The sequence below is a fragment of the Chlamydotis macqueenii genome, chromosome 6 (genome assembly GCF_036417535.1).
Source record: "Chlamydotis macqueenii isolate bChlMac1 chromosome 6, bChlMac1.mat, whole genome shotgun sequence".
Lineage (NCBI taxonomy): Eukaryota > Metazoa > Chordata > Aves > Otidiformes > Otididae > Chlamydotis > Chlamydotis macqueenii.
The window spans coordinates 24,076,944-24,149,032 of NC_141561.1; the positions used below are offsets into that span (position 1 = coordinate 24,076,944).

At 38.3% G+C, this 72,089-nt stretch overlaps 1 protein-coding gene across 4 annotated transcripts; it reads right to left on the reverse strand.

The window, feature by feature from the left end:
* Positions 1-11,089: 11,089 nt before the first annotated feature.
* On the reverse strand, positions 11,090-53,607 carry LNPK (lunapark, ER junction formation factor). Of its 4 annotated transcripts, none has more exons than XM_086751411.1 (13): positions 53,530-53,580; positions 49,261-49,342; positions 47,951-47,992; positions 46,685-46,872; positions 43,284-43,342; positions 39,709-39,749; positions 33,373-33,453; positions 33,233-33,284; positions 25,775-25,993; positions 21,826-21,931; positions 20,337-20,407; positions 18,914-19,084; positions 11,090-12,016 (listed from the first exon to the last, which is right to left on the reverse strand). In XM_086751411.1, exons 2-13 carry the CDS (start codon positions 49,285-49,287, stop codon positions 11,820-11,822), a joined length of 1,254 nt encoding a protein of 417 aa, XP_086607537.1. In that variant the 5' UTR covers positions 49,288-49,342; positions 53,530-53,580; the 3' UTR covers positions 11,090-11,819. The 4 variants fall into 4 exon arrangements, with proteins under 4 accessions (XP_086607537.1, XP_086607536.1, XP_086607539.1 ...); XM_086751410.1 differs by having other exon boundaries at positions 47,951-47,995; positions 53,530-53,558; XM_086751413.1 differs by lacking the exon at positions 49,261-49,342 and having other exon boundaries at positions 47,951-47,995; positions 53,530-53,607.
* Between the last annotated feature and the right edge of the window lie 18,482 nt (positions 53,608-72,089).

Consider the following 72,089-nt stretch of genomic DNA (forward strand, 5'->3'; position numbering starts at 1 on the left):
AAAGACCACTAGCTGGAAGAGAGGAGCACTGCCACAGGTCAGTGATTAACAGCTTCACAAACAGGCTCCTTTGAGTGAATCAAAACTTTCTGACAACAGCCAAAAAATCTCTTCCATAAACTATCACACAGATCCTGTCATTTAATACCCTCTTAAGCGAAAATAGGAAAGGCACACACCATCAGGAAGAGCCCACTGGTCACAGAGTGATCTCCTATTGCCCTCTTGTTCTCAAACTTCACTTTAAACCTAACGCCTCCTGCAAGGCGATTTGTCCAAATCGTTAGGAACTTTCAAACTTCCAGTCTGAGTTTATTTGTGGAAAACTTTTGAAGTTTTTAATAGCAGACAAGTATTGACTAATGAACAGTTTCCTCCAGCCTAGACCATCATCCACCTCCGCAGATCCGTAAGTGCACAAATACTCCTAAGTTCAGAACCATACCCAGAGAAGGGGCATGGTTCAGCGAAGCCACCGAGGTGAAGGGCTCCGAAGTGGAGGATTGTGCCAGGGGACCCTTCCTGAAGCCGCAAAAACCCCGGCCAAACAGCAAAGGCAAAAGTGCAGGGAGAGAGAGGCTACCCCAGCCCCCTCCACCTGCCCAAAAGCCATGGCCAGAAGGAGTGTGGCGATCCAGACGGCAATCCCATGCAAACATGCAGCCGTCCAGGCCTCCAGCTGCAGGCAGGGCCTGAGGCTATCACTCGTACTGGAGGGCAGCGGAGACAACAGCTGCTCTCAGTGCGACGGGGTGGATGTTCTGCCCAGCCTGGTGGCAGAGCTGAAAGAGGAAGTGGAAAGGCTGAGGAGGATCAGGGAGTGCAAGAGGGAGACAGACTGGTGGAACCACTCGCTGCCATCCCTGAGGCCAAGGCAGCAGATGGAGGCTCCAGGAGGAGCAGAGGATCCCGTCCTCTTGCCACCATGGAGGAGGAGGGGACCTAAGAGACAGAGAAGAATGGCAACGGGTCGCTGCTCGGGGCAGAAGGTGAATCCCCTCCTGGCCTTCCTCACCTCCCCAGTTGTCCTTACACAACAGATACAGGGCTCCAGAACTGGAGGGACAGGCAAATGAAGATGCAGGGGAAGGTCTGTCCAGAGGGTTGTCTAGGGAGAGCCAGTCAGCCCCCACACACTGTGACTGCTGCTGTTATGAAAAAAAAAAGGAGGGTAATTGTCATAGGCGATTCCCTTCTGAGGGGAACAGAGGGCCCCATATTCTGACCAGCCCCCCCCTCCCCAACCCAGCCAGGGAAGTCTGCTGCCTCCCGGGGCCCAGGTCAGAGACATCACTAGGAAACTCCCTGGTCTGGTCCGCCCCACTGATTGTTAGTATGGTGGTTGTGCAGGTTGGCAGCGATGAGGTCACAGAGAGAAGTCTGACAGCAATCAAAATAGACTTCAGGGCACTGGGGCAATTGGTTGAAGGATTCAGAGTGCAGGTTGTTTTCCTCAATCCTGTCAGTGGCAGGGAAGTATACTGAGAGGAACAGGAAAACTCAGGTGATTAATGCATGTCTCAGAGGCTGGTGCCATCATTGGAATTTTGGGGCTTTTGATCATGGGGAGGTTTACACAGCAGCATGCCTCAATCCAAAAAAAGGACCACCAAGAGAATGAGGTATGTTAGCAACCTGAACTCATTCAGAAGGCCATTTAGTTGAAAGATACCATGGAAAACTGCTGTGGACTTCAAGATTCTCAGAAGATAGATTTAGCTTGCTTTGCAGCACCTTACCTGGGGACAGGACCAGAACACGCACAAAGTCATAGCTTCCCACACAACTGATTCTCTTTCATAAACATACGCACAGAAGCGGCAAGTAGCACTGCAGTAGAGTATACGCAGGCAAAGACAACACAGCAAGTCTTACTATTGCATAAACTAATCCAGGATGGACTCTAAGTTTAAATATGGCATTAAAGGTAACTGCCAGCAACCACCATCTCAAGTCTTCTACCTTTTCAAGTCTTCTACCTTTTAGCCTTCACAAAAGAAAAAAAAAAAAAGCCACTTATGGCAGAACGTGCTACACAGTGGTAAACCTCAAGCTCAACGCCACGCACAGCTAACCGCCATCCTCTACGGCAAGGGCCAGAAACCTTGTAGGAATCAAACACTCTCAGCAGTGCCCTCTCAGAGTGCTACACATAGAATTAGACTAATCTGGCAATATGCCTAACAGCACAGCCTTTTAAAACACCTTTCATCAGTACTGCATAATTGACCTAAATGGACTGTCCTCACCTGTAAATACAATAACATTTGATCAGAAAATACTGCAATTTACAACCCTTCAATAAGCACAAAAAGAAAAGTTGCATGCTCAAATTATTTTAAAGTAACCCTCATTTTCACAAACAAGAGAAATCAATTCAGGAGATATTGATCAGTGAATGCATTCTCAAATTATCCCTCTATTCTGTCAACAAGCAGGAAACCAGACTCAGAAAAATCTCACAGCAGCAAGGCAGAACAAATTCAGTGCAACATAAACGGGACCTAAAGTTTCATTTTATAGGATTTTGAAAAAGCCGTCCAGAGAAGAGTTCCAGCAAAATGCATTTCCCAAGGCTTCATAAACATGAAAGACGCAATACTTCCATTAAAAGAAAAAGTGAACGGACAGTGTCTGACATAGGTGTGAAGTAAAGACCTGGAGCACTGATACAATCTGCAATAAAATTAAAACTCTGCAAGAACTTTATTAATATCCGGCTAACCCTCAAACCTGTATTGAGTCCTATCTTCAAAAGACCAAATTTGCTTATGACCTGTATATCACCAACATAGGAAAAGTTTCTAGAGTTAACAAGCAAGGTAAAAATTAAATACAGTTACCTAGAATGGAACATCACAACACGGTCCAAAAACAACTTCAATTACCTGCCTACCAATAACTAAAACCAACCATCTTGGTTCTCACGCTGTTATGGACACCAGTAATTAATATAAACATCAAAAGCAATCATTGTAGAAAGACTGGTCATTTCTGCAAAGCTTGGCAAACTCTCAACTACCTGCTGGTTATTAATTTCCAAACATATGGGAGCTCTGTGGTAATACACGTTAAATTGATTCTCTGCTACAAAATACAGTATAATGAAAATGAATTATTAGTCTTCTCTAAAGTAGAAAGAATTAAGGTTATCCATATTTGCTGCAAGCCATACATAAACTTAGATGCGATGATACTACTCTTAGAGATGCTGAATTTACATACATTTCACTACAGCTACGAGACTGAGATGTCAGACGCCTGGGAGGTCTGGGGGAATTCAAGAGAAAAGAGGGCTTCCACATTAGCTGACAACTGCAGTGGCTTCCATTGCTATCTATGACACTTGACATCTTGGTCACTGTACAAAGAGCAAAGAACTACTACACGTTACAGTGGTGCTCAGAAGATTCTTGGCAAGTTGCATCCCTTCTATTTTCAAGGCAGCATTTCATCTCCTTTCTCGCCTTGCCATCCAACTTGACAGACATCCTGCAACAAATGGAAGGTCAGCTAACCCGTACACAGCTTTACCATCCATGAGGAGAATGACACCACCACCTCCACCAAAAAGCTTTCAAGTTTGCTATCCCTATTACGGAATTTAGTTCATGTTCTGTTTAATAAGGTCCCTCCCATCTGAACACCAAGCCAAATCAAGGGAAAAAGCATTTTCAGGATATGAAAACGCATTCCAAGGAGCGCTCATTTCCGCCAGGTTTCAACCTGTTGCTAAGCTTTTGACTCTTGGACCAAAACAATAATGAGATTTTAGAAGAATTCAGCTACCGCATAGACAACTTCTCTCGTGTACCTGATGTTTCACACCTTAATCTACGAGTATAGATTGCACGACTACACCTCCTAGAGTAAAAAATTAAATAAATGTCAAGATGCATGTTAGAAAAAATACGTGCAGCGTTCAGGGAGAAACATTAATGCATTCTGAAAGTGTTCTCCTCTGCACCTGATTTATACAAGTGTAGAGCTCTTCTAAACTAAGAACATAAAAAGGTATGCTATATTGTTGGCTACAGAATACTGCAAAGTTTTATTGCCATTTAAACAAAGAAGCCATAACAGTTACATGAGCTCAGGCAATAGGTTTCAGCATCAAAAGATGCCAGCTGTAAAGAGTTATGGCTAATTGAATATGGAACTCCTGCTTAATCAGATAACTGCTCTGCTATTTCCAAATGAAATGCCATTTCCATACTGTCTGAAAATGGTCTATTTTATTGGGAACCAGAGAAAACAATATAAACTGTAAATAACATTAAGTGCTCTGTTTACCCATTCCAGGCACTGAAGTAGCGGGGGATCCAGGGCGCCTTGGCAAAACATTTGACTGCAAGGGTGGCGGAACACTTCTTTCTGGGGGTCCGCTCAGAGCTGATGGGTCTCTCTGCAGACTGGGAGATGTTGGAACCACTGATTTTGGAGAGCCTTGTTTAGGAGTCGCAGGCAGAGGCGTAGAAGCACTTCTTTGAGCTGTGGTCCTCTGACGAATTTCTGACAACAACATGCGCGTACTGAATTTAACATCCAGCATTCTAAGCAAGAGGTTACTAAAAGTATATGAATGTCTTTATTCCAGTCATCAAATTACAGAGTCAAACACCAGCAGAAAGGTCTATAACTACAGATCACCGGCTGTCTGGCTCAGCATGCCATAGAAATAAATCTCACACACAATACTGTGAGAAGTTTGCATTTATCAATTCAATAAACTAACAAAATCATGAGATGCTGAGATCTAAGGCACTAGCTTTTAACCACATGAGTGGACAGGAAAGAACATCCTATAGATATTAGGCAAAAAAAAAAAAAGCAATCTACAAGACATGGAAGCAAATGAGGGCATAAAGAACCTGCTTGAGAACGCTCAGTGAGCTGATCAAATTATTATTTGCCAACAAAGATGCAAAATGAATTTTCAAGGTTATTGTTCCATTGAAACATTCACAGAGAGGCCATTCCTTGCCCCCTGGACAGACTTACTCATTGTGGAAGATCTAACAAAAACTCAAGGATAGGAAGGCTCTGCAGAGGGATCCAGACAGGCTGGACCGATGGAACTGTATGAGGTTCAACAAGGCCAAGTGCCAGGTCCTGCACTTCAGTCACAAGAGCCCTATGCATCGCTACAGGCTTGGGGAAGAGTGGCTGGAAAGCTGCCCAGCAGAAAGGGACCTGGGGGTGCTGTTAGACAGCCAGCTGAACATGGGCCAGCAGTGTGCCCAGGCAGCCAAGAAGGCCAACAGCATTCTGGCTTGCATCAGGAACAGCGTGGCCAGCAGGAGCAGGGAAGTGATCATGCCCCTGTACTCAGCACTGGTGAGGCCACATCTCAAATACCGCATGCAGTTTTGGGCCCCTCAGTACAAGAAGAACATTGATTTGCTAGAGTGCATCCAGAGAAGGGCAGCGAAGTTGGTGAAGGGTCTGTAGAACAAGTTTTATGAGGAGCAGTTGAGGGAAGTGGGATTATTTAGCCAGGAGCAGAGGATGCTGAGGGGAGACCTTACTGCTCTCTACAACTACCTGAAGGGAGGTTGTAGGGAGGCAGGTGTTGGTCTCTTCTGACAAATAACTTGTGATAGGACAAGAGGAAATGGCCTCAAGTTACAGCAGGGGAGGCTTAGGTTGGATATTAGGAAACATTTCTTTACTGAAAGAGTGGTCAGGCACTGGAACAGGCTGCCAAAGGAAGTGGTGGAGTCACCAGCCCTGGAGATGTTCAGAGAACATGTAGACATGGTGCTTCAGGACGTCGTTCAGTAGTCATCGTGGTGTTAGGTTGATGGTTGGACTTGATGATCTTGGAAGTCTTTTCCAAGCTTAAAGATTGTATGATTCTATGAGGGAGAAGTACTTAGAATCATAGAATCATAGAATGGTTAGGGTTGGAAGGGACCTTCAAAGGTCATCTAGTCCAACACCCCTGCAAGGAGCAGGGACATCCCTGACTAGATCAGGTTGCTCAGAGCCTCATCCAGCCTGGCCTTGAATGTTTCCAGGGATGGGGCCTCCACCACCTTTCTGGGCAACCTGTGCCAGTGTTCTATAACTCTCATCGTAAAAAATTTTTTCCTAATTTCCAATCTAAATCTACCCCCCTCTATTTTAAAACCATTACCCCTCGTCCTATTGCAACAGGCCCTACTAAACAGCCTTTCTCCATCTTTCCTGTAGGCCCCCTTGAGGTACTGGAAGACCGCTATCAGGTCTCCCCGGAGCCTCCTCTTCTCCAGGCTGAACAGCCCCAATATTCTCTCAGCCTGTCCTCATAAGAGAGGTGCTCCAGCCCTTTTATCATCTTTGTGGCCCTCCTCTGGACCTTCTCCAACTGGTCCATGTCCTTCTTGTGTTGCGGGCCCCAGAACTGGACACAGTACTCCAGGTGGGGTCTCACCAGGGCAGAGTAGAGGGGGAGAATCGCTTCCGTCGACGTGCTGGCCACGCTCCTCTTGATGCAGCCCAGGATGCGGTTGGCCTTCTGGGCCGCAAGGGCGCATTGCCTGCTCATGTTAAGCTTCTCATCCACCAGCACTCCCAAGTCCTTCTCCTCAGGGCTGCTCTCAATCCATTCCCCACCCAGCCTGTATTTGTGCCTGGGATTGCCATGACCCAGGTGCAGGACCTTGCACTTGGCCTGGTTGAATTTCATGAGGTTGGCACGGGCCCACCTCTCCAGCCTGTCAAGGTCCCTCTGGATGGCATCCCTCCCTTCCAGCGTATCGACAGCACCACACAACTTGGTGTCGTCGGCGAACTTGCTGAGGGTGCACTCTATCCCACTGTCCATGTCGCCGACAAAGATGTTGAACAGGCTGGGCTTCTCCTAGCTTTTGAAGATTAATAAAGTTATAAAAATAAGTTACTGCTACAATTTTACTAATCCTAGTAAAGATAATTTCTAAGTTTTTATGTTTAAATAAAAAGGATAAGAGCAATTTTGCTAGCTCTAGTAATAGCTAGACAGTCTTATTCTACTAAGTTATTGTCATCCACTCATTCTGGAATAAATTCTAAAAAGCAAACAAGTTTCTCCAATATGATTCATGGTCAATAGCACCCTTATTATTTCTGACATAAGAACGGGATATTAACCTGGGGTATGTACTGCCATGTAGTAATAGCCAAACTCTGCTACATATTCTTTAACATCCTTTCAAGCTTTTATCTTGTGATTTAAAGACCTTGTTCTGACAGACGAAACCACTCTCCCTTCCCCCGATCTGTTTCACTCTGTCATTCTTTCATTTAAATCCTTCCAATGGCTTCTACTCACACCACATGGGGTTCAACCTTCATGTTCTTTACTTCAATGCAACCATGTGCATCCCTAGTTATATGTTTTTGGAAAACTCTAGATCAGTTCATGAATTGTCAGCTTTCACATCATCATTTGCTTTTCTTTGTGAGCTTCTACTTTTCCTGTGTGTAGGCTCAACAACTTTCTTGAGACAAACCATCTTCATACCAAGATTCCACTGAATGCTCTATTTCTGTCAAAATGTCCAAGAGTAATCAATTGTCTTCTCCTCTAGAATAACTATTACAATTTGAAGTAACATTCCCTCATTTCCCTGTTCTGCAGGCTTCTTAGTAAGACTTAAATTTGACGAACTGACTCATTTCATTTTATTTTGACCTAGAACACTCATGTCTTTTGTGGCAGATTTTACATAGCCCTAATAATTCTTCCCTAATATATAAAACTACGTTTGAATAAAAGGAGATGTCTGCAATTACTCACGATATTTCAGAAGAAATAAAAACATGGCACCAACAAGCTTGCCAAGTATTACTTTACCACCTCAATTTTGCTTTTCATCCAGGCCACAGGAAGAAAGGGGACTTTGTGAAACAACCCTCAGAAGTGAGATTTTCACAGGATCAAGCTTTTAAGTACTTTTGAAAAAAATTAAGATTCAGGTACATACTAAGAAGTCAGAAGACAAAAAAAACCTACCACAGAATCATAACATTTCCCCCCCACACCCTACTTTCTTCCTTCTCCCCATATTGAGAGGGAGTCTGCAGCTGGATTAAGTATCACTGACCCTTGTACCTTTTTGCTGTACGTACTTGCACTTCCAAGTTTTTTTAGTGTTAAAAAGACATGACTGAAGTGTAGCTACTGCTGTTCACTAACAGGTATTTTTGCATTTTGATCCAACTCCTGTTGGACACGTGTCTTTTACTATTGCCACACATGCAGTAGACAGGAACCGAGACGCAACTGCTGCAGAAACAGAATCCTCTTGTGAATGCTTACAGTAAATGGAGGAAGGCTCAGAGTTTACTACTATCACATGTATCTCCCTGAGCCTGATTCACTTACAGATTAATTAACCCTCTACCTTCATTTACCATAGTTGCTTTACTGAAAAGTTAGAAAGTTAAAAAATAGATTTTACTTTATCAAAAATACCAGGACATCCTTAATATCTTTTTCAAGCTTTCTGAAGCAATTAATAGGAACAACTGCTTGGATACTTTTTTTAGTAGGGAATTCTTTCAGGAATACTGTCATGTGCTTAAAACTCATTTTCCCTCAAAAATTCTAGGTAGTCTTAGGTCTCAAAGCTAGGTTTTCACATTTTAACAAGTATTTGTTTTCACATCAGGTTGACTGTCTCTATTTGATCCTTCAGTGACATATTAAACAGAAAGTATTAATCATTCTTGTGGCAAGTTGCTAATGTCACATTTAAGAATGTTGCCAGACATAATGCTTTCCCATCCCCGCACCCCATACCAGATACTCAATCTCCTTTTAGAAAAAAAAGAAAAAAATCAGATTCCCAACAACCTAAGAAGCATCAGTTTCCTTGCAAAAGCAGGACATTTGAAAAGAGACATCTTCCAGGATAATAAAAAACAAAATGTTAATATATACCTCCAATATAAAAAGATTCTTTTCTCAGTCAATTCAAAAGATATTATATCTGTTACAGCTCAGTTGGTTGTCATAGGAAGGACCTAAAATTACTCCACAAAAAGCCTGACTCTTCTTAAGATACAAATTTTTAAAAGGAAATAACACATGGGCCTAGAGTAATCTTAACTTCTGAAGTGACAGTAATTCATTCACATCCCATATGAGGGATCATAACATCAAATTTTACTTGGTTTTACTGCTTAAAATGTAAGTACATCCAACAACTTCCTGTACTGAATTCCTGAAGTACCCGTGATATTTTTTTCCTCCAAATAAATCAGCCTTTAAACAGATAAATTAGTGAAGTACAAAATGCAATATAAAGATTAACATCTGAAAGTCTTACAAAATGAGTAAGCTTTGTCACCTTTCAGGCAAAGTTATTTCTATTTTAAAGAAGTTCTGGAATATAAAATACATTCTCAAAATATTAAAGAATGCATTCCCCTATCACTTTGTACCCTGTATTTTTCTCATACCTTAAGACACGTTTGGAAAAGGAGCTCTTTTCTTTGTATTCCCAACTAAGTCACACACAAGATGGTTACCTGGTTTTACTAATCGTTGTTTATACAAATATAGCCAAACACCTACAAGTACTCCTTTAATCACATACCTACATTATGTCTATTAAGACTCCTAATTAAAATATGAATTGCAATTTAGTTAGTGAACCAGAAAAAAAAAAGTCCCTCACTTATCTAAATCCAGACCAAACTTGATTCTGAATGATGTAAGGGTTGAGCTTCTAAACTAACCCCAAAGTATGAGAAAATAAAGCATACATTTGGCAAATAAAATTAATCATTGCTGTTCATGTAATAATTATGTCTTATATAAAGACGTGATACTAAGGTCATGTTTAGAAACATGTTTTTTCTTGTGGAGGACTTTTGAGCTACTAAGATTTAGGTTTTTGCTGTCTTTACGCTGTAAATCCACTTCACTTTGGGACCAAGACAATGAATTTTAAAAGTGTTTTTGAAGCTTCTCCTTCTCTCCATATAGCGAGGTACACAGAGAACACCACACACAATAAAACTTTTATCAGTACTACTAAACCAACCAAGTTACACATGGTCAGCATTTATTTCTAAAAAAATCTGAATGACTTAGGTACCTCACTTCCAGGCACCAGAAAAATTCTAGTTCAGGTTCCCAACTACTACATTTAACAGGAAACATGTAACAAGTTGTGGTGGTTTAGCCCGAGTCACCACAGTTTCTTGCTCACCCTCCCCCTCCCCAGCAGGATGGGGAGAGAAATGGGAAGAAATGAAAATTCCTGGGTCGAGATTAAGACAATTTGCTAGAATAGCAAAGGAAAACTGCAATAATAACAGAATCTAAAGATACTAAAATACACAAAATGAGCCATGCACAATTTTCTTGTCACCCAATGTCCCAATGACTGATACAGCCCGTCCCGAGCAGCAACCCCAGAAATGAAATCGAGCAGCAAGCAAAGGAGTGAAAAGGAGCCAGCAAGGTAGAGGGAACAAGGCCAGTGATCAAGAGAGAGATGAGAAGGAAAAAAATTTATGCCCCCCACCATGGGCAATCCCCACTTATATACTGAGCCTGACATTTATGGCGTGGAATACTCTCTTCAGCCAGTTTGGGTCAATTCTTCTGTCTTTCTCCCAGCTTCCTGCACCTGTACATCAGCGAGACTTGGAAAGCCAGTGTCCTTGGTCTCATTAACAACAAGTCCTACCATCAATGCATTTATCAACATTCTTCACATCTGAAATCCAAAACACACCAGCTACTGAGAGGAAAATAACTCCATCCCTGCCGAAACCAGGACACAAGTGTCCTTAGCTTGAAAAGCTATGTAATGAAAAAGTACAGTTTCAGTAATTCAGAAGCAAATATTCATTGTAATTTTAACAATAAATAGTATCAACAGAATTTAGACACAGTCAGGAAAGTCTTGGCAAATGCACATGCGCTTTGCCTATTGATCAGAGATCTATTTCTATTCTACCAAAGCCACCTTAGCTACATATAGACATGCTCCTTTTAAGATGTATTTCTTGTGAGCTTCCACAAAGTAACCATAGAATAGCTGCATACAGCAGAACAGAAACTCTTCAGTTTTAGGAATCACAAAGCAAGTATTGCTGCTAGATGTCTTTATTTTTTTTAACAAAATACACAAAGGCACAAAATTCACTTATATCTTGTCATTACTGTACAGGTATAAATAGTCCTTTGTATTCAAGTACAATCAAGTGCAGAAACTTTCTATATTTTATGTAAACACAAAACAGCTTTGTATGTACATGCCTCTGGTTCATCTGCAATGCAAATACCAAAGGAGATGCCATTTAACTGAATTCTGTCAAAAAGTCATACAATGAATAACATTAACACCACTGTAATGACACTTCCATATGCTTAAGTCAAATGTCAGATGACACTTTAGCTTGTAAACATCTGTGTATTTAAAATGTACTCAATTCATTTTAACAGGGAAGCATTAAAAAGTATCTTAAATTCACTAGACCAAACTTATTAGGTCAGTTGCTGCCAGTAATTGCTCTTTATATGTGACAGCTAAATAGATGTCAAATTAGAGGTCACCCTTAGCAAAGCTTATACTTCTAAGTTTTTAAATATGCAAACTGAACAACAGCTACAACTGTTAGACTTCAAACAACTATACATTCCTGTGTATTAACTTAAAGACACATGCTTAATTTACAACACCCACTTCTACACATCGCTTTGACATACTGTGGCAGTTGAGGCAGTTTAAGCTCAAGCGAGATTTTTAAGTTGTACCATTAAAAAAGCTCACCTGAATAGTAACAACAGGCATGAACAAAGCTAAAAACTAGCTACAGAAGGCACTTGAAGTACTTTATTCTGCTTTCATTAAAGATTCTTTGCTTTGTTCAGCTGAAATAGACTCTGAAATAGAGTCTTCAGTTGTTGAAATGTTTTCTGTATCTTCCTTTTCAACTTCTTCAGCTAGCTTATCATTTAGCTGCTCAGGACTTGGTGCTTTATCATTCGTCTCAGTTGTCTCAATGATCTGTGCTGTGTCTTGTTCAGATTCTGTGAAAAGAAAAAATGGTGAAATAACCATTTCCAGAAATGAAGAGGCAGTTAATATAATATTGTTAAAAAGTAAACGAAACAACATTTTGCAATGACACACAGGTTTTGACTAGTCACTGCATGAAGTTAACTGCTAAAAAAAATTTTTCTAACAAGAGGGTAACAGGTAAAACTTGTAAAATTTAAGAAAAAAACAATACTACAGAAAAGAGTTCAGATCTCACTATGAAAACATTATGCATTATTTGTATATGTTCAGAATCTTCTAAGCTTGTTCATTAATGTGAGATAGTGTCAGAAGTAAGACATGATGGTAATTCAGCTTCTTTGTGCTTGGTGATAGAAGTTTAACCAATTGTATAGCTTTTTCTATAAAATTTTAATCTGTATGCAGAACCTAAACATTCTATTTGGTGGAAGCTATTTTAGACCTAAGGAGTCAGATAACTAGAAAAAAAAAAAAAAGATTAGAATAATCTAGTTCTCAGCATCTCAAAACAGCCACTGAAAATTACTGCATACTCTCAATCTTCCCATAGGAAGTGTTGAAAGGATACAGAGGAGTATCTTTACTCTCAATCCGGGATGGGAGTTTCTTTGGTAACAGGCATATTTGGAAGATCAGTCAAAAATATTTATCGTAAGTACTAGTTCTAAGTAAGTAAATTCTAGCTTCACAGCAAGATTTAATAGCGTTGGAGAAACAAGAGTCATATTTGGAAGTACGACCACTGAAAAACTGAACACTAAGTATTGCACTAAACAACACAAAGGTGCTGTAGAATGATACTACTGACAGCTGTTTATTTATTGACTAGTACTAGTCAATACTAGACAGCATTAATCCATATTGTAAAGGCAAACAGTCTGCAAAACTGATGCAGAGTTACAGCTCAAAAATGTTAACTTTATCAAATGTTTGTAATTTCATATTTATCAACACATGTGTCTGAAAGTAATCAGACTGCTTCAGGCTGATATTCACAGAATTCACAAGCAGGCCTGAAAGTTTTAGAACTATTGCTCTGACTTCTTGGGTCACAACTGACAAAAGCAGCTACTGCACAGCCTTGTCCAGCACACTTGGTGCAACTGCCATCTGTCACCAGGAACTCAAGACCCCTCTTCCCACACACAGCTCCATCTAACTAGTTCCAAGCTCCACTTTAGACTGCTCAGTGCAGTCCAGCTTCTCCATTTCTTCCTCTTCCTTGATCTTCCATCTTAGAAAGTTTGCAGTCAACTTACTTCCTGATTCAGCTTCCTTCCCTGCTTTCTCAGTCACAGGCTGTTCAACATCTGCTCTGGCTTCTTGTTCCAAAATTTCTCTGGAGGCATCTGTCAGGCAGTCAACCCTATTTCGTCCCAAGGAGATTAACGTTCCCAGTTTCTTTCCAGACTATCCCACTCTGCCTTTCTGCTCTTCAATCTCCATCTTGATCCCATCCCAATCTGTGCTCAATCTTTATCTTCAACTGTCAGTTTTCTTTCTCTCTCATCTCTGCATTTTTTCTTCAGCCTCAAATTCTATGAATACGTTTGTGCCTTTTTCTGCTACAACCCCTCCACACTTGAGTTACATTTGCTCTTTATTGCTGCTTGGGTCAAAGAAAGTACAGGATGTGAGGAAGAGACAACTCCATACCCCCTCCACTCATTTGAAGCATAGCCCAACCATTACTTATTCACAGAGTTTCAGTCTTGCAGTCCTCAACTGAATCATGCTTAGCACTCTGCAGAAGTGACTATTTTTTTAGTCTGATTAAGGTAAAGAGTATTCATTCTGTCTCATCAGAAGGATCCTGAGCATCTACAACACATTTGATATCAGTCCCAGGGACAATCAGCCACTAGCAGAAGCCTCTAATGAAAAGGAGAAAACCTGATCAAGTGCATGTTCTATCTATATCCAAAGGAACAGAAGGATGCTGCACTCATTTTTATATTCTACTAAAAGGCATGGGGACACGGTTTCTCTAAGAAAAAACAGTGAAGTATTATGTGACTTCTCCCTTCACCTTTTTCTTGATTAAACTTAGTCAAACTCTTGAAACTTTCCAGAATACAGTTAAAATAAACTAATTTACATGGAAAACTTTGGTCTGACAAAATTAAGTCTGACAAAGTTATAAGGAACTAAAGAGTAGGTCCTTTAAATGAGCAGTCAGGGTAACCACAGTAAGTGGTGCTACTAACTCCAACTATAAAGATGACCAACCTTCATTAAATATATATAGTCATTCCATTTAAAACACACCCATTAATGGAAAGCTTGCCTAAAGTCAACTTGATCTCAATACTGCATGATTTAAGCTATTTTAAGAGCAGCAGCTAACAAGAGAAAGCTCTGACCGTAAACTTTTAAAAATTGCAAAAGAAAATTAGTGTCCTTGATAATTAATACTTAATCCATGATTTAACTGAGGAATGTAGCTACACATACATGATCTCAACAGCAAACAGCCCTATGCTGGCCTGAGGCAAATTTAAGAGCTGTATCAATGCAACTTTAAAAAAATCTGCTCCCAGCTACAGCAGTTCCTATTTTGTCCCAACACTCCTGCTTAATGCTTAGTACTTAGAAAGCATATGTACTTCACATTGTAAGTAGTCAGCCACCTCTCTTGATGCAGAGAATATTTCACTGTGTAACCAGTAAAATCACAATACTGCATCACTATTAAAATTAAGTAGAAGATGTATGTCCATTATGCAGGAATTCATTTTAAAAAAGGGTATAAAATAATTGCACTAAAATACAGCTACTTTACTTGTACTTTCAAGACATTTGGGACAAGTTTTTTCACTACTGCAGCTCCCCATTAGAACAGACTTTCACACAGTGCCATGTGTCCGAAATATCTTTAAGAAACATGTGCATCACAGTAGTCTGTGTTCATGGCTTTGATACCACAGAAAGCTATTTGGGAAGCCTGTGAAACAGAAGCCCATAATAGCACAGCATTTGATTCTCTGGACCCTTTATGTCCTACCAAAAAGGCAAGCTATATTGTTCAGCAAAACGGAATTGTGGTAGATTGGAAGCGTAATACATTTTTAAACCAAAAGCTTGATTGTAAGTCATTAAACTCAAGGTGAGTTGACCCATGTCTGTGTGAGGAATCACCGAATTCTAGCTATATTAGCTGAACTCAGGAAAGAGCACAGCAAGCAAAAACTCACATCTTTGAAAAGAAACAATGTCTAACAAAAAAAATGTAGTGGGCTCATGCTGTCCTATCAAAGTGGAGCATATTTGGTAAGTAGGCAAGCCAAATCTCTGAAACAAAAAATGCCTCTAGTCCAGGTTTCTTAAAAAAAGACACTAAAAAACCCAACCCATACACACCACTTAACTCAGACTATCTGACTACAACAATTACTCAAGCTTACTTCTTAGTCCTTTGTCCTCAACCAGTTTTATTCCTAGATAAAGTTTCTGCTCTATCTGTAACACTTGTCCAAAGCCACGCTCTACTTTTGGTAGAATTCAAATAAGCATGCATTTGAAGCAGCATTGTTTCTGGAGGACAGCATTACCATGAACCCTTCTGTTGAACAACAAGCCAAGTTTCTGTATCTGCCTTTTAAATGGAAGTCCTTTCAAACGTACTAGCAGTTGCTGTATTTCAAGAATCGTTAAAAGTGACAGCATTAAATTATCACAAAATATTTCATCAGGATGGTCAAGGAATTCCACAAAAGTCCAGAGATAACATAGGAAGCTGTCTCTATAAAGTGCTGACCACCATGGTGAAATCTGAAGTTTAAAGACATCTAACGAAGACCTCTGAATATTAGCATCAGATATTCAACAATAAAGCAGTTTAATTTTGTTTCGACCTTCAAAACATTGCTAAATGCTACACCTGAATCAAGAATGCAGCATAAGAATACCAAATATAGACAAATCAAAATTAATCAAGAGGATGAAAGTGGTTCCTGTTGACTTTTTCAGTATGATCTAAACATTAATACTTTCAGAAGTACATGAGAGAACCAACTAGCCTTTGATGAAAAAAATTTCAAGATTGAGCCATTTAAGAAAAAGGTAAGAAAATAACTGAAGTACATTGTTTCATTATATTGTTTCATTCTTGTACTAAAATTTCCCAAGTTACTCTTCTGAACAGGGAAGCATGACGTTTGTGCTAGTAATCTGCATTAGACTGACAGCTAATGACTCCATTATTTCCAGAGTATTGAAAAATCCAAGGTGCAGTGCCAACAGCACCTCCTATAATCACTCTTCAGATCTCTTATCCACAGGAGTTGTATGTAACATGCTTGTCACTGCATGAGCATACAACTGAAAAGAGATTCAGCTTCATGCTCTGCTCATTAGTAGGAGTAGCTGACTGGTTAAAAAAAAAATATATTTATAGCACCTCTGCATCACATTAGCTTGCAGTTTCTTCAAGCTATACAGCTATCATTTAAGTGAGATAAAAGTCGGATCTCCCTGTGTTGTCAACATTGTGGTGAAGCTGGTTTCCTGATCTTAACACTTGTTTACATCTGCAAGGAAAGCCATTTTCTATTCTTGCTATGACAGCAGCTATATTACTGTAGTGAACAAAAGCCTTCCCCAGAGCTATACCTCAATGATAGCTTCATACCTTAAACTTACAATCAAGGAAAATGTTCATTTATTAATGAAGCCTGACTGCCTGTAAGCAGTTATGTTTCAAATTAGGGTTCTGATGGAAGAGTGATTTACTGAAAATGGTATTTTCTCATTCATAAGATACTACTTCGTGGCAAGTCACAGGCAGGTAATGCACAGTGACAAACTGATAGGGTGGCACTGGCCTCTTCTACATCAACAAGACATTTCTCAGATATTAGTTATGTAAAATATTAACACATACTGTATTTCTGCCTGCTTACTAATTATCAAAACAGAATGGTTCCTATAATCTTGGAGATTAAATATTCAGAAAAGATCAGATATTTAAGCCAGATAAAACCAAAAGTCGGCATACCAGTTACTTACGCCTCTTCTGAAAAATTCACCATACACTTCCTAGCAGGAAAAGAGAACAGGGGAACGAACCCCACAATAGTTTCTTCTGTTGTTGTTTTTAAATAAAGCAGCACATGAATACAAGACCACACCAACAAGCAAGTAATTTTCAGTGTTAAAGGTAAATTGGTAAAATCACATCATTTACTGCAATAAAACCATCCTATATTTTATCCTGAAATACTTGATTAAATTCTGCTTTCAAAAAAGCAGAAGCTATTTTGCAGAATTTTCACTCCTACATCTCAAGTGTAAAAAAAAATCTCACACTAATTCTTAAGGTTTTGCCTTTTTTTTTTTTTTTTTTTTTACACAATATCTATAAACTGACTCAGCAGCTCAGACCCATTGAAGGTAGTTTGACAAACATCTCCTTCAACGACAATACCAACTTAATTAGCATCCCCCCCCTCCCAAAAACCTGTAAGAACCTGCAGTTACAGATAACACTCAGAAGCCCTTGAGGCACAAACCTCCAAGAGCTGAATGTCTGTCTTTAAGGGCTTCCCCATTTGATTCACACAGAGGAAAATAAGCAGAGTTTTGAAGACCCCAGTAACAAGTTCTGTCTTTCCTATAAGAATCTTGTAACTTTAGAAGTAGCCAAAAAGCTACTAACCCACCCTCCACTCACTGAAGAGATGAAATCATTTGAGGGCAAAGATGACACTGATATCATCTTAGCTTCATGCAGCTGATTTAAGTCTTACTTTCATGCTAGTAATAGTACTTTTAATGAAGTAAGAGCACAGGAAAAGAAACCAGCCAAGTTTTCCCTGTAATGCACCCGCATCAGACCACACTCAGATAGCTACAGTTAGATATTACTGCCCTACTAGACTCATGCAGCCTTCTCAAGCCAGAAAGAAGAGGCCAATGCCATTTTGTACTCCCTGTTAAAGATAATCAAGCAGAAACATTCTTTCTGTTACAGTTTGACAGTTTCCCACAGTTGGTGTGTGATACACAGCCTGTATCTCAGGGCTGTACACTATGATCCCTGTTTTAAGTAATGTAAAATTCAATCAAGTACTCAATAATACATCTAACTGGATATTATCTGGTTTGAAATTATAATTTCTGGAGTCTTTTAAAACACTGCATCTTCCTGTTGGCTGTAAACCAGATGCCTACTGTATTTGCAGACTATAAAATGTCTCAAAAGGAACTATGTTAAATTAAAACTGACAATTTGTCTTTGAACTCCCTGATTTTAAGCAAGGAAGTTTTACTAGATTTTCCTGCCCTGAGGAAAACAGTTAAAGGAACAAAGGCAGAAATTCCAACACACCTCAATCAAACGACCTGCCGAACAGAGTGAAAGTTAACCACTTCAGGACATATTCCCTTCTTAACCATTTTTGTAATTTACAGTGCTATTTTCTGTTTATCAGTGACATTAGAGTGAAAAAAATTTGTTATGCCATGCAACATACTGCCTAATATGAAAAAATTTTAGGGTACAAGAAAGAAGACGATAGTATCAACAAGCTAAGCTAGAAGCAGGGACAAGAATAATTTAAAAAAAAATATAAACTGCATCCACTATGAAGTTAGAATAGAATACCCTATTTCAGTTGGAAGGGACTAGCAACAATCACCTAATCCAACTGTCTGATTAATTCAGGGGTGATTAAAAGTTAAAGCGTGTTAAGGGCATTGTCCAAATGCCTCTTAGACACTGACAGGCTTGGGGCATCAACCACCTCCCCAGGAAGCCTGTTGCAGTCTTTTTAAGTTCTTCAATTGTTCTTATTAAAAAAAAAAAAAAAAAAAACACACCACTCATCTAGACAGAGAGCTAGATGACAGGGCGAGATTTCACTAGACATTAAAAAAAGAGCAGGCTTCATGAGATTAGCACATACCTTCTGTCTGTTGACTCTCCTGGGGCTTTCTCTGTTTAGGTTCTAGAGGCTCAGCTTCAGATCGCAATTCTGCAGATTGCTTTTTTTCAAAACTGAAGTCTGGAAGTCGTGGAGCCCGAGGTCTAGTTTTTCTTGCAGGATTCAGGAAAAAGCAGTAGGCACACCTAAATGCTACACAAAAGCACACAATAAGTAGCCTCACTAATTAATTTCACGTTTCACCTTTATTCCTACACTATATTCTGACTGTCCACAATACTAAAACCAGAATTAAATAAGTGACTATCAGTACCTGAGAGTACCTCCAAATTTACACAAGCTCTTCCATATAGCTCCATTTTTAACTTCAGCATAGGTTTGCTTCTTAAAAACCTGTTTTCTTTCAGTTCTGCTGCACTTAGGAGTACTGCCCACCACTGTGAAAGATTTGACCACAATGAACAAAATAATGCAATTCAGTACCAGAAGATGTTGCCACATGGTGTTCTTCTACTCTTCCCCACAGAAGAATTAAGTTAACAGATTACTATTTTTTTTTCCATTTAAGATGCATCCCCTTACTCAAAAGGTGAGAAAAGTGGCTACGGATTCTGCAAGGTATGTCTCACTACTTTTTGAGGAGCATTCTGCTCCAGTGGCGCTTGATTAAGAAAAGGCAGTTTCTTTCTGGAGAAGTACTGGATACCACTTAACAGTTAAATGCATATTTCCCCCCCGCAAGACAAGGTGAGAAGTGGCAATTTCTTGCACAGTTGAATTGTGAACTCTCTTGAGCCAAGATGACATATCAGCTATACATCCTTGCTTCCACAGCAAACATTCAGCTTATTCTTACAGTGCTGTATATTTACTCAAAATTAAGCAAAACAAAATCAAATAGAAGACTTATCTAAGATTCTCTCATTTCTTAAGCATGGGGCTTACACTTGTGGTAGAAAGAAGGAAAAATAAAACATCTGTGTTCAATAAAGAGCTGTGTGTGTCTTAAGTTATTGTCAGCCATAAATTCACATATAGCTCCCTAGGGCTTGTTCCCACTCCTTTTCCGATACCTCCCCAAGATCTTCTTGCCAAAGCAAAATTTTGTTTAAGTTCCGGAAAAAGAGGCATACTTAAATGTCAGATAGTTTCTCAACATAAAACCCTTCTGAGAACCATTCATAGCCAGTAGCAATTCTCAGGGATGTATTGGACGAGGATTATTTCTACTGAATAGTTTTCTACGCATAAAATCCTTGGCCTGAAGGTCGCAATAAAGTACTTTTAAGTCTTGAAATGAATCTTAAGATACAGAGTAACGTTACCATAAGTGGCATTTCACAGCATCAGTTAAGTACTAACTGCAACCAAAATGAAGCATGATGCATGTTATTTATAAAACATAAGCCAACTACTAAAGAGTCTACCATAGATTAGCTCTTACCTATGTATTCAAACTCCTCCTTCAAAGCCATACCATTGTGAGAAAAACATTGCTGACATATAAGGGCATACCTAGAAAACATGAATAATATATAAGTACATACCTTTAAGTAACAGCACACTGAAGTGAGATGCATTTTACCTTAGATATTGATTAACAGCTTAGATATGCTAAGGTACTTAGATATGTTTAGGTCCTGCACATGCTTCATCTCAAGCACAAATACAGGCTGGACAGAGAACAGATTGAGAGCAGCCCTGCTGAGAAGGACATGGGAGTGCTGGTTGATGAGAAGCTGAATATGCGCCAGCAATGTGCGCTTGCAGCCCAGAAAACCAACCACATCCTGAGCTGCATAAAAAGAAGCGTGGCCAGCAGGTTGAGGGCAGTGATTGTTCCCCTCTCCTCTGCCCTGGTGAGACCCCACCTGGAGTACTGTGTCCAGTTCTGGAGCCCCCAGCATAAGGACATGGGCCTGCCAGAGTGAGTCTAGAGGAGGGCCACAAAGATGATCAGAGGGCTGGAGCACCTCTCCTATGAGGAGAGGCTGAGAGAGTTGGGGCTGATCAGCCTGGAGAAGAGAAGGCTCCAGGGAGACCTTACAGCAGCCTTCCAGTACCTAGAAGTGGCTCCTAAGAAAGATGGGAACAAACTTTTTACCAGGGCCTGTTCCGATAGGACAAAGGGTAATGGTTTTAAACTAAAGAGGGTAGTTTTAGATTAGACATAAGGAAGAAATTTTTTTACAATGAGGATGGTGAAACACTGGCACAGGTTGCCCAGAGAGGTGGTGGATGCCCCACCCCTGGAAACATTCAAGGCCAGGTCGAATGGGGCTATGAGCAACCTGATCTGGTTGGAGATGTCCCTGCTCCTTGCAGGGAGGTTGCACTAGATGACCTTTAAATGTCTCTTCCAACCCAAACCGTTCTGTGATTTTATATTTACTCTTAAGCGGTAATTTCCACAAGCAAACTAAATCTGTATATTAAATAATAATTTTTAAAGCTGGTTTAAAAACAGTGAAATATTCTTAGCTACAATTTACTTCACGGTTCAATGTATTTTTAATTTAGTTTATATTTCATTAGAATACAGACACTATGAAAAGTAACCACAGTTAACAAGGAAGTTCTGATATGTTTGGACAGTTCTGAAGGCAATTTGAAAGCATTTATAACGGTAATAAAGCTAAAGTGCTAAGATAATAAATTTTTTTTTTTAGTTCAAAATAATTCATTCATCCACTTGAGCATAGATTTATCTCTGTATCACATGGCTAGTAGCACCTAAAGAGGGGGTTAATTTTGTCAAATTGTTACCATTTCCTACAAAGATTTCAGGTGAAGCACTGAGAAAGGGTCATTTCATTATGAAAATTTCAAACAAATTAATTTGCAATTCTTTCAACCTTGATGCATCTGGCAAAAAAAAAAAGTTAAGCAGCTTTCTATCTCAAGTGTTTAGGTATTTCCTTCAGCAACACTACCTGTTCTGAGGACCATCGCAAACCAAATATTCAATAACTCTGTCCACAACTCCTCTTTCTCGAGGAAGAATAGGTCTTGCTAAAGGAGGGCCTGGAGGATGAAGACCTAGGAAGACACGAACTATGTCAAAATTTTGGTTTGTATTACTATATATAACCGGATATTTCACTGTGCATGCTAGTGTAATAAAATAATTGCATCTACTTAATATAGATGGCTATAATTTCTTAGTCCACTAGGAAAGCTCTAAGATTTTTAAAACCACAACAGTCAAAACTACTATCAAAATAAAAATCCATTAAGATCAAGTAACAGCAATAATTGGTACTACCTTTTTCACCTCTGTTTACATACAGCAGTTAAAGTACACCAGTGGCGCAAACTTGGCTTTCCACAAAATTTTAAGACATCTAGTCTACTGGATAAGACTATTGCAAGTTGCCAATTTCCATTTATGTAGCTTTGTGTTCTTATGTCTACCTTCCTTTCCAGCCTTAAAACAGAAGATGCTAAGCATAATGAGCTAAACGCAATCAAGAAGCTAAGTCCAAATCATTCAGATGTGATCATTCAAATAACTAAGTATCTGAAACTTCTTCCCAATGCTGCCCTCCTGGCTAAGAGACATTTTACACAACAACAGGAGGCATTAAGTTACAGTACTTTCAACACTGAGATAATTAAGTGATAATTAACTTGGGGGAGGAGGGAAACTTAAAATGTATTTCCATAAGACCTTTATGAATTACACTGAAAGGGCACAGAAAAAGATGTTTGAGTAAGACAACAAACCAGACTTTTCAGAACTCAAATTGGGACAAAGATGAGCTTCATTTCATAATTTTGTCTTCAGGTGCAACCTGACAGATATGACTCAGTTTAACCCAACAACAAAATTACTTGTAATAATACAAAAGTCCTATTCAAGCACAAGATAGTAAGAAGGTTAGACAGAAAAAATTCAACTAACATCAGCAGGTTTCGTACTGAAATGAGCATATGGTCATCTGAAGCCACGCAAGAACTAAGTATGTTGAATTCTTAGAAGTAAAATTCTCCAGGCACAAGAACTGACCAGTGTCTTCACAGGGAAAAGTTCTGGCCTGTAGCAAGTGTCACAAAGCAACGTCCAGTGGGGAAAAAAAAAATATATGTATATATATATTTCATAGAAATTCATAGAATTCCCCATCATGCCAAATAAACAGAGGGTAAAACAAACCAAACCCACTGTCTGAAGATGTAAAAAGGATTTTTTAAAAAATCCAAATAAAGAACCACCAAGCGTGGTCACCAATTCATTCAGAAGGACATTTAGTTGAAAGATACCACGGAAAACTGCTGTGGACTTCAAGCTTCTCAGAAGACAGATTTAGCTTGCTTTGCAGCACCTTACCTGGGGACAGGACCAGAACACGCACAAAGTCATAGCTTCCCACACAACTGATTCTCTTTCATAAACATACGCACAGAAGCGGCAAGTAGCACTGCAGTAGAGTATACGCAGGCAAAGACAACACAGCAAGTCTTACTATTGCATAAACTAATCCAGGATGGGCTCTAAGTTTAAATATGGCATTAAAGGTAACTGCCAGCAACCACCATCTCAAGTCTTCTACCTTTTCAAGTCTTCTACCTTTTAGCCTTCACAAAAGAAAAAAAAAAAGCCACTTAGGGCAGAACGTGCTACACAGTGGTAAACCTCAAGCTCAACGCCACGCACAGCTAACCGCCATCCTCTACGGCAAGGGCCAGAAACCTTGTAGGAATCAAACACTCTCAGCAGTGCCCTCTCAGAGTGCTACACATAGAATTAGACTAATCTGGCAATATGCCTAACAGCACAGCCTTTTAAAACACCTTTCATCAGTACTGCATAATTGACCTAAATGGACTGTCCTCACCTGTAAATACAATAACATTTGATCAGAAAATACTGCAATTTACAACCCTTCAATAAGCACAAAAAGAAAAGTTGCATGCTCAAATTATTTTAAAGTAACCCTCATTTTCACAAACAAGAGAAATCAATTCAGGAGATATTGATCAGTGAATGCATTCTCAAATTATCCCTCTATTCTGTCAACAAGCAGGAAACCAGACTCAGAAAAATCTCACAGCAGCAAGGCAGAACAAATTCAGTGCAACATAAACGGGACCTAAAGTTTCATTTTATAGGATTTTGAAAAAGCCGTCCAGAGAAGAGTTCCAGCAAAATGCATTTCCCAAGGCTTCATAAACATGAAAGACGCAATACTTCCATTAAAAGAAAAAGTGAACGGACAGTGTCTGACATAGGTGTGAAGTAAAGACCTGGAGCACTGATACAATCTGCAATAAAATTAAAACTCTGCAAGAACTTTATTAATATCCGGCTAACCCTCAAACCTGTATTGAGTCCTATCTTCAAAAGACCAAATTTGCTTATGACCTGTATATCACCAACATAGGAAAAGTTTCTAGAGTTAACAAGCAAGGTAAAAATTAAATACAGTTACCTAGAATGGAACATCACAACACGGTCCAAAAACAACTTCAATTACCTGCCTACCAATAACTAAAACCAACCATCTTGGTTCTCACGCTGTTATGGACACCAGTAATTAATATAAACATCAAAAGCAATCATTGTAGAAAGACTGGTCATTTCTGCAAAGCTTGGCAAACTCTCAACTACCTGCTGGTTATTAATTTCCAAACATATGGGAGCTCTGTGGTAATACACGTTAAATTGATTCTCCGCTACAAAATACAGTATAATGAAAATGAATTATTAGTCTTCTCTAAAGTAGAAAGAATTAAGGTTATCCATATTTGCTGCAAGCCATACATAAACTTAGATGCGATGATACTACTCTTAGAGATGCTGAATTTACATACATTTCACTACAGCTACGAGACTGAGATGTCAGACGCCTGGGAGGTCTGGGGGAATTCAAGAGAAAAGAGGGCTTCCACATTAGCTGACAACTGCAGTGGCTTCCATTGCTATCTATGACACTTGACATCTTGGTCACTGTACAAAGAGCAAAGAACTACTACACGTTACAGTGGTGCTCAGAAGATTCTTGGCAAGTTGCATCCCTTCTATTTTCAAGGCAGCATTTCATCTCCTTTCTCGCCTTGCCATCCAACTTGACAGACATCCTGCAACAAATGGAAGGTCAGCTAACCCGTACACAGCTTTACCATCCATGAGGAGAATGACACCACCACCTCCACCAAAAAGCTTTCAAGTTTGCTATCCCTATTACGGAATTTAGTTCATGTTCTGTTTAATAAGGTCCCTCCCATCTGAACACCAAGCCAAATCAAGGGAAAAAGCATTTTCAGGATATGAAAACGCATTCCAAGGAGCGCTCATTTCCGCCAGGTTTCAACCTGTTGCTAAGCTTTTGACTCTTGGACCAAAACAATAATGAGATTTTAGAAGAATTCAGCTACCGCATAGACAACTTCTCTCGTGTACCTGATGTTTCACACCTTAATCTACGAGTATAGATTGCACGACTACACCTCCTAGAGTAAAAAATTAAATAAATGTCAAGATGCATGTTAGAAAAAATACGTGCAGCGTTCAGGGAGAAACATTAATGCATTCTGAAAGTGTTCTCCTCTGCACCTGATTTATACAAGTGTAGAGCTCTTCTAAACTAAGAACATAAAAAGGTATGCTATATTGTTGGCTACAGAATACTGCAAAGTTTTATTGCCATTTAAACAAAGAAGCCATAACAGTTACATGAGCTCAGGCAATAGGTTTCAGCATCAAAAGATGCCAGCTGTAAAGAGTTATGGCTAATTGAATATGGAACTCCTGCTTAATCAGATAACTGCTCTGCTATTTCCAAATGAAATGCCATTTCCATACTGTCTGAAAATGGTCTATTTTATTGGGAACCAGAGAAAACAATATAAACTGTAAATAACATTAAGTGCTCTGTTTACCCATTCCAGGCACTGAAGTAGCGGGGGATCCAGGGCGCCTTGGCAAAACATTTGACTGCAAGGGTGGCGGAACACTTCTTTCTGGGGGTCCGCTCAGAGCTGATGGGTCTCTCTGCAGACTGGGAGATGCTGGAACCACTGATTTTGGAGAGCCTTGTTTAGGAGTCGCAGGCAGGGGCGTAGAAGCACTTCTTTGAGCTGTGGTCCTCTGACGAATTTCTGACAACAACAAGCGCGTACTGAATTTAACATCCAGCGTTCTAAGCAAGAGGTTACTAAAAGTATATGAATGTCTTTATTCCAGTCATCAAATTACAGAGTCAAACACCACTACAAAGGTCTACAACTACAGATCACCAGCTGTCTGGCTCAGCATGCCATAGAAATAAATCTCACACACAATACTGTATTTTAACAGCAGTAATCATTAACTGTTAAATACTTAGGGCAAAATTCTTCTAGAAAATTAGCAGATAACAACCTTACAATTCTGTTCTCTATGGCAGAATACTGGAGATATTAAAAAGATTCAAACCACAAAGTACAGACAAGAACTGCCCACTGTTTTTACTCTACAGTTTAAACATGCTTCCAAATATTTAGCTTTCCATGGGACCAAAAACTATTCAGTCAATGTCTAAAATATCCAATCTAAGTGCCCAGAGTTATTAAAAATTTTTCAGACTGGATAAATGAAACAATTCTAAAGTAAGAAAACATAATGCTTCATTCAGCTCACATAGTTTCATTCACTTTTTTCAGAATTCTACCAACAAGCCATGTTCTGGGATTTTCGAAGAATGGGCTCTGCTGGAACATATCCTTACTTTTACCTCTTCTCACTCCACTATCAGAGTTACTATTAAACTCCTATTATGTAAAACTTAATAGGTTTCCTCAGTTGTTCTTAGCTTAAGCCAGAGTTCTCATTAACATGGAATATCATCCCAGTAACATATTACAGTTTGGATATATTATTTGTGCAAACCTGAAGTTCCATTACATTTATATGCAAGTTTGTTCCCCAAAACAAGCCAGAAACAGTGCTCATGAACAGCAGTCACCATCATCTATTTCTCATCCGATCTATACCTAATCACCTCTAGGGAGCCTTTGAAACACAGCCTTTGAAATTTGTTGCCTATTGCAACAAATCAAACTGAAATGTAACCCTTACTTTAGGGCTGCAGACATTAACATGGTTAACAAGTGACAGCTTGGTCTCTAAAAGGTATACCCCAAGAATGCCTACACCTAAGGCTACAGTACCCTACAGAGTTAGCCTCTAGCACCCACATTAGTTTGAACAAGCTTGCTTGTCCTCCTTCACAACAAATGGAATTCAACATTAGAATTTGACTTTCAATTAATCTCCCTGACTTTCAAGATTAGAGAGATCTTATCTGCTGACTCTGTGTCAGGCTGGAAGAGTTTAAATCCTTAGCAGGCAGGTCTGCTGGCAACCAGCCACAGGGAAATGGGTGTGCTGGAGTCTGAAAGAATGATCCCTGTCCTTGACAGCACAATGCTACTATGCTAAGCTTCTGTATGGGCTGGAGGAGGCATGGACCGCACGACACTACCAGCTTACACTGCCTAAGAAGGAGTTGCTGTCACTGGAGCACTACGTCAAACAAAAGTTCTGTTGGAAGCTTTCCAACAAAAAGTTGGAAAAAAATCACCAACATCTAGTATCACAAAATTGCAACATACATGGACTATGTTCTTGCCTACTTACCTGTACACATAAATAGGATTAATATATATTAGAAGAACAAAAGACTCTTTGGTATCATCAGTTAGACTACAACTGCACAAAGTCTTACTGAAAATCCACCTAGTTCAGTTTCCTATGAAGAAGGACAGACTACTAGTTTTCCCCTGCCATTCCTTCATGTGCATGACTGCGTTACTTCACTTCACTTTACTGTCCAAGTTAGACAACCCAGTGAGTATGAAGATTCTGTATTTTAGCAAGAAAGTTTGTCCTCTCACTAAACTGTTCAGAATCTGGAAACCAGGTGGGGTAGTTGCAGAAAGTCCTTTAATGTTTCCTTGGCAACTTGTTCCTATTTTGAAAACTGCTCCTGTGTTGAAAGTTTTATTTTAAATAAGAATTCATTTATGATTTATCTCATATGTCATTAATTAATTAAAAAAATAACGTATGAGAGCTTTTTGTGAGACCTCAGTAGTAACTTTCAAGTCTAACTACACTAGAATAGTTGCATCATCCTCTCTGTACCATCGGACCTACAGGTATGACTCATCTACAAATATATTGATTCTGCCCCATGATTTATCAATCCATGTGTTCAAGTCTGTATTATAGTTTCTGCTCTGTGGAGCATACTAGTTTCAAAAATCAAGCTAAAGCTGTGCAATTTCTGAACACTTCTCAGCTCCACAGATCTTTAAAAAAAAAGTGATAGATAACTTGTAAATATCTAAACTTTTAAATATCTAAAAAGACATTTTAATTCACTGCCAAGATTTTCTTCATTCTTTCAGTACAAAGTCTACTTTGTTATAGTTTTACATATAAAAATGTCAAATATCATGGCTATAATTTCTACATATGGGTATTACTTCTATGTTTTTAAGTCTGTCTTCCTGTAACATGTGGTTTAAGCACGTTGATTTTGGTTGCTTAACAGCTCTGAGCGTTTTGATAGGTCATGGATATATTCATGTTTATTCTGAGCCCATAATACACTACTCCTAAGCAATTACCACGCCACCTGCAAGAGCCTTGCCCCTTTCGCCTGCTCTTTCTGACAGGTCATTTTTGGCAAGCCTCCTTTAAAAAGACTTAATTTTTTTTAAAAGTTACCACTACTTTAATGACTCTTTCCCTGCATTTTTGCTCCTACAAAGACGTTGAACCCAAGTGCTTTACAGTCAGTATTAGAGATGTGCTTCAGTAGTTTTAATCTCATTACGGAGGTAAGAATGTAAGACTCGCTGCTAGTTTCCACAAAATTATATCTGATTATTCACAAGGCTTCCCCCTCCCTTAGAAGTTCATTTTGCTTTCACTCTATTCTTATTTCATACTGAAGAGAACTTATCAACACTTTGCTGCTCCCCAAGTAAGAGCAGTTACCAGAACTTATGACAAAATGATAAATGCTCTCCTTGGCAAGACCAATAGCCCATCCATCCCAGTATTTCATCTCTTGGGGTGGCCGTATATGTTATTTAATGACAACACACAAATCTGAGTGCTTTCTGCTGCCTACATCTCTGATGTCACCTGAAGGATGCATAAACGTGTTGTCAGGGACATTAGCGTGTACAGCCTTGTAACCATTTTAGTATCACATACAGACCCCGTCGCCTGTGAACCCCTCTAATTCCTTTCAAACCTGCTGTCCACTTCCACAACAACAGCCCTAATATGATTCATATACTTCTCAAATTGCCTTATGTTGAGATGGAAAGTGTTAATAATGAGCCTCTTGCAAAGTTCCAGATTTCCATAACTCGGGTTCCACAAGTTAGCAGAGTAACATGTCTGTTGGGTCGCAATGCTAACACAATACACAACTACTGCTAATGTAGTTTTAATGAAGTTTTGCAATTTTCCGAGGTTTTTTTCTTCCCTGAATGATTTTTGTGCATCTGCAAACCAACTGTATGAAGACAGATAATTAACTTAAAGATAGAACTTTCACTCTTCAGGTACACTGAAGTCCAAATTCTGCAGTCACTGAACAATACAGATAAATAAGTAGACACGTGACTTAACAGGACCACTACTCATAACCGATGATTCAGTGTGACCCCTTAAAGAATACTAAAATATTGTCAGTGGTGAGACAGCTGTATCTTTCATGTTTACAAGCATAACTATTTTATTTCTCCCTCACTTCAAAACTCCTTGATTTTTGTAGACAAGAATACATCATTTTTAAAGAGCTAGAGCATAATGCAGATCAATATATAGTTCACAACTTGCTGGCTTTAGTGGCAGAGGCCAACCAAGAATTTTCTTTCTTCCTCCTCATGCCTGTACTCATTCCACAACTTGCAACTATCTGTTACTGTATTATTTTTAATTCAGGTCATGGAGGAATCTCATTTACAACACAGCCCTGCTAACAGTTGCATTGGCACAATGAAGGGAGCAGGTATTAATAACAGAACATTGTTGATAAATATTTATTCCACTGACAATATACACTTACCCTCTTTTTTTCATATGGCCTAAGTACTGAATAACCATATGCTCATTAACTCTACCCCTCAAAACATTTCTGAACAGCTAAAATTGCACTTAAGTTTTCAAGTTACTTTCCTTCTGGATTTCCAGAAGCTTTCTTATGCAAAACTCATGAGTCATCTGAATCATCTGTTAAAACTACAATTATTTAAGTGCATGTCAAAATCATTTAAAAAAATGCAAAAAGAGGTAAATACATACGAAAACTGGGGCACTACCAGTTGTTTTTCTGAGAATCAACTATTATGTAATGTTCATTAAATCCTTGCACTAATTAGCATGATGCACAAGTTTCCATTTCAAGTGTTAAATCAAAAACATGCCAACTAACCAACCCTTCATCAGCTGCCTCATACACAACACTGCCCAATCTGATTACACATTGGTCATTATTTAGTCTTTTCAAAAAGACTCAATTATACAGCTCGAGATAATGAGTTCTGTTGCCTGTTTCTGACCAAAGTGAGCAAAGAGAAGAAAAAGGAAGCTCTAATGTTAACTTGTTAACAGATACTTTATTCTTCCAAATCACTAATTCTACCACATACTGCATACACCAAATCACACCACAGCCACATTAAGGTGTCATCTAGTTACAGTAAGTTATATGCTGCACAAAACAGAAGCTAATATTTGTTTTGGGCAAATATTTAGTGTGAACAGCAATAAGCTAGTAGTTTTTTGACAGCTAAAAAACCAAAAAATTACTGCATATACCAAGAATGGGTTATTTAGAAAATAAGTCTCCACAATTTCACAGTTTGTCCCTCCTGAACCATAATGCATCTACAAAATACGATAGTCTGAATATCCACTTTGACACAGACAAAAAGCAGCACCAATTCCAAATTCAGTGTGTTAGAGAATAGATTGGAAGAGAAAAAAGGAAATTGTACTGTATATGAACAAAATTATATAGAATTATAGAATCATTTAGGTTGGAAAAGACGCTTAAGATCACCAAATACAACCATAAGCCATGATAACTCAAATTTATTTTCCAAAATCCTTGCCAAGGCTAAACTGCACTTTTATCCTGAATAAAGTAAATTGCTGTGGATTAATGTGGATGCACTCAAAGTTGAATAATGTTTGAATCAGAAGCGTACTTTACATTTTCTCAATTGCGTCCCCACTTAGAGGTCTCTGGTTCACACCACAACAGTCTCAGAGAGCAGCACTTACATTCTTCCAAAATGAAACTAAACTGAAAGATGCCCTCCACCAGGTCCATGAGATCAGTTTACAGCTCTCCCTAAATAAAAACCCCTAAACATACACAGTGTGGGAAAACTCTTTAACAACAACCGTTTCACTCTACAAATCCACTCTTATCAGACCACAGCCTATAGCCACTGGCTCTCAAAAATACTTCTAACCCTCTCAGAACCTCTCCCTCAGCCCTTCTATTAACTGTCAAGTTAAAAATCAACACAACATGCCATATGCTGGATCCAGCTAACCTGCTTTTGACTAACTCAGAACCTTGGATCAAAAGCACCACACTGTGCTTTGTAAATCCAAACATACACAAGAGCAGTTTACTAATACAGACTGAGCAACTCACTTGTCACCATTGCTACTTAAATAGCCTGAGCAGAAGGGAAGAAAACAATCACGCAACTCCTTAGGAGTTTCAAAAATGCTGGTGATCTCTTAATAAAGCCAAGGTGACTAAAAACTTCTCATTGTCTATACAATGTACAGGCAATTATAGCTAGTTATCTCTAGATTTCTACATAGAAAAGCACATTCCCAGGCAGTTTCATCCCCTAGTCAGCATTACTTGCATTCTACAAAACAGATCTGTCACCCTACTTCTAGACTGACTTCTAACATATCTCAAGGAGAAGGATGAATATAAGGAGTTTAAAAAAAAAAGTTACCTAAACATTACAGGTATGACAGAAAATCCTTGGCAACCACTCATGAGTTGTATTAAGACAGAGAACAGAACAGGGTGTCACAATAGCTCTTCAGCCTTAGAAAACTATGAATGCCGCAGAAACGGAATGATGGGAGAGACAGGTAAGGTGCAAACTTGAGAAAAAGCTATTGTGCCTAAGACACCAGAAGAGAGAACAGTTTTACTGCTAACGTATTGGACTGCAACTACTCACTGTCAATGTCAATAAGTAAGGATGGGCTAAAAATGTTTTCATGACAATCTGAAGCTAAGCAAAAAGAACAAAAGAGCAGATACAACAATGCAACTTATAAACACCTTTGTTAGTAAACCCAGGTGCTCCCATCAAAACAAGCCCTCCATGAGTGAAAAAATTAGACAAATCAAAGTTTGGTTACTCACAAAAATTAGACACACAGCTGATAATTCTAATATACACTCTAAAGCAATGTGTTTATTATATGGAAAATAATGCAGTTCAGATTCTGCAGTTTATTTTGAGCATCAGCCCCTACAGGTCTAAGCTGCTTATAACAGTACATTAGTAGTCACACTTTGAGACAGTCTTTGTAGGTATCTTCAGTATTATAATAAAAGGTGGCCTTTATACTGTGTTAATACTAGCATTTTTCAGTTTAACTACGGCATATTATACTCAACCTTAAGAAGAACTTAACAGTACTTTGTTTGCTTTTTTTTTTAATTGATAGTCCATGTTTTTAATGCAAACATTTTACTGGGAGAGTATGGGAGATATCTTCTCAGTCTTCAAACCTCTGTGTGCAATCTAGAAACAAGGTTTTCTTGAAATGCATAAAAGTTTTTTCTATTTCTTTTATTATTTTATCCAATAGGACCTTTAAATTGAACATCATAAACTAGTAAAGAACTGTCCATTCCCTGCATGTAGAAAATTCCTGCACTAGCTTTGTGGAATCTCTCCATCCACCAGATAAAAGTAGTTTAAGCACTGCATTAGGAAAGGTCTAACTAGCCAGAAACAGAATTGAAAAGCTAAGTCAATGAAGAGTACATAAGATCTAAAAGCACCTTAGTATTCTAGAAAAATTGCAAGTATGCCACAAGAAGTTAATTTCCTCTTTGCTTTAGCATCAAGCAGCATTAAACATCCTGCTATTTAGAAGAGCATCAGCCTTCAGTAACAGATCCCTTGTCTGAAAAGTACAGAACGGTAATAAACAGTCCATTAACCCTCAATAAAGGTCAATTGAACTACAGATTTTATAATAGAGAGACTTCTAGAATGGAAATTGCTATGAAAGATGAGTATCTATGCTAAAGAGCAGCCATTTTACAGGGCTATTACCTTGTCCAGGTCTTGAAGTTGCAGATGTTCCAGCAGATGGCAGTTCAGCCTCCTGCCAATTAATTACAAATAACATTATTTGAATGTTTGGCTTCACAGTACCTTTCATATTAAATCAGTGTCAACACCAAGATTCTTACCTTTGCACTTGACTCTGGATCAAACCTTTCAAGGATTAATTTAGCAGTCTTGTATGTTTCCTTCTCCATTACCTCCTCAAGCTGGAAACAAAACATTCCACATATCAACACCTCAAAGTATTTCCCCCCCATATTCTCCCATTTACAAGCAACTTATTAATGTTACCAAAAGGTGAAGCTCAGTCCAATGAACCAGTAGCATGTTCAGATACCTGTGAATTTGCTCAATGAAAATTAAATTTTGCTTTCAAAAACAGTTACTAAACTCTAATGGGCTACTTGTATTTAACAGCTTTATTGCAAGGAAACACCAAATATTGCTAATTGTTTACATATAATGAGGAGAATAATTACATGCACCAACTTCAATAATGGAATGTGCAAAAATCTATCAGCCATCATTATTGGAAGTTATTAGACATGACAAGCGAATGACAGGCAATTCCTTAGATTTATTTCCTCATAGCACTTAATGCTATTAATTTAAGGAAGGTCGTTAGCCAAGCGCTTTACAGAATAAAGTCTCTGTGCCAATTAACTGCTGTCAGCATCGATTTTAGATTATTTATTAGCAGAAGCAATTAGCTTGCTGCAAATGCTGTGAAAACTCACTAACTAGAGAACAGCCATGGAATTTGCTCAAATGACTTTAAAGGCTGGATCTCCATCTTTACAGCAATTCAAACTGCTTTTCAGAAAAAAAGGGAACATGTTAAGAATTTAAATAAAAAATTTACTGAGAACTATGCATACTTTAGTGAGTGTAATTAAAGCTGTTCATTATTACAATGTTTTATTTACAATGCACTCAAGTGGCTTTATAGCTAATACATGGGCTTAATTTAAAAAGTAATCACTAGTACAGTATCATTTTAGTAGTTAACAGCCAACATCAGAAACAGCTTAACTTTAAAACACAGATAGCTGAAGTTATGACAAATAGCTAGCATATATAGACATTATAATGCATTTTACAGTATCTTAAGCAGACCTTTTCTCCTAGATATGCTGACTAATGGCCATATTCAGCTAAAAGTGGGGGGTTTGTTTGTTCTTAAATTTGCTGTTGGCATAAACTGCAAAACTGAAAAGGTCAGTGGTCAAAAAATTAAGTTCTCTCAAACTTATTTATCACTGCTAAAATAACAAATAGTGCGCACTAACATGACTTTTACACCATTATTTAGTTAGTGAGAAACTAATGTTTCAGCCATTCTGCATATGCAGACGTTATAGGGGTTTTACCTTTAGACAGACCTCAGAATTACAAATAGATCTCAGAAGCTAAATAAAATTCACTCAATTTAATGGATACACAGTATCCATTTAACAGCTCACTTCTACACACACTACCAGACATTTAAGGCAAGGAATACTACCCAGGCTGTTAATTAAGGACTGCTCAAACAAAAGTGAATGAAGAGGAAAGTAGAAATCAATTTCTTAAACCTGTATTTCAGCAAGACTTTGGAGTTAACTCACTAACTTTGTAAAACAAATGCCACACAGTGCAATAAGATCAGAATTAAGGGTCTAATAGGAAAAATAAAGTATTTATTGCTTATAAAAATGAAAAACATAAGGCAGGCCTTTATATGAAGGGGTAAGGTTAGTAAGGTGAAACTGGAAAGTGGGGAAGTGTTAGCCATGAGTGTCAATGTGTCCCGCAAATCAAAATAAAAAATCCCAAGTCACTTTACATCAATTAACATATAATGCATGTATTTGTCTTTAGAGTCACACATGAACATGAGAAACCATCTTCTGCAGAACAAAGTGACCTTCAGGAAGAGAAAAAAAACAGAATGCTTCACCATCACTTGACACCTTCCTTATCTAATGCACTTCTTGCTATAGCAGTATTAGATAGGATGGTAGTTACTTGTGGATATCTAAGTTTTGCAAATACAGTAACGTTATTTTTAAATGGAAAAATTTAGCTCTCATCACAAGATTCAGATATCAAAGTTACTCCTTACATTATACAGTTATTGGGTAATTCAACAAGTTACTCTTTATATTTTGAAATTCCTACGCAGCTTTATAATCCTAGTAAAGCTGCATCTGAACAAGAATTCACTTTCACAACTGACTACAAACTTTTTGAAAATGTATAGAAGCTGTCAAGATTTCTGTAAGCACACTCACAGTTCTCAGTTTCACTCCTAGGATATATTTTTCTAAAATCAATTGAAATTTGGGTGACAATACCAAATAAGAAACCAAACAGGTCAAAGTTTACTCTGAGCAAATTAGTATAATTACTAGAAGCAAATAAGGGGTTATACAAAATGTAAATACTATCTCTGCATTTGCATAGCAGAAGAAACTGGCTTGTATGCTGCCACAGCAAGCTCATTTATAAATGCAAATCAACATACTGACTTCCGAATTATTCATCGCCCTGAAGCATAACTTCAGGAAGGTTAACCTAGTGCTGAGCACTGGCTCAGGAACACAGCCAATTGCTTGACACCTCCTGCTCCTTTTCCATAACACACTCTTCTCGGATCCAAAAACATTTTCTACTTTCTGCCAAAGGGTTAATTCATAGTCTATTATTATAAAGCTTAAATGCTGAGTAACCAGGATCACAAGTGCAGTTTCTATGCAAGTTAATACCAGCCTAGTCATGGATTTTTCAAACGTATTTCAGGGAATTAACCACATCTTAATAAAGCAGCACGGTCATGTACCACATTCTCTCCTATGAATAATTGCATGGATGGCCTCCTTTCCAACTGGCAACCATACAGAATTCCTGTGGCAACGACATCAGTTGCCTATACTGAAATGTAATACGAGTAATGTATTTTAAACTTCTTGTAAATGCAATTTAGCAACTGGAAGTCTTAAGTATTGCCACGGTGCAGTGGAAGGTTGAAGCTATAAAGTTACTTTAAATAACTACTGTTTAATAAACAAAATTCATATGCTGCATTTTTTGCATTATTAATGTTAACTCTGAAGCAGCTTTGAAATCAAACTTCTTATTTTTCTTGGAAAATTATCAGATGCAACTTTCAATTTACACTCAGCTTAGTATAACAGAATAACTGAGCAAACTTCAGCAAAGTTTAATTCTAATATTAGCAAAGTCATTACTATACTATCTTCACAACTCTGTCCTCAGGCTAAGAATTATCCCATCTTTAAGACTCCTGTTCCAGGTAAAGTCTCCACTAATTCCCACTTGTAGCAGCTTAATACATGTCCTGTGCCCTTGCTTTAATACGCTTAACCCTCTGAACTTGCTCATCTGAATACATTCAGGCTTAAGGGCTGACATCCTCATTAACTGAGAGCTCTAAGGGCAAAATTACAGCTACACAATCACAAACACAGAGTATCCGTTACAATCAAGGAAGGAAAAAAGTTTATCTTGAAGTAGCACCTTAATTATAGCTAGTGAACTTAATCCCTACCCCAATCCATAAAGAAACTCAAAGTGTTTTAAAGCATTCACTAGGAAAAAAGTAATGTAGAGTCAGTTCTGTGGAAAGTATTGCACAAACTTTGAGTTGAACTACAGGATAGACAACATTAATGGGTATTTCCAGGAAGTATCCATGTTCCTGTTTGTCAGCTATTTTACCCACATGAATACCCCTGTGATTATGTCACCAAAGACTGAAGCCTTTTGGACAGAAGTGAAGTTCTATTGAGCAGCTCATTGCACAGCCACCAGGGTATTGTATCTAGTAGATGAGGAGCTTATTACACTATAGGTACCCCTCAGCACGTAAATAATGTCATTAGGGAAAAGGTGGACCACATGCCTGTAAAACACAAGTACTGTAACATTTTTCAAAAGGACAATTGTCTTCAATATTAAGATTTCTCCAGAAATTGGGTAGCTGAGCTCCAGTGAAGTGAAAAAACACACCTGTTGTGGCACACTGACAGTGCCTAGACAACAGTCTGCGTTACAAATAAACAGGAAATACATAATTTACTTATCCCAGATACTCTGAGGATCACAATGTAACTATCTTTGTAACTAATCCTATTTGCAAACTTAGTAGCAAATCAGAATCCAACAGGGGAAAAAAATCCTCTCCCTCCTCACTTCCCATTATTTCACTTTTTGTTTTCCTAAAAAGTAGGTGTTGCTACAGTTATTTATAGCCAGAGATAGTCCTAAGGAAGTTAATCCAAAACAAAACCAAATTTGAATATCATCAAAACCAAATTATCACAGAATGCAATTTTATTAGTGTTTTTATTTAAAATACAAATTTCAACATGTATGTTGATCTAATTTTGATGTTTCATTGAATATCTTCAACTTACGATGAAACTCACAAGTCAATCCTCCAAGTAAAAAAATACCAATACCATGCTGATTCAAGAGGTTGCAGTAAGTCTTCTGTTTCTGGTTCCTTACTAGGAACAAGGCACTCACAAGATCAGGAGGTAATCATGGACTTTGTGTTCCACTCCAATCAAAAAATAGCTGAGTTATGGGTTATCTGACTTCCCAAAACTCTGTTTGACTAATCCTGTTTAGAAGTTTAACTTTAATGATTAATGTTTGACATGTATATATACTAATAGTAATTTATATTTCCAAGTTTAAACTCCTGTAGTTACACTATAATTTCTATATTCTTTAATTTTTAACTACTGCCTGCTCTTCTATAATATGTTTGATTATCTACATATGCAAAATACAAATTTACATCTTGTTTCAACAGCATAAATTCCCAAAGTAAAAAAATTCCCCTTCATAAACCAGCTATTTCCTAACTAATCTTTTATTCAATGCCTTTTCTCTAAATCAGTGCTTCTCACACAAAAAAAAGCCAGCATTACTAGTTCTTCTATAATAAATACAAAGATTTTAATGATTACAGAAAAATAAACTTATTTAACTGAAATGAAGGCTTTACATTTAAGACTCCAAAAGTTTTTCTCCATTGTGCTCTTTCTGTTCCAAGAACTTTCCCTCCAAAGCTACTCAATGACTATGTAAATTGGAGAGTAACTAATTTCTGTTAAGCAGTTTTCATAAAGTAAAACTAAAAACATTTATTTCATTCTCAGAAAATGTAAGTCTCTCCAACAAAGGACACTTCCCTTTAATAGATTCCTTAATATAAAGATTAGCAGATATAAATATTAGCAAATCTTTTTTACCAAAGGATAATGACATAATTACGTTACAGGTTATCATTTGTACATCTACATTTTTAAAGTTATAAAAAAAGGGAGTGGAAGATCAGTGAAATCTGTTTCCCCTATAAAGGCCATAAAATATCAGACTTAACCCACAACAAACTTACCAAAAAGGAGTCTGTTTTCTATTACTTTAGCTACCATGGCAAAATCCAGAAGGCACAGGGTGAAAACTTTGCAAAACTCATTAACAATAAAGCCTCATAACACTTTTTTTTTTCTTCAGAAGCAGGAGAGGCTGTTTGGGGCAGGTGGGGTGTTTTGGTGGTGATGGTTTTTAAGTTTTGCCTTGCAAGGTAGGAGATGAAGCCTAAAACATAGGTAAACTGAGAACTTTGTTACTGAATGATCAAGTAGAGAGGAAACAGCTTTCAGTGTCAGAAACTTTGCAAAGAGTGCAAGTTATCCAAGACTTGGAATCTTTCCCATTCTAAATTTGTCTTACTGAGATTAAGTGTTGATCTAGTTGAAGCAAATACTTGGCATAAATCAGTTTTATACTGTTAACTCATCCACACAGCTCACAAAATAGATGACCTCAAGAAAACTGACAGGATTGATACACGACAAGATAAGCTTTTTCAGAGGAAAGAATGTAATGGAAGAAAGATGTAGTACAAAAATAAGATGGAGGATGGGAAATAAGTGGTAATGCATTTAAGATAAACAATAATCCATTACTTGATGAAAAAGTGAATCCAGACAAGATGGAAGTCCTTTTGCTATTTATGAACAGACATTAAGTGACAGAGTAACTATTAAAGATATAGTTGCAGTCTATGTTCTTAAACCAGTGCAACATCTAACACTTGTTACAATCCTAAAGTAAAAAGTAGTCAGCAATTAGTAGGTTAAAGCTTACGTTTTCATTTTCTAACTAAACGGAATCATTTTACGTAGATCTAGCAACACTAAAACAGTAGGTTTAAGTCAAACCACAAGGAGACAATTTACTCTTGTATGCAAGCAGTCCTTTGTAATTTTGGGGTATGGAAAAATCTTGTGTGGTACCAGAAAGTGTGTGAAAAGAGGAATGGTAATAGTTTCACCTCCCTCTCTCTGCTCTCCGTCTATGTATTACAATCAAACTGAACTTGTAGAGATGCAAAAACACTTCAGTGGACCATAACAACTAGCTTTTCTTGAAGTTCTACTTACTATTTTTTTCTTTTGAGACTTTAAATCTTCCAAAGCATCATCTAAAAGAAGAACATCATAAATTAGTTTTCAAATATAAATAAGATAATTTCAGCACACTCTAAACACTGACTTCCTGTGAGACCAGAAAGAACTACACACCGACCACTACCAACTCTACAACATCAGCTTTAGAGTAAAATAACTAAAGTTTTTATGTGAAAATAAATCAATTTAAATCCTGAAAGTGCTTATAAATTATAGCCCACAGTTATCACTTTACAGTTATAACTATTAGAAAGTTTTATGTACCATTTCCTTATTAAGCAAACCAATTCTAGTGAGTGCTCTGCTTTGACCTACATTAAAACTGGTACAACAATGGAGCAAATACACTTAATCTTATGAGTCAAACCACAGAAAAAAATCTTGAGGTCTAAGTATTAATATATCTATTTGAGTACAAGATTTACTGGCTTCAGTATTTCACTTAAGCCTCTTAACACATGCTAGTTTCAAATGCCAGGTCAATTCTTAGCTTCAAATCTCAACCTCTTTCATCCTTTCAACACTTCCACACTGCAGCAAAACCCCCAGTTTTGTAAGAACAGCTACCAGAAGGTCATTTTACTACTATATGTTAAGAGACTGTTACAACTAGTAGGCACAGCACCTAACCTCTCTAAAGGAAAGAGAAAGAAGAAAGGTCAAATGCACATGGGATTTTTCCTTCAACTCAATGCTTGCAGCTTGGCACTTACGGAAGCCTCACTGTAACAAACCATTGCCTAATATAGAAGATATTATCTTGATAAATCCATTTTCTACTACCTCCTTCACAGCCAGAAGATTTTTAACAAAAAACTTTACAACCTCTTCCCCTTCTCAGCTCTACTGGACACAGCAGCTCGCTTCCTGTAATCTATTTTTATCCATTTTTCAGTTTTCAAAAAAAAGAAGCTTCATACAAATACAAGAAACAAAAGCAAAGCCCACCAAACTAAATATATACTTTTTGTATGTTTATATAGGGGGATATATATATATATAATTATTTTTTTTTTCTTTTTTTACAATGAGGGTGGTAGAACACTGGAAGGTTGCCCAGAGAGGTGGTGGATGCCCCATTCCTGGAAACATTCAAGGCCAGGTTGGACGGGTCTCTGAGCAATCTGATTTGGTTGGAGATGCCCCTGGTTCTTGCAAGGGAGTTGGACTAGATGGCCTTTAAAGGTCCCTTCGAACCCGAAGTATTCTATGATTCTATGCGATACACACTTTTTAAAGTTATTTCAGAAACACTACTGTTACTTGAAATTAAGAGAATATGTAATTACTTTAACTTTTCCAGAATGTAGGAATCCATTTTGATAGAATAAACCAATAAATGTGCAAAATACTAAAACTGGGCATGTACATATTTGAAAGTTCATGCAATGAAAGCATAAGTACAACAATCCCTTATTAGTTAATACAAATAGGACATGGAACAAGACCGTATTTAGCACTGAGCTGGACCACAGAAGATAGACAGTTCCAGGAATTGTGTATCTTCAAATTAATAAGGTACCTTCCTCCACAAAATTTTACATTTATATTAGAACACAGCCTCTCATGTGGCCCCACAGAGATTAACACCTTGAAATGCACTGCAATGCAGTATTGTCCCTGCTCACTGCAGGGGAGTTGGACTAGACAACCTCTAAAGGTCACTTCCAACCAAAACCATTCTATGGTACCTCAGCCAAACAAATAGCACAGTACAGTCAGCTGTTAACAGTTACTTAAGAAACAGAAGCTGCTTTTGGTACAGAAACACCTAGAACATCTTCAAGCATAGCCTCCCACAAAGTCATGCAATCAGTTTAAAGCGTGGCAGTCTGTTTCTGATCACTTTACCTCCTGTGTTCAAAAGAACCTTATGAAACGCCCCATCACACATGGCCAAATGGCAATTACTGCAAAGTACTCTCAGGAAACCAATATATCTCATCTTAAACCTCTAGTATGATTTTTTTTTCTATAGAAGACAATACCTGCAAGATATCTCATTTATTTTTCCCCACACTTTCGTACAGATCAGCCTAAATCTTCGTCAACATTGTTTGCCTGACCAGTCTTAAAAACTGAAATTCTCTGATCTTGCTATATCACTTTTCCTAGTATATCACTAACAATTTTCCTCATTCAGAGCACAGTTCTCAAAACTGGTACATGCTGGTTATCCAGCGTAGAGCTTTACAGTATTAAGTAATCATCTCCAGCAACTCAATGTGTTATATTAACTTATGTCAGAAAAAAAAGGCTAGCTTTGAGCCACTCAGTTGCCAGTTGGCTCTCTCAGCTGCATTTTCTCCTGCTTTACTGCTGCAACTCCTGCACTGCGCATTCGATTCATCTTTTCCAAATACAGGACTTGTATTCTTTGAGGTAAAACACTTCATTTTTACCCAGTCTCTGGAACAATGCAGAAATAATTCCTTTTGTCATGTTCTAACACCTACTAAAACCCTTAATACAGAGATTCAACAAAAGCAGTAGACTGGCTTGTATGCTAAAAACAGGAATACATTTAAGCAAACGAGAAAAACAATTTTTTCTTATCCAGTCATGAAATCAAATATACATTTGCCTTAGAAATTAATCATACAGCACTGCAGAATATGGACAATTTTATTTCTACATAAAAATGTAAGTCCAATGTTTGTATTTTATATGCAAGCATGAAGTTCAACAAAAATTCCAAAAGTTATGTTTAACTCTTAAGCTGTCACAAATTAAATACACCATGTTGTTCTGCAAGTCATAAAACATAATGCAACACTGAGGTTTTTCTGTATTATTGCTCACATCACCACGAGACATTGTTACAGGCTGGACTGTTTCCAAAGAAAGTCTCAAATGAACTCTAACGACTGCAGACAAGTGCCACAGATGCAGTTTTAAAATTTTGCATTAGAATGAATCTGCATGTTCTTTAACAACATTTTATATGTATTTCAATACCTGCATTGCTTTTGTTGTGGCTGTTACATGACTCCCAGTTTTCCTTAGCTCTCAAAACAGCACAAAAATACCTGCTTATCCCTCTTCTACTCAGGAAAACATAAGCATACTTTGGAGAACTTGAGAGAGAAAATCTATCTTGACAAATAAATTAAACACCTGCTATAAATCTCTTCTCTTATACATAAAGACAACACATTAAGACTGCTGGAACACTTGTAAGAGGCAAATATTAACGGAACTGCTACTACTATTGTTTGTATTTCCTTTCCCTCATTCCTACTTCTACACTACATTTTACTCTGTTACACTTTGAACCATGCAAAGATGGGAGAAAGTCACCACAATTTTGTAAGTGAAGTGAAAGATTAAGCAGTTTCCTTCCTATTCTTTCAAGAACTGTGTGGTAAAACAACACTTTAGCTAATGCTACCCATTTCAGCATCAACCAAAAGGCCACTCTTTTCCTGGAAGTCAGATTATTCAAAATATTGACATTTTCATAGCAAGCATCATTCCCAACTAGTTCCATATTTTTTATATATATATATATATAAATATAAACACCCACACCACACAAAAATACTTACTATTCCTTTCTGTCCTCTTGGAAAAGAAAAAAATGAGCAGTGTTCTTATAAACCAGATTCTTTAAAACAGAAAGAAGAATGATATTAATTAAAATATATTACAGTAACCATTTCTGAAGTCATTTAGCAAACGGGGTAGTTAATGCAGAAGACTTACTAGATGAGATTTAACTTTGCAAATACAAAGAACAGAAATCTTCAAACAATATTTATATAGAAAACAAAAAATTAAATTAGTATCTTGTCAACAAAACATCACACTGAGCTAAATAAAATCTTCCTGTCTATTAAAATTTAACAAGTATTACTATAGGTAGAAATACTAAGGAATCAGCAGCAAGTAGCATAATTGCTTGCTAAAATGTTCAGTCAGAAATTTTTAAAATTAAGGTATGTGCAGCTAGCCGAAAATTACTTCGTCATCACTTCTTATCCGATAGATTTATGATGCATGTTATCCAGAAAACCAAGCTCACCAGCTAAGACCCAAAATTAAGACTCAGGAGATTTGTGGGAAAAATTCAATACCAATGAAAACCGTAAGATAGCTACTGTACAAATTCTCTCCCAAGCAGAGTTAACTGACCTGACTCCTGATGATTTTACAGAGCTCTGAATCCACTCAGTTTCTATAGGGTTTCAGATGACTTAGCTCAAACAATGGAGTAGTTTATCTGTGCTCAAGATAAAGTAAAAGGTCTCTCTGCAATCATCAGAACTTCCTTTGTTTTGAAGTTTAGAATTGCTTATAATTATTAAGTTGACACTCTTCCTGGCAAGGTATTTGGCCCAAGCCAAATGGCAAGTTTCATACTTCAAGCTCTTCCAAGCATCTTACTGCAAACCCTCCTAGTGCAAAGAACTATATCATAAAGCCTAAAGTAGCGATGTTTCATTTATGGAAAGAAAAACAAAACAATAAAAGGCTAGAAAGGTTCTCTGAATAACTGCTAGTGTAAGAAAGCAGGCAAAAGGTTCTAAAATTTCAAATGGAGTTTCAACTTAATTCATAAGAACATCTTCTGCATGTATATAATGGCTGCCCAGTTCAAGACACTTTCAAGTACTAACAACACAACCTGAGTTAGGCAAGTTAGACAACTGCAATGCAAGAGTAACCTATCCAAGGCCAGAGAAACAGAGAATGTTTAACTCTGTTCCATGTTCAAAAGTGTGCTGTAACAGCTGCTCTAAAAATACAGATAGATTTGCCTGCTTACAATGCAAGATGTGTCTCTTCAGAAAGTATCAAAGGAAGTGTTTTACAAGGTTTGAATTGCCTTAAAGACTATGTTACATAGGCAAAAGTATTCTTTTTTTACTATATGCTTAATAAGAGCCTTCTACCTAAAGCTGTATTCTAAGCTAATAGATATATGGTCAGTCTTCATGAAATTAAAAAAAAATTCCTCTTTAAGAACTTGGACGTGAAAGTTTAATAACAGACCATTTCGGACCAATTTTACAAAATAAAAACTTATTTCTCTGAAACTCAGAACATGCAAGATGGAACAGAATCTAATTAAAATGAAAATCATTTCAAGAAGAGCATCCTTCTAACATGCTAAGATATTTCTTCAACTTATCAGATATTTCAATATACATTTAAAGTTAACGATGTTATATATTCCTAGAACTTAACTCGCTCTACCAGCATCAGTAACTTGCTGAGACCCTGAGGGAATGACCTAAGGCAGAAATAAGTTGGTGACTGACTGCAAGCTAGAAAAGGCAGACATATTCCAGTTTGATTGGGGCTGAAAAATCTCTAGAGCTATTACTGGGTGGCACCAGGCATTCAGCATGGAGTCACCTCTTGACAGAGAACAAAGACAAGCTGGCAGTTGCTTGCCATTCATATCTGCCAAAAAAAGCTGAAGTGGAATAGCTTACGAAAAAAATCAGATAAACTGTTGCAAGTCGTAAGAGAACAACAGTCTAATTCTGCATGTTAGTAAGCCAATATCCAATTCAGAATTTTAGAGAAACTCACCTTTAAAAAAAAAAAAGGAACAAGAATTGGAGGACAAATTAGAAAATAAAAATTCAATGTGAAAATTCACACCACAGCACTAGAAGCCATCACCTTCAGCAATAATTTTTTTATTTCTACACTAATCCTAAAACATCTAAGTGAGGGGAGGCTCTTCTACAAGCCTTCCCTGTTAGCATAAGCAAGCCTTGCACACTAACAAAGACTTTCAAATCCTTGTTCTTAAGAACAAAATCAATTCATATTCCTGCCAAAGATTAATTTGAGTTTTATTTTCTAGGTTAATCCTTTCCAATCAAGATACTGCTGCCCATGTATCTTCTCCACTGGATTCCACAACAGCAGCATATTAGTACATTATACATAACACAGTATGATGTACAAAAAGCATCTTCAAGTATTTTTTTTGCATGTTACACTGACCCACACTAATCATATTTGCAAAGCCTTAATTATGTACATTTGACTTTGTTTTTCAAGTCTAAAGTTCGGGCACTGACAAGTCATGTTTCCATACAAAGACACTGTACAACTATGGACAGCATTTAGGATGTTCATTTCAGCAAATTAGTAAATGCACTGTGCTCTCCATCAGTAGAAAACATGATCAGTAAGCTGCTTCTCCTCCTTCATGGTCTGGGGAAAGGCAAGGCAGTGAAGCCACTGTTTAGTGAGGTGGGAGCCCATTTTGTTATTTTTAGAAAAGTAGTTTTCTTAGAAAGCAAAAGCCATTCATGCAGACGAACAGCCAATCAGCTCAATGGAACAGAAAAAAAAATAGACAATACATTCTCCTATTCACTTCCAATGATGTTAGAGTATTTTCTGGTTGCAGAAAACAGCCAATGGTTCTCCATAAAAAAGTCAATTATGTAAAACTAGTCCCCTACATATTTAGGCTGACGACCTTTCAAGTCAATTTTGTGTTAACAGTCAGCTAATATGTAAGAGTGAGTTTCCCCATTCATTTATTTTTTCCCAATTTTGTAGGCTGCATTTTACCTATAGGTGACATATCTTAGGTCACTTTCACACAGTAGCATTACTTTTCCAAATAGCAGTAGAAAAAATACAAGACAATATTCTTCTGCTTATATCACATTACCTTGCAGCTGTTCAGATACAGGTCTCTCTAGTATTATTTTGATAAGCCAAGTAACTTTAGACACTAACAACTTTTGATGGTAAGACTTAGTTCTACACTAACCCCAGACCCACGAGACACATTTCTCTCAAAGAAAACATCTGCCTAATTACTTGGATTTATTTTAAAAGAAAAACCTCAGTAAGTTATGACAGGTCAAGGACTGTCAAAAGCAAACCCAAATCCCTGCCAAGATGTATTTTCCATCTCCTTTTATCAAAGGGGCAGCAGTTAGTCAAAAAAAAAAAAGCCATATTTACTTACATCAATGGAAATGCAAAAAATGGAAGTGTCATAATCAGCCTTGCTGTCCATTCATCAGGAAGACACCAAAAATATACAATTAAGCAGGTGATAAGGTAAAGAAGTGAAGAGTAGAGAAGCAGCCTTCCAACCCACAGTTTCTGTAGCCTCTGATTTTTTTCTCTAAATTCTTCTAATGTCTGTATTTCCTGTAAATAAACATGGTTCAACTTCATTAGTGAAATTAGTCTGTGGTTTTACTAAGCTACCTTTAAGTGTTTGCTAAAATTAGTCATATCAATTTGATACTTGATTAGAAAAGTCAAGCAGCTTTTTGATAAATGACAACATTTGCCCAAAGATAAGTTTCATAACCTTAATAGTGTGATGTATTTATGCTACGATATGGAATACTTACACTGTATTAGCAGTAACACATTGCTATTGGGAAGAAATATTACAAAACAGCACTTTTTCCTATTTGTAATGCACTAGGACAAGTGGAAAATGCTAATATCTTATTAACGGCAGTCTTTACAGTTACATAAATCACTATCAACCATACTTTGCATCCTAAAACTTTCAGTGGGAAATTTCAAATGCTTCTAATACTTTTCTACTAACATGGGATATTGCTGAAACCTCTCCATCATTTCATGTGTTTTCATTTCAGCATTTTCCTCACATTGAGCGTGAAATCCTGAACATCTGAATGATACTTTCGGTATATTAATAAGTGAGCAAGTAATGCTCTGCTATGTTACCATTTTGACTGCATTTCAAGTGACAACAGCAGTATTCACATCTTCATTAAAAGGAAAACAAAAAATATTAACATTATATTTCAAAACAGTTAATTTCCCCATGGAGTACAGACATCTGTCACAAATTCTGGCTAAAAATTACAATTGATTACTGAACTGTCTATTCAGTTATTCTGCCCCAACCTTATTTATTACCACTACAGATATAACTCTTACACTTAAAATCATACGTTGAAGATTTTCTAATGAGTCTGAAGAATGGAACTTTGCATTAATGACATCTTCCATTACATGGGAGTTTAACCATTACTTATAATCAAATTCTGTAATCAAGCCAACTTCACATTCCTTCCCATTTCAGGCTCTCTAAATACATTTAACTGGAATAATTATCAAAATAATTTAAAATTCCATGACAGTATTTTACCTAATGTGAAAGAAATACATGGTCAGCAAAAAGGCTGCATATTTCTAAGCAAAAAAAAAACCCACACAAAAAAAATATCAAAAAGCAAATACATACCTTATCAAGTTTTTCTAATACTTCTACAGTGGAAGGCTTTGCCTGCTTACAAGGGAATGAACAAAGATGTTAATTTCACCAAAAAAAAAGTCAATATTTTGAAGAATACTGTACATTAACAGTTTTCTAACAAAAAAGACATTCATAATAGATTAATATATTATCTTTTTTACATAAGGGTAAGAAGTTCTCCTACTTTAACAGTGACAAATAGAAGGGACTGTAATGAATCACTATTTTACAGTTGGTGTTACTATTAATTGAAGGCTCCTCTCCTACACCACAAAAGAAGAAAACCTATAATGCAGGTACAGCAATAATGGACATGTGGGTGGGAAGTAAAACAAGGAGAGAATTGATGAGTGGAGGGAATAGGCAAATCAAAGAGAATATATATAGGAAGCTCTAACCCGAGAACTTAAGTTCTTTATTATTATTCATTCCACACACACACATGCTCTAAATAAATTACAAGTAACTGCAAATAAGTGTTATTATCTCCATTAAGATTTCCCCTTAGGAGCAACTTGTAATCCACCTTCCAGGAATCTTTCCTAGTTTCTGAGGAGTACAAAGCCACTATCTTCCCCTACCCTTTGGGCCACAAATTCAAAGATCATAGCCCACGCTGCCTCATTCTGAAAGTTAGTTTCTTTCTATTACACAAAACTGACATATCACCTAAACTTCTGCCTTTAAAGAAGTTTTGTACACGAGGCCCTGAAATCAATTGGTAACATGCAAAGGCAAACCTAGACTCAAACAACTCACACCTGTCAGGAGAGTAGTCAAAAACCTCATGCCTCTTCCTCATAAACTCAGTACATTATTCAATAACGTACAAGCCAATAAAAACAGTTAGGAAGAAAGACTCCTATATGCATAAGCAGCTACCAAAATATTTGTTAAAACAGACACAGAACAATATTCTGAATGTATGCACTTTGACCTAAAATAGCCACCAATCTTCCAAGTCACAGATGCTGCTGTATCTATCCTGATGAAGCACAACAAAACTATTTAGAATACAGAAATAATTAAAATAGTATTTTTATAAGTAAATCAAACCAGCGCCAGGCCCAGTACTGCAAAGGAAATAAAGGACAGCTTCACAGTTTAGGGATTTGGCAGAGAATATTGTTCATCATTATGTCTCACTATTGAACTTTTAAGCAACATATTAATGGGAAAAGTCTAGCACTAACATTCAATCAGCAGTAACAGTCAACCAACACGCATTTAGAAACATGCCCTGCGTACTCCCATCTTCCAGACTAAAGGCTTTTATATTGTTACACAATTTTACTTACCCTCCATCTTGAAATTAACCCACCCATCTTCTATAGTGGACAAGTGTTGGCAGAGTTATCAATCTTCTACAAGAATTCACAGCTAGAAGTGAAGCATTAAGCATTTAGGAGCAATCTAGCAGCATAGTCGAAAATTCACAAATTTATTCAAATATCTAAATGAATCAAAATATTGCATAAAGCCCTTGCATAGTTATCGAGCTATATGCTATTTTAAAATCCAGTCTTCTGTTTCATAGGCCATCTTTTAAGTCAGTTGAGCCGCCTTGATGTGGCCAAACTTATTTTTACTTTGGAAATATTTAACCAGAGGGGAGCCCTCAGAAACAGAGGCACAAAACAAGTGCTAAATAAGTCACTAAAATGGTCCAGCAGAAAAACAATTTTTAAAATTTATTATTAAGCAGAATTATTTAAAAAATTGATTTCCAGTTATTTCCTCTACTGCTCATAAGCGTAACTCTCAAGGTTCCTTTTCATCTGTCACTCCAAGCATCAAGCATTAATACTGTAATATTTGTGAGGAAGTTAATCTCCAATACCGGCTTTTCATGCTCTCATCAACACAAACATATTGGATAGCACTATTGCTCTTCCTTTGCATGATCAGTTTTAAGTCCAAATAATAATCCTACAAGAATCCTACAAGAAAGATGGGGAAAGGCTGTTTAGTAGGGCCTGTTGCGATAGGACGAGAGGTAATGGTTTTAAAATAGAGGGGGGTAGATTTAGATTGGAAATTAGGAAAAGATTTTTTACGATGCGAGTTATAGAACACTGGAACAGGTTGCCCAGAAAGGTGGTGGAGGCCCCATCCCTGGAAACGTTCAAGGCCAGGCTGGATGAGGCTCTGAGCAACCTGATCTAGTTGGGGATGTCCCTGCTCCTCGCAGGGGGGTTGGACTAGATGACCTTTGAAGGTCCCTTCCAACCCCAACCATTCTATGATTCTATGAATCAGTTTCAAAGAGATTTCACTTGCTCTAGGAAAGCATTACATTGGTAGATGTTCCCTGCACACAATGCACAGTGCAATCACCAGCACATCAAATGGCTCTAAAGCAATTCCAAAGGTGCAGAAGTAGCTCTCTCTACACAAACGTGGAACTCATGAACAGCACTAAGTTGATGATCTGAGTCTAGGTTTCCCAAAGTGTAGCAACTTTCCACCTGCAGGTAGTTGGAATCAGTGGACTTCGAACCTTAGGATGGCCCTCCAGCCACTTAATTTACAAGTTTTCACCCAGTGAATGAAAAAGTGATCAGTTCCAACAGTAACCTAATGCTCAATCCCAACTAGGGCTCAAATTCTTTTAACTCTGGAATGAAACAGTAAGACTTACTAAAACAAAGCACTGAACCTGGTAGGCAGAAATGTAACTGATTATTATCTGGTTTATTAAGTTACCTCTGGCCAAAACTTGAAAGACAAAGAAAAATAACATCACTCCAAATTTGTTCCAAAATTGTCTGAGACTTCAGAGCAAATCAATAAAATACAGGATACACACCACTCACTAGCACGAACGCCACTGTAGTATAGTATCCTCTTCACCTTTTAAGAAAGCCAAGAACTTCAGAATCCAGAACTATAGGCCCTACAACTTCAAAAATCAGTCCTTAAAAGATAAGGAAATCCGTAGTTGAAATGTCACCAAAAATGAAGCTAGAACTGATGGACAAATTAGCTCTGCTGCTGCCAAATTACTAGTACAAAGGGGTGAGCTACAGAAAAAGTACAATTACTCCTTGGACTCTTAAGCAAATTCTCAATCACCACTACAGCAACTCACCTCAATAAAATAGCAGCAATATTTTTATTTTTCAAGCATGCAATATTACTTGTTCTGTAACACTGAGAATTTTATACAATTGTCACTTTACCATTACAGGCAAGTTTTCGCATTACACATATTGCGGTAGATCTGAGCAAACACTTTATTCACAAATATTTCTACAGAGACAGATAGTATCCTTATTGCAAAACAATATGAAAGCTACATCACGTAGCCAACCAAGAAGTCTGTAAACTTAGCATAGGATTTCCAAATCTAGTTTGCTTCCCTAGCATTGCCACTGCTGTTAGGAGCAACGGTAGCTCTCAGTACTGGACAGACAGAGACATGGAGATGCTCATGAGGCCTTTTTGTGTGCCATTTTCCTTCAGGCCAAAGTTCGAGAACCTCTGCAAGTAGAAGTGTTAGAGGCTCTTTTGGGCCTCACAGATTATCCGTGAGCCATTGGTGACGCCAACCTTTGTCAATAACACATTCACAGTGCCATCTCTACATATGTTTTTCAAAATACCTGCCAAATACCTGGAAAGGAAACAGGTTTGACAAGTGTCACCGTGCACATAATTTTACATGAACTACGATGCTGACAGGTTTTACATATACTGTTCTGTAACTCAGTAATACTACCAAAACCCTTCCCCAAAGAGGTATTAAGGGATTAGGGCCACTAGATTCACATTTACAGTTTAGTCATCAAATCTTTACTTAGGAGATGATGAATTTTCTATGGTTTCTAGGGAATGCCTCCGATATTTTCCTTGCCTCCCTTCTGTTTGACAACACAAGTTGTCTTCAACTGCTTCAAGCTATTTTTCCTCCTCACCTGTCACTCCACATACCTACCACTAATATCCTACTGTTCATGGTAAGAGTCCTCCTTCCTTCCCATGTTCTAACCATTAAGTTAATGCACAGCACTTTTTCCTTCTCAAGACTGCATTTCTTTAGCACAGAGCTGTCCTTTCTCACTGCACATTGCTGCAGTTGGACTTATTTCCACAAAGGTTATCACTGACTTAATACACAAATAAGACACCTGCAACATTTCCTAGCCCTAGGCTTAAAATGGGCAACAGAAATGTTAAAAAACACTTCATGTAGAAGCTTAAGAAAACACTATTGCAAACTTTATAACCCAAACTTAAAAAAAAAACAAACAACCCCATGTATTTCCTGATAGCATCTCCTCTACCCCCAAAATACATAATTCAACTAGTAAAAAGCAAAGTAAGAGTGCCATAGTAAGAATACCAGAGCAGAAGTTTCTCTTTTGAAAGAAGGATGAGTCACGCACAATTACGGAAGTCATCCACCAACCTATTCATCTAGATGGGAAAAACAGTTTGATGATCTCATTTCACTTTATCAAGTCAGTCTCAAATTTCTTTAAGCTTCTTGTTGATGTTTTAAGATTAAAAGCTCTCAAAAAAAAAAAATTAAAGTCTCCAATATAAATTTTAATAACTGACATGCAGAAATTCAAGACTGAATAACATCAAGTCATATTAAAAGCAAAAAGGATGCTAGAAACTTGAAATCAAGGCTTTGCATACAGACATATAGACCTTTCCCCTGAAGGAAGGGGGAATGCTCTTTAAATTAGGTTTTTTGTAAACTTAGTGACTGCATTTTATGTAAATATTCTCAGATATTTACCATTACAAAGAACACAAGTTCTACCCTTCATATTAAATCTCCAGTTTTGCTCACAAAGTTTCCACCCAAAATTGATATTCTCCCACAATTTACTGACCTCAGAAACTTCCACAATGACCATAGAAAGTTTCGCCAGCTATGAGTACCAGGGACAAGGAAACAAGCAAAAGAAAACCAGGAGCATCACCCAACACCTGCTGCTAGCCTGTCCTACCACCTACCTCTCAGTTAAAACAAGACACCAAACTTCGTTCATTTTAAACTTCATTATCAGCTGTTTCAGTTCGGAAGCATCCTATGGAGGCCCTGTGCTTCGCAAAGCCTTAACTAAAAGGCAAATTAGCTCCCCTACACAGACTCCAAAGCGACGGAGCAAGGCGTGGGTGGGTCAGGCGCTTTTTTTGAAGCCCAGCCTTGTTGTGAAGCCTGCGAGAGCGGCCGCCGGCCGCCCGGGGAGCGAGCCCGAGGGCCCGCGGGCGGAGAGCAGCTTCGGCTCCCGCCTTTCTGGCCAGCCGCCCGCTCTGCCGCCCCACTACTGCCGGGCGGGCAGGGAAGGCGCCCGCCGCCCCCGCTAGCTTCCTCTTCCAAGGCTGCGCCCCGGCCCGCCGCGGCCCCGCTCCCCAGCAGCCTCCCGGCCGCCCGGGGCAAGGCGGGGAAGGGCGGGGGCACCGGCCGCGCTTCCGCCCCCAGGGACGCGGGCCCGAGCGGGCCACGGGCAGCACCAGGCGCCCTTCTCCCGCCGCCTCGCCCCCGGCAGAGCCAATCCCCACCGACTAGCCGCTCGGGGCCGGGCCGCTCCTCCCCCGCCAGCACGTACCTGCCGCGGGCCGGGCCGTACACCCCGCCACCACCGCCCGCCGAAGGAGGGTCCTAGTCGCCGGGGCGGTGCTCCCATCAAGCCCCGCGCGGCCCCGGAAGCCAATCAGCGCCTGGCTGCCGCGGGGCGCGCGGGAGCGGGGGCGGGGAGAGGCCGGGCCGTTGTGTTGGGCGGCGGTCGGCGGTGTTGGCGCGGCGTGCAGGGCTGGGGAGGGCGGGGCGGAGGGCGCCCTTCCACAGCTCCCTGATACTTATTTACAGAAGAAAAAGAGCGTTTTAACACTAAAACCTAGGAACATGAGGGTCACACTGCCGTGTGACGGGTTGCAGCGGCCTCCCCGCGCCGCCATGTTCGGCCTGGGCCAGTGCGGCAGGCGCGGATAGCGGCGCGCGGCGCTGAGGGGTTCAGTCTGCGGCGGGCGCCCGAGGCGCCCCGGGGCCGGAGGAGCCGACTGCTCCCGCTGCCCCCTTCGTGCCACTGGCCAGCCGTTGGGCCTGTTTGGAGAGAAGCGGCACCTTGTATTTCTTTAATTCACGTTGCTGTCATAACCTCTCTCCTGGTGCTCTGTCCATTTTCTGGTGCAGTGTCCTTTGGCTGACAGCCCTCATCGCTTGGCCCATGCCTAGAGGACTGAGGAACAGACAATGCTTGCTCTGTTTGCACTGTCTCACAAGGCCTTCTGTGGCCCGCTGAGCAGTTGTACTGCTACGGCTACACAAGTGCGATCAGCTGCACAGATGTGGGGGAAAGTCCTTCACAATGTCCTGAAGTAGAAATTTGTGTGCAGAAGCTGTATATCTTCAGCTGACCCTGCGCTGGTAAATTCGTCATATTTAACAGTGCACAGTAACAGGGCCTATAAATGTTGGGGTTTTCCAGTTATGGTGGGTTGACCATGGTTGGCAGATAAATAGCCACACAGCCTCTTGCTCACTCCCCTCAGCATGATGGGGGAGAGAATAGGAAGAGTAAAACTAAGAATATTCATGGGTTGGGTTAAAAGAAACTTTAGACAGTGAAGGAAATTAAAAATATATATATACACAAAGGAAATAACACACCACCTCCCACAAGCAGATCAATGCCCAGACAGTCTCTGAGAAATTGTCTACCCTGGAAAGCAACCCCTCACACACCTTCTTATTCTGCCACACCAGTTTTATTGCTGAGCATGATGTTCTGTGGTATGGGATGTCCTTTTGGCCAATTTGGGTCCGCTGTCCTGGCTGTTTCTCCTCCCAACTTCTTGCCCACCCCCAGCCTACTCACTAAAGGAGCATAGCAGGAAAAACAGAAATCTTTGAGACTGTGCAAGTACTGTTCAGCAATGGCCAAAACGTTGCTGTGTTGTCAGGGCTATTTTAGTCACAAAATCCAAAACATAGCAGCATATGAGCTGCTGTGAAGAAAGGCAACTCCATCGCAGCCAGACCCAGTACATCAGTTTTAAAAATAATTTAAATCCAAACAGAATAGGCAAGACTTTTAAGCCAGGTGAGGATAAACAAGATATCCCGCAGCCTTTTATGGCAACAAATCACCTTCAAGCTTTAAGTAGCAGAACTACTGAGTCTAATCATCTGCCAGGCATTCATCCTTAGTTTTGATGCTGGGAAATTAATTCTATTTGTTTCTGCCAGTGTTCAGAGTGAATCCTGAAGGTCTATTAGCTAGTTCAAATGTCAGCTAAGTAACAACTTTAGCTGCAAATCCTGGTCTAGAATGGGCTTCAAGTAAGTTCATTCAAGGCAAAGGCAAAATAATGGCAGTCAATGCAGAGCCACTGACTGTACTAGAAATGCTCTGCTACCAGTTACAGAGGTCAAAACTGTAACCTGCCTCTACAGCTTTATTTTCCTTGTTGAGACCTAGACTATTCCTTCCCTTCCAAGTGGGAAAAGACTCAGTGATTGAGCCCTTCCTTCACTTCAGGTTGCACTGTAGAGACATGCCTGCTTGAAACCTTGTAGCAATGACTATCCCTCTGCTGAGAGGGTGTCTTCCTTTTTGGTTTCAGATGAAATACAGCAATAGTGCACTCCCGGGTTTGATACTTCAAAGCGCTGTGTTCCTGGAGAGACCCTGATTTAGATCTTCATCTTTAAGCTAACGTTTTTAAGCATACCAACATCTTTTTCCATGGTCTAGCATAATATATACTTAAAATAAACCCAAATGTTGACAATACCATATTTAAAGGATTTTTGAAATCCAAGAATCTTCTCCCTTTTTTTTTTCCATAATTGTCATAAACTTTTTCAAATTAACACAAAATCCAGCCCTGATTCAAGACTGAACCAAAATTGTGAGGGAGATCTCAGCTTGTACTTATGTCCTTGGGCCTTGTTACAGAACTGATTTTTGTACAGGCCTCCTCCATGAAGTTGTAATCACTGCTGTACAATTATGAATCTATTTAAGTATAGTTAGCTACCATTATTGAACTTTACATGCAGGTATGTCTCAGCTTTGTGGTGTTACATGATAGCATGCAGCTACCTGTTTGCTTCAAGGCTGAGATCTAACCTAAAAGAAGAAATTATGGCCATGTAGCTGGTGAGTATAAAACCGTAACTTCGAATCAGTCAGCTTAAAATTTTCATTCATCTGGTTCAAAACTGCCCCCTACAGAGTATTTAAAACTCTAAATAAATTCCCTTCTAAGTCCTTCATTATTAATGGGACTGGTGTTTAACCTGATTCTACGTAACCACTCTAACAGCAGCATACATCTCCAGAATTTTCCCCAACATCATAGATAGCGTTTAGCACTTTCAGTCTCTCTGTATGCAGAACACTGAACAATCAGTAATAAACTTATTTTAAAATGTTTGGATCTCACACCCTAAGACTTTTTTTGCCTTCAGGAAGAGTTTTCCCATGGTAACATTCGTAACACTCATATATGCTAGCAATATATGTAGACTAGTAGTCCAAATTATTTTTCTAAATAAATGTGTGGGTCTATACATCCTTAGGAAAATGCCATCTGGTTAATAGAAGCTTAGTGTTGCTAATTTGTGTTTACTTGAAGTTTTTAATTTAGGCTTCCAAAGTATATTCAGCATTCTCTTTGAAGTCGACCCTTTTGAACTTCTCTGGCTAGTGAGGCCATGTAGGTTAACTTGTTTAGATGCTGGGAGATTTTAGATGTTGAAACAGAACCATTGTTTACATTGCAAATGGAGATGTGATTGCAGCAAGTGAGGGTACATAGATACCTTTAAAACCACAAACTCCACTACCCATACCACTATTGACTATGGTCTGCGTGTGCTACCTTCTCACGAGTGTTTTCACTGCACTGCTGCAAAGTCAGTGAAAGAGCAGTTTGGGAATCAGGTGCTGCTGTGTGCTGCATTGCTCAGACCAAAACTGGAGTACTGTGCCCCAGTTACTCTGTTTCAGGTAGCCATTTTGTGCTCGTTGCTGTACACCACAGGGAATTCCTTAGGAGCACAGCTTTGCTTCAGGCCACTTCCTCGGACCCCGTGGGCACCTCAGTGATTAAAGCAAGCTCGAGCTGTTAGGGACGCGGTCCAGGCGCTGCTCGCTGTGGCTTGGCTCTCCACCTGCAAAGCCACTCTGCCTGCACTGGTCGAATGGAGTTGGTGTCAGCATTTGGGTTGCTGCAGCGTCCTTACATCTTATCCTCAGCTGAACGTACTGCAGCCAGTGGTCTTAGCATAAGCCAAAACCGAATCGAGCCAACAAAGGATTGCGTTTCTCGGGGCCTGGACTCCATTTCCTCTGCATCTTGAACAGAATGAGTGCACACTGGCATTTCATAAATGACAAATACATAGTGATTAACACACATTTGTGGATGTCCTGTGTAATTCAGCTTTGGTAAAAAAAAAAATTAATAATATATTTGATAAAGCAATATAGGAACATTTTATTTTTTGCCAATCAGGAAAATACATGTGTAATTAATAACTTCCTCATGTGGGCATATCTGTAGTAAAACTTACATCAGACCTGCACTTTGCTCTTAACTGATGGCAATTACTCCAGACTATTTTTTTTGCCTTGTTTTGTTGCAAATGTCATTTAGGATTGGAACTGGGAAGAGATCTAGAGAATTTTTTTCGGATTACAAGGGACTGGCAGAGCCCTCTTAGAGAGAACTGGTGAGCTGGAAAGAGTTGAGGCCTGAAGCCATGAGGCAGATGTAAATCAGAAGCTGCAAGAAAGGCTTAAAAATGGATTCACCAAATAAATCATGTTTAATTTGTGACATTTCAGAGCATACAAAAAAGGTGGCACTGCCCGGGTGGGGTGACTTCAGTGCTGTATTTTGTCATGATGTGCTTTAGAAATGCACTCTGCAACAGCAGCACTGAGCTGCTTTAGTTTAATTTTTTCTATGTTATAGTATATGCTTCTTTTGATGTTCTGATCCAGCTGTAATATTTGCAGTGTCAGTGGTCTGTATTCTTACACTTGACTACTATTCCCTGAGCTTTTTGGTATTTTATCATGTACAGCATTTCATTACTCCAGCACTTTCATGAAGCCTGCACCTGACTCTTGATAAATTATTACCTCAAAAAGAAATACGTAATCCATCAGGTCAAAAAATATCATTTCAAGTGAACGGCTCAAATAAAAATCTTTTAACAGTTGCATACAATCATCAGAAAAAGCCGAGATCAACTTGTCCATTCCATAAATCATACTTGTTTAAGTATGTTTTGTATGTTAAGTATGTTTAAGACCTTTGCTTTTGATTTATTATTATTATTATTAATACTATTATTACTACTATTTACTGTTACTTCCTATTGCTATTACTATTGCTGTCACTGTTATTAATATATTACTATTGCTGTTATTACAATAGTTACTATTAATTATTATTACCATTATTATTTATAGTATTGATCTGTGGCAAAAATGTAAATGCTTAAAGGCTTTAAATTAAAAAAAAAAATCTTAGTGTCTTAAGCCTCTTTGTTGATATGCTGTAGTGTGAACTTTTCCATACTTGAAAGACCCTCAAGTTTAAAGCAGAAATGGCAATCTCATCTTCATTTGAGTACTATAAATCTCCTACAGTATGTTGAGGAACATGGTTAAGCTTTGGATTATTTTTGTGCCACAATGAATCAGGAAAGTGATTTCTCATAAAACACTGAAATGCATGTGTTTGTTCTGTCATTAAGATCTCAAACAGAAGAAGCCTAGTGTGAAATCGTCACATGAGAAGCAGAAAGATGGTTTTGCCTCTGTTTCAGATAAGTTATGCTTCAAATCATGTATGAAGTTTTAGAAGCTGTTATTATACACATATCAGTTCATTCCCTTCCCTGATAGGCATGACTTCAAGCTTCTGACTCTTTAATGGTTATAATGAGTAATAGATGTTTATAGTTAGAAAAAAAATAAACAAACTGTATAAACAATAACTCAATGTTCTGTAAAAAAAAATTACTAAATCAATTTTCCCTAGTCTCCAAATGAAAGCATGATTATTCTTGCTGAAAGTATTTGGGCTGTGCTAATACCTAAGTCAGCTATATTATTTTTGCTTCCTGGAGCAGTTTGCTCTTTAAACAAATCAGGGTTCCGATTCAACGGGATTCCTCCTCTTTAATAAACACATAAGTACATCCTTAAATTTTATTAACATCTATTTCCTTGAAGCTAAATAAAATAAAGAATGGTTTCCAAAAGCCTTTTTAATATGGTTGTGCCTACTGGGCAAAGTGGGAACTAACCCAACAAAATGAGGGCCAAATTATGAAGTAATTTGAATGAAACTCCTGTTGACCTTAAGAGGATTTTTACTTGATTAAGAATAATGGAATTTGGAACCAAGTAAATGTGATTCAAGGGGCAAATGAGAAAGTGCTGTTCTTACTGCAGCGAGCGTCCCTTCCAGGGCGCTGCGTGTGTGTGCAGAGCACAGACGAGTGCGGGAACGGTATCCCGTTTCTATTCAACCTGACTGCGTTTTAATGCTTTCTTGTTAGTCAAGCTGGAGGAGACAGGCAATGAGAAGGAAAGTTCTAATTAGTACATATATTTTGCCTTTCCTAATGGCTCAACATGGTAGATAGAACATTACCTGCGTTAAATGCATTTCATGCGTACTCCTGATTGTTATAAGAGCTTACTTTAATTAAGTATTAAATTTACATATAAAATTGTTTTCAGCAAAGTACCAAGAACTGGATCTGCTAATAAGCTTTGTTCTGGTTGGAAACCAAACGGAACACGGAGTCCCAGAATGCCAGGAATAGGACAATAAATATTTCTGGCGCAGTTTCAAAGGTACATAATGCCAGACATAGACATGTAAAAATAATGGCAAGCTCTACAAAGATTATAAAAGAAATAAAATCACAGTTCGTAATTCATTTAATCATGTTAAATAGCAGGCTTATAAACCAATTCATATAATAGAATCCACATGTAAAAGTATCTGAGATTTTATTCAGTTAAAGATGACAAATATTAGAGCTCCCCTCCAAAGCAAATATGTATCTTGCAAGCTGAAGGACAATGAACAGTTGCTTTGCATTCATGTTTAATGGTATAACCTCTGTTACTCTTTTCACACGTGATTTTCAAATAACTTTTCAAAGAATGTGAAATTTGAAAGCGTTCAGAATTTCAGAATGTATTTCAGCTATTGAGTATCCTTTACTACAACTATTACTGCTTCAAGTTTAGATAATTTAAGCTCTGAATTTACAGTCCCTTCACATGCAAAACTCCCAGGCAACATGACTTTCTCATAGTATGTCATACTAATAAATGTGTGAAACAGAACTTGAATGAATTCCATTGGAAGGATGTCAAAAAATGTTCCCATTCTTAAAATACAGCTATTTCATTAAATACATATAGAAGATGGACAAAAAGCAGAACTTCTACTGTAGTCACTCCGATGACTTCAAATGATGGGATTCAAAGTCATTCCAAGCCTGGTTTGATTACATATAGATGTTTAGATAAAATTAATGTGTCTTGAATTTTAAAACCACATTTGGGAACTGGCATTTCAGAGCCATGAGTTGGGTTTTTATTTCACATTTCTGGGGTACTGTCCACGTTCCAGTCATGAACTGGCCCATAATCTACCAACGCACCCATAATCAACCTGTGAAAGGTAAGGCCAATGATAAAGCTGTAATGAGTCAAAGGTAAAGTGCAGACGAGATGTGGGGGAAGAGAAAAATCAGAAATAAAACTTAAATTCTTTAGGCAAAAATAAAATGCATTTGAAAAATATCATTTTCCAGCACAACAGCACATCAAACTGAGTCCTGTTGAGAATAAAGGAGGTTACCAGGAAATAGAAATAGCATGTAGTGAAGTCTAGGAGTTTTGCTTTAGGGCAAAATATGTATTTTTGTTAGGTCTGGGTTATTTTATTAAGCAATATACTAGATCAGTTCTTTCATGCCAGAAAAACATTTTTAAAACCCCCTACTATAATACATTTTATGCTTGTCAGTGACTTTAATTCTTTATGAGGGGTAGTTATTTTACACATTCATTTAAATATCTTCACTTTGAAACAGAGAGATGCTAATCCCAAGCATTTTAACCTAATGTACAATGAAAACTTACTTCTTCTGATTTTGCTAGCTGCGTGTCTTAGCATTTTGTTCTTCAAAACGTCACAACCTCTCTTCATTTTCACAAAACATCTGACAACATAGTGCACTGAGAAGATCACTGAAAAATAACAATATTTGGCACATTGCTAATAAAACAGTGTTGTCTTATTAATGGCCCATCTGCCTTTTGTTTCTTTCCCTGTATTTAAGATATAAACAGTTCAGTGTTGTCTGTGTGTTATGCTTGAATGACCCATGGCAAGCAGAGTGGGTCCTGGGATTCCTGGAAGCTTCCACAGTGCAACTATCCGTCTCCTACTCTGTAACGTACTGATTTGTATCCATCTGATATATGTATTGACAAATCATAAGCTTTCCTGTTTGGCTTGTTTGCTTACTCTGTGATTTTCCACTAAGACTTTCAGAAAGGTTTTGTAGGTTCAGGTGAGATACTGCAAGGGATGTGATTTTTGGAAAGTACTAACTGTCTAGCCTTTGAAAATCAAGTCTGTTTAAAATGTCCTGAGCTTGGCTCAAGTCTTTTTAAAATATCAAGAGCAGAGGAATCTATCCATACTTGTTAGGTATTTTTTTAATCTTGACCTATCTTCCTATTTTTTCAATTTTTTAGGAAAATAACTTCTCATGTATGCAATTTTCTTTCCCTTTTTCTTGTAATGTAACTAAAAATTAACGGTAAAAATAAATCTTTACATTATTGCTGAGAAAAGTGCAGGCACCACACGTATTTCTAACAATCTATAAATGCATTCCTACAAACTTGTTTATTGGATAAGTCTGGCCATAAATTGGCCAGGACACAGAACTTTATATGCAAAGAGCAGAACATTGAACAAAAACATTATAAGTCCACAGTATTATATTTAAAGTAAAGTAACCACAAACTCCTAAACATGTATCCCAAAACTCACAATCTTTATAATGAAAGGAAAAGACCACATCATATAACTGTCTTAGCCAGGCAATTCGGCATTTAACTTGTTTATTTTTCAGTTAAACAAAATCCAAATATCTCTGGGGAAGACAATGCTAATAACAAACATAACCACATAAGCTTTGTATACGAAATTCAATTTTAGCTATAGTAGGGCCTGTCAATTGGAAATTGTAGTAAAAAGCCAATAAACCTTAATCAAATTCTGTCACACAGAGAGATTGGGCATTTTGTTTTTATCTAGTTTGCTCCAGAATTTCTGGTCTGATCCTGAGTCTTGAGGTACTTGCATATTCCTTTGATATTATTCTTAGCTTTGCAATTAATTTACTATACTTTTTAACAAGGAAATTCCATCTTAATAGAATAAATCCTACTTATTGAGCACATATGAGAAAATTAATAATATTTGCCTTTTATTTTTCTGGTGATGTTAAGAATTTTCTTGAGTATGATTCTCAACTGGTAGAACCGCTGTTGATTTCCCTAAGAGCAGGAGCAGCCTGCTTGTAGAATAGCCACATGTAGCCTGCTGATTTTAAAGCTCTCCTGAAGGCACTTTTTAGCATTGCTTTCAAAAGTATATGCGTTGACATATATTTGTTAAATTAATTCATATATATCTAAAATAATTATTTGCTTCTTCACACTGTGCTTAACTATCTTTATTCCACTGATTTCTTTTGTTCTTTAACATATCTTTTCCTTAATTTAGAATTTACACCTTCTCTCTTCTTTGGGTGTTGCATGAAATTAGACCCTAATCCTCCATCAGAGTCTAAGTATTTTATCTGCGTGCTTCCCCAAAAACTTTGTTATGGTTTTACACAGTTGTAGACATCCAGACATAATGCAGGACTGAGACCTGAGTCCCTCTGATACTTCTGTGACACAAATCTCCTTCATTACTTGGCAATTTTAATCTATTCTTTCTACTCTTGCACTTCACAATTTTTCACAGAGTTGCAACACAATGTATGGGTGTTTTATTTATCATTGCTGCTGCATTATCTGAGCTGTGCATTGGTCCAGGAGATTGTTCTGCTCATCTAGTTTTGTACCACCCATACCTTCAAAAGTATCAGCTTGTGTTGGGTGCTATAGTGAAGAAATCCCGCAGATTCTGACTTTTAAGGATGAGCGAATTACATAAAGCATTGAGAGGAGGCAGTTAGGATTGAAAATCTTAAGCATGTTAAAAATTGTAGACTTGTCTGCTCTAAAGTCTTCCTTGGGCATTCAAATGTTTCCTCACTACTCATTTGCTTTACTAAAAGTCCTTTCAGTTATTAACTTAAATCACATTGCATACATTTTCAGATTTTGAGCCAAATTCTGTCTTCAGGTGAAAACAACCAGCTCTTTGGCTTCAGCAGAATTTTGCATGAGGCCATCTACACTCTCTGTGCTAGAGGACAAAGCTGCTTTCTTGACTGAAATGATGGAAAAAGGCTTCATAAGCTTCTGGAAAGATCATGAAGGCAAGAGCTAGCAGCACCCTCATTCTTTGCTCCAGGTCTCAAACAAGAGAAAGGACACTTTGCTGGTGCTCGTAATCATGACAGCACTCATGGCATGCATATAAAATATTTCAATTTGCGAAAGGGTCTGTGTCTCGACCACTTGCAGATCCATGAACCAACAGTTCCTTCAGCTCATGTTGAATCTCCCAGAAAGTGATTTAACCTGACCATGAAGGCAGACAGCAGAATGAGAGGGACAGAGGTGGGGACCCCTCCATCCACAGCCTCAAAACCTCACCAGTGACAATTGGACCTGTGACACTGATCGCCCACTTTGGGCTTGAGCTGGACTTGGCCTGTTATGATCAAACACTGCAAGGGAGACATTCATCCCCTGTGCACAGTCAAAACCATGCATCTCCATTTCAGAAGCAGATGTGTTATGAGTTGGTGACTGGTTCATTGTAATTTTTAAATCTTTGTCTTTGAAATGAGAATCCAATGACACACCCAGCTGCATGCAATTAGGAGCAGCAGCTCAGCATAATAGAGTGAGGAACTTTTAATGAGTGTTTATAGGTCGAAAGCATCAACCTCTCTTTTAAATGAAAGAAGCAGTAGAAGAAATAGTAAGTGCTAACAGATAATTCAGAGTGCCCTTAGAAGAGGAAGATTTGTTATCCTTGAACCTTCAAAATGTCAGGCCTTCAGAAGACCTCTGTGTTCCGGTATCACCAATAACTTGGTGAAACTACTTTTAAAATCTTACTCTGAAAAAAAAAAAGTTGCATTAGCATTTTTCAGCTGCTTGGAAGGTTAAAAACATTCCAGCAAAAGGGTCTAGATTGAGGTATGTGAGGCAAAAACATATATTTCTCCATAAAATGGCTACACTAGCGTAAAAACAAATACTTAGTAGGCTTAAGGTGGGAATTTAGGGAATAGTATTTTTGCTTTTTTTAACAGGAAATACTGTTTAGACATTTTATATAGGGGGTTCTGCATTTGTGAAGGGATAATTTGCTCTAAAATACGTGGGCAACCAGCCTAAATTCTCTAATTGAGTAGTTTGCTTATAACCCCAGGCCATTAGGTGAATGTAAACTATTACAGGCTTAGTAGGAAAATAGTCCCATTAGGATTTTTGTATTTGTATGTGGTTGTGGGTTAGTGTGACTGTTTCCAAAATGATGGATTAATGAAAAGGTCTTTTTTTCTGAGTTTGCAAATACCCGCTTTGAAATACCTAAACATAAATTAAGCTGAAGTGTTCTTTTTTTCTATCAAAAAAAAAAGCCAGATCAAGGCTTAACTATTAGTTCCAATGTGAGTTATCTAGGATGAATCACAGGTATGTTTGCCATCCTTACAAAATAAATATTCCTACAGAAATACCTAATTCCATTTTGCTGCATATTTCATAAACTCTCCTTAATTTTAAGTGCCAGCTATTAGTGCAATAAAAAATGTCATCTGTCCTCTGAGAAAACCATGGTCCTTCTGAAAGTGTAAGTATTTAGCCTTCACATTTCGTACACGTACTTCCATTGCTAATGTTAAGATGTCACACAGGCTGCTTGTAGACTCGTATTTCTATAAGGAAGGAGACAACTTTATGTGCAGCTTCTTTTATACTGCTAGTATTAAATCGTGAACCTTTTACTACGTAATACGTCTCTTGGTTGAATAGTCTGTTGCTTTTCCTGTTCCCAGGCAAACTTTAGCCTATCACATTTTATTTTTCGTGGTCACTTTACGTACATAATACGGTAAGATATTGAGAGGAGGAAACATAACTTTAATTAAAACAATAGGAATAAATGACCTACATCTAAACACATTAGAAGTCAGCCCTAAATGTACTGATTACCTCCAGCATCCAGCCTCCTTCCCAAAAAACCTGAGAACCAAGAGTTATGAGAAACTGAAGTCTATGAAATAAGCAAAGTCCTGTAATAGCTTTGGTGCAGAAGAAGATAAAGAAAAAGTACTTATGTCAATGGTGCCTAAACTCCAGGGGAGAAACATAACCATAGAGGCAGGCAGTTCTCCAGATGAAGTGAAGGACGGGTGCAAGTGTAGCTCAGCATCCCTTGGACCCTGGAAAATACTCACCTAGCGAAAGAAATGCCAGATATAAAGACTACTGGAGTTTTCATGTAAATTGTCAAATTTATCAATGTAATAGGGACTGGAAGGATTAAAGGAGAGAAGGAGAGATGACAACATTTTGCATCCAAGCTGGGTAAAACTGAAGTGAAACATTGGAAAAGGAGGCTGCACATTGGAAAAAAAGGGTAGTATTGCAACATACAAATAATCTGGTTTCTCAGGGGATTAGAGGGAATAACCCCAAGAGCAGCTTCCTATAGAATTAAGAAACTATGTAAAGGGGATTTATTAAAAATAGAATGGTCATGTGACTGGTTCTAATTCTCTTATAATGCCAAAAAATTGTAAGTTCTTGGTGTTTTCCTGTTATATCGGGTGTATAAGGGATTTCGTTCATTAAATAAAAGAATGATAAATAGGAGATCCCTGTTTTGAGGATCTAACAAAGTTAAAAGCACTGCAAATCCAATAAAATAAAGCACACATAAGAAGAGCTTGAACACAGAATAAACATAGAAACGCAGTCAGGAGGGGGCAGTGTGCAATAGTAGGCTGTTCTGGCTATATCTAGAAGATGATGGTGTAAATGGAAAGGAAAACCAGTAAAAGTAAAAAATAAAGTATTATAATCTGAATAGGTTATCAGGACAGTAATTTGAGAGAAAACATGAAGATTTCAGGTTTTTTAAAAAAAAAAAAAAAACTTAATCTTCTTAGCATCACAAGCAAACCTACTTCAAACTTTCCTTCTTACACCAAAGTCCTCCATAGGCATTCCCATGTCCTTATCCTTTCTGTCCCTCTGCACAGAGACTGGTAACTTGGTAATTCAAGAGAAACATTGTCCCAGGTCTCAGTCTGGTGGTCTGGATCCACATGAATCACAAGTACAGCAACAGACAATTGCGAGGAAAGGGGAAAGTATATTCAACCACCCTCTAAAAATGTATAGATGCAGTGCAGTGAGTGTGTCTGCCATGGGGCAGTGGAGCATGTTCAATGCAGATGGGATCTTTAGAGAATTTATCTACTAAGCCCTTACGCATTGCCACTCAGGATGTGTGAAATAAGAGGCTTATTGATTGGAAAAATTGGGAAAAAAAAGCACATCCCTTACTTAAGGACAACCCCTCTGCTAGTCTTAAGTTGTTCGTCCAATAAGAAGCTTTAAGATTGGGGTTTTATTTTTTACCTTGGGGAAAACAACGTATTTTTCATTCATGTAATAGCTTAGCTTCTGGTGCTGAAATTTTCAAACATTGGTCAAAGGCAGATATACAAGCATTTGGTGTGAACAGTGTAAGTCTGAATATCAGGGACAATGGACAATAAGGTCTTCTAGGAGGTGTTGGAAACCTTAGCTGTATGGAGTACTATTTGCAGTACTTAAAATGGAGATTAAAACTCATATGCAGACAGTTTGATGGCTGTAACTGTGCAAATTCAGGTGTTTTCCTGGAGTCATGAATTAATTATCAGTTGTTCATTTGTGTTTCCTCTTCTGCCATCAGGTTCCTGGCAAGCTTAGCCTTCAGCACCATTTTAGGCTCCAGCTTTTGCCATAGACCAATAGAGCTGGTGCTGTGGGTTGTCTCTCCAGAGGAAGTCAGAAACCAGCCCTGAATATGGAATATAAACTGAACATTGAACTCTGAACATAAAAACAAATGGAAGTTTTACTAACTTCATCAAACACTCTTGAATTTCCTGCTGTGCAAAGAGGCCGTGCTAGTAAAGGTTCTTTGCAAGAAGGCTGCTGCTCTGAGGAGTCTGAGGTCCTCCTTAAGAGCACTCACACTCTTCCCAGAAGGAAAAACAGACTATGAACACTCAACATTTTGCCTGTGGTGGTACTACTGAATTCCCCAGCCTCTGGCTCTTCCCACTCATCCAACCAACCAAGGAAAACAGGCTCTACAATGATAGAGAAATGTCTCCATTTCCATACATGTGACGCAGATGTCTCTCTTACTCAATTTCGCTGCCGTCACCTTTCCTGTTCCCCACTTTGCCATACACAGTCTGACTGTCTCTAAAGTCAGAAGTAAGAGACTGCAGCCTTGAAAATATGGAGCGGGAGGGGGATTTTGCAGATATTCCAGTATTTGGGCAAATTCTCCTTGGCAACATTCACATCCTCTCTTATATTTGTTCTCTTGACTGTCCTACTAGGAGTGTTTGCAAAACAGGGAACTTGGAGTAAATATTGCAAAATACCTGCAGTCGGTGTACATGTGAGGATTGGGTTTCATGTGTACATACCTGAAATTTTTCTAAATGACATTAATTGCTCAAGAAGTCTGAATCAAATAGTTATAATCAATCAGCCTTGGAAAGTAAATAATATGAAGCAAAATATAATAGAGGCACTGGAGACTAAATTTTGTCAAGAATATTTATTACCTTCAGAAGTTTTATGAAGGAACTCCAGATGTTGAACACTGCTTAAAATCAAACTGCTTCTCACTGCGGTTAGGATGGAGTTAATTGCCTTCAATCAAAATTGTTCTAATTTGCCCCATAGAATTTAAGTCAAGAGATTGCTCGGGACAAGCTAAAACCAAAAGATGTGTCAGCTGTTAGTTATTTTTCAGTCTAAGAAGAATTTGGCAAAGCAATGGCATGAAAGAGATGAACAAATTATTTTTTTAGTGAATACTCCATTCTGTTTCTGCGGAATTCCAAATTATTTTTCGCCTGTTCAGCTTTTCCGTAACCTCACTGGGGATGAGCTTCATCTCTTGTACCAGTGCAGGAGCCTCTGGAGCAAAGCTGGTTTGCTGGTTCTGAATTGGTATCTCTGCCCGGCTGTGCAGGAATGTGCCCCATGATACTTACTGCCTTTTAGCAACTGTGAACTGCTCTTTAAGATGTGTCCCATCTGCTGCTGCTGCCCATCTGCGATCCTGTTCCACTCTTAATCTCTTCTTAGACCTTTTGACTTTAAGTCTTAACATTATTGTAGCTTTAAACTGTTCTTTGAGATTATGTTTAGAGAAAGATGAATTCACAAGAGAATCAATTTTAAAAGTACAGGCTGGACATGAACCTTACCTACTATGTAGTCGTATCATGGATACAGGAACTGTATCTAGCTTAAACTCGGGGAAGAAAGCCCCAGGATCAAAGCCAGACTTTGTAGACATATTTAATTATGTATTACTGTTAAAGCAATAAAAGCTTACAATATGGGCTCTATTCACAAAAAGGACATTGTTTTGTCATGTTCTTCTTGTAAATTCCTTATGCATGACTCAAAGTGTCATTTTACATGAGATTCATAAAGACAAATGTCAGTTTTACATGGGTGTACCAATGTGTTACAGAGTTTAATCAAAAGCAAATGTATATGTTGAAATCGTATGTGTCATTAAGAGCATTTTAGCCCATAAATTGGAACTCCTATTAGGGTCAACAGACTGAGCTCCTGTGCAATAAAGCTGCACTAGGCCTTCTGCATTTCCTGAGAAAGTATACCAAATCATTTCAAAATGCAGTTATTAAACACAATGTTCTCTAAGGGAACTATTATCTCAGGGAAGTACTTTGGGAAGAGTCTCCATACTTGGCATTCATACTTCCATTTCAAGTATTGTTGAGAAAAAGTCTTGAACAGCATCTGGTACTAGAGACCATCCTAAGAGAGTTCAGGTTTAGTCTTTGTAAGAAAAATAAAGTAAAAGTAGCTGGTGGGTCAGAAACTTCTGCTGAAAGAATTAAAACATATGTTATTGGGGAAAGAGTTAAAAGGCCAACAAAACGAGGATAGGTAGGTGTTGAAGTGTTGTGAAGTAGAGCACTGACAACACGCTGAATAGTAATTTTCCTAGCTATCACAGCAAGGCATCAGTGTATCACAACTGTGTTGGAAAAAATAATAGAAATCTTGCCTTTAAATGCTGCTTTATGGTAGCAGTAAACACAAATAAACCAGAATCTTTACAAGTACTAATTACAGTGACACTCTTAGTCAAAGATGAACTGACAGCAAATAGAGATGCTGCGATAATTCTTCATGTGGCACATTTAATCTCCCAGCCTATTGTGCCTTATAACCATACGTCACCTGATTTCCGTTAGCAAATAGACTGCCATAAACCAGAATTTACTGTTAAAGGGATAAGAGTGAGTAAATAGTAGTCAGATTAAGATTACCAGGAAAATATCAGCACCTGAAAGACAGAAGGACCCAGGGCTTGTCTAGATTTTTAATGTATGGTTAGAAAATCTAAAAATATAACACAGGCAGTCAGGAAGCAAACTGATAACATAAGTTCAGAAAGAAAGACAAGCACACATCACTGTTGATTTGTAAAATACTTTTTTGAACATTTGTTCCACATGTGTCACTGGCACGTGTTGACTCTGCAAATGAAACCAAGGGAAGTTCAACTGCTGTGAAAAAGATACACAGGAAAAATCAAATAGTTTTTAAAAGTTACTAATGCTAGCAAATTTGATTCTTGGAAAGCAAAAAGCATTCAGAGCTAGATTCTTTATTCTGATGTACATCTTGGTTGATTCTACTATAAAATCTTTTATTGCAAAACTCAGATTCTTGGTTTCCACTTGTTCTTTCTGTTCATCTGTCTTTCGATCCCTCAGGGGAATTTGAAATTTAAATTCTCTTCCCCACCAGCTTTCCCACACACAGGCATGTTCTGCTGGTGTGAAATATTTGTCCCATGGGAAAATATTGTAGGGCTCATACTCCCTTTACGTACGACCACCTTCCTTTCCCTGCCATGCCATCTCCCTGTTCTCCCACCATGTGCATTTCCCCAGACTGGTGAAGTGCTTGGCAGGAACTGTAAGAACAGGGAAATATTTTAATCGGGGATAGTGATCTTCTTCCATTCTTACAGAGAAAGATCCAAGTTCAGAAGGCCTTTCTTCGTTCATGGAGCTGAAGATGTGACCTTGGTCAATAAAAGTAATTCCTTACTGATCCCTGCATTTACCCACTGAGGACTGTTTCTTGTTTTGTATACAGCTGTTACCAGTAGTGAGTTTTCTTTTACAACTTTGGTTCTCAACACTGGATAACCGGGGTTTGGGCTTTCTACTGACCACAGCCAGAGAGAAGCCAGGACATGGTGATGCAAAGGTGGAAGGCAGTATCCAGGGAGAGCTGAGCCAGCTGAGCAAGGCTCTGACATGGACCAGAAGATTGGACAGGTCTGCAAAATGCATCTGCCCTGACTTAAAGCCCTTTACATAGAATCCTAGAATGGTTTGGGTTGGAAGGGACCTTTAAAAGCCTTCTGGTCTAACCCATGTGCAAGGACCAGAGACATCTCCAACCAGATCAGGTTGCTCAGAGCCCCATCCAACCTGGTCTTGAATGTTTCCACGGATGGGGCATCAACCACCTCTCTGGGCAACCTGTAACAGTGTTCCACCACCCTCAATATTTAAAAAAAAAAAGTTTTCCTCATATCTAATCTGAATCTACAGCCTTCTATTTTAAAACTGTTACCTCTCGTCCTGTCACAACAGGCCCTGCTGAAGATGTGTAGGATAGTTTTGATGTGACTGGGAGTTGTTCCCACTCAAAACAGAAAGCAGCCATTCTGAAGGAAAATATATTGCTTGTTTTAGATGTCACTGGCACCAGCTCTAACTTGCTGATCTTTTCTGTGTAGTGTAGGGATAGATATTCTTGTATCTGCACAGAGCAGTGGTTTCTTTACCTTTTTGTTTAGAAAAATTTTGCATGCAAATCTCATTAGGGATTTATTTAGTCATCTTTTTTTTTCTTTTTCCCTGTAACCTGAGTTAGAATTCAGTTCAGGTATATGTAAATTATCCCACAGAAAACTAAATATAGCAACAACTGAGCGAGATTAGATGAGATTGTGTGATGTTTTTGTGAGCTGCAATTAGACAGCCAGCAGCTTCACTTGTAAATACCAGACTTCAAAGGCCAGTGAATGCTTCCTTCAGTAAAGTGCCTTGGGAAAAAAATACACTTTGTTTGCCAATTGTGCTTGAAAATAATTTCAGATTACTTACTTCAATTTCATCGTATTTTTTTTACCAGTGTATGAATGGAAATTTTTAGGAAATGCTAAAAATTTTGGTTTTTCCCTTGATTTAGAAAGAATTATCAAAACAGTAGGATTCTCCTTGGAGTGAAATTTTCTCCTTTAGCAGGAGGCTCGCCTTGCCTACACCTGTTAAAGCTTTATTTTAATGCTTTGAGTTGTACTTATCCCTTGAGCTAGCATTCTGCAAAGAAGTATATGTAACTGAGATTCCCATTGACCTCATTAGGCTTTAGCTCAGGTCCTCGGCGAGAGGTGCGCCAGCTCTATCATAACTGACTTCTGCTGACACAACACCACAGGGCTCTCTGGAGCTCCCAGGTGGTTCAGTCCCTTGCTATGGAGAGAGCTTACAGTGGAGAGGGAAAGAGGTCCCAAACAAGTGAGATAATCAACAAGATTTCACACA

Excerpts from the sequence above, each read along its gene's own strand:
- LNPK (XM_086751413.1), bottom strand. The coding sequence starts at position 53,607 with ATGGGAGCACCGCCCCGGCGACTAGGACCCTCCTTCGGCGGGCGGTGG. Across the intron at positions 25,994-33,232 it reads AACTTCAAGACCTGGACAAG|AAATTCGTCAGAGGACCACA; the intron begins GTAATAGCCCTG and ends TGTTGTTGTCAG. Across the intron at positions 21,932-25,774 it reads TACTTCAGTGCCTGGAATGG|GTCTTCATCCTCCAGGCCCT; the intron begins GTAAACAGAGCA and ends GTGTCTTCCTAG.